Source organism: Passer montanus, unplaced genomic scaffold (assembly GCF_014805655.1).
Source record: "Passer montanus isolate IOZ18808 unplaced genomic scaffold, ASM1480565v1 scaffold132, whole genome shotgun sequence".
In the NCBI taxonomy this organism is placed as follows: Eukaryota; Metazoa; Chordata; class Aves; order Passeriformes; family Passeridae; genus Passer; species Passer montanus.
Genome location: NW_024360055.1, coordinates 75,594 through 142,484, shown reverse-complemented (window position 1 = coordinate 142,484; position 66,891 = coordinate 75,594). Strand labels below are relative to the sequence as shown.

The 66,891-nt window shown below is 54.2% G+C and overlaps 5 protein-coding genes across 8 annotated transcripts in view; 4 read left to right on the top strand and 1 right to left on the bottom strand.

Annotated features, from left to right (window-relative positions):
* The window catches only part of RHEX (regulator of hemoglobinization and erythroid cell expansion), a 3,976-nt gene extending 3,852 nt beyond the window's left edge, over positions 1–124 (bottom strand). Inside the window, exon 1 of the mRNA XM_039699379.1 lies at positions 13–124. Within this exon, the coding sequence (XP_039555313.1) occupies positions 13–124 (112 nt within the window). The remainder of the gene's footprint in view (positions 1–12) is intronic.
* Positions 125–3,424: 3,300 nt separating this feature from the next.
* On the top strand, positions 3,425–8,663 carry CTSE (cathepsin E). Its single transcript, XM_039699388.1, has 9 exons — positions 3,425–3,514; positions 4,749–4,902; positions 5,489–5,606; positions 6,834–6,952; positions 7,053–7,252; positions 7,747–7,869; positions 7,960–8,101; positions 8,204–8,302; positions 8,499–8,663. The coding sequence occupies exons 1-9, from the start codon at positions 3,456–3,458 to the stop codon at positions 8,661–8,663; spliced, it is 1,179 nt and encodes a 392-aa protein (XP_039555322.1). The 5' UTR covers positions 3,425–3,455.
* A 1,885-nt stretch (positions 8,664–10,548) lies between these two features.
* On the top strand, positions 10,549–16,151 carry RAB7B (RAB7B, member RAS oncogene family). Of its 2 annotated transcripts, none has more exons than XM_039699385.1 (6): positions 10,549–10,686; positions 13,006–13,067; positions 13,157–13,283; positions 14,203–14,418; positions 15,234–15,359; positions 15,735–16,151. In XM_039699385.1, exons 1-6 carry the CDS (start codon positions 10,609–10,611, stop codon positions 15,813–15,815), a joined length of 690 nt encoding a protein of 229 aa, XP_039555319.1. In that variant the 5' UTR covers positions 10,549–10,608; the 3' UTR covers positions 15,816–16,151. The 2 variants fall into 2 exon arrangements, with proteins under 2 accessions (XP_039555319.1, XP_039555320.1); XM_039699386.1 differs by lacking the exon at positions 10,549–10,686 and adding an exon at positions 12,015–12,115.
* A 10,568-nt stretch (positions 16,152–26,719) lies between these two features.
* On the top strand, positions 26,720–48,557 carry SLC26A9 (solute carrier family 26 member 9). Its single transcript, XM_039699428.1, has 21 exons — positions 26,720–26,805; positions 33,112–33,238; positions 33,859–33,998; positions 34,166–34,276; positions 34,479–34,654; positions 35,731–35,895; positions 36,598–36,750; positions 37,092–37,174; positions 37,424–37,571; positions 38,215–38,328; positions 38,758–38,835; positions 39,305–39,400; positions 41,956–42,062; positions 43,012–43,081; positions 43,170–43,262; positions 43,665–43,781; positions 44,306–44,623; positions 44,975–45,029; positions 45,414–45,559; positions 46,317–46,394; positions 47,265–48,557. The coding sequence occupies exons 2-21, from the start codon at positions 33,114–33,116 to the stop codon at positions 47,310–47,312; spliced, it is 2,421 nt and encodes an 806-aa protein (XP_039555362.1). The 5' UTR covers positions 26,720–26,805; positions 33,112–33,113; the 3' UTR covers positions 47,313–48,557.
* Positions 48,558–49,929: 1,372 nt separating this feature from the next.
* On the top strand, positions 49,930–63,595 carry PM20D1 (peptidase M20 domain containing 1). 3 transcript variants are annotated; one of them, XM_039699413.1, is made up of 14 exons: positions 49,930–50,141; positions 51,783–51,869; positions 52,600–52,832; positions 54,401–54,487; positions 55,227–55,360; positions 55,795–55,914; positions 56,678–56,753; positions 56,958–57,019; positions 57,259–57,337; positions 58,374–58,445; positions 58,934–59,102; positions 59,783–59,882; positions 60,569–60,724; positions 63,584–63,595. In XM_039699413.1, the coding sequence occupies exons 1-13, from the start codon at positions 49,946–49,948 to the stop codon at positions 60,696–60,698; spliced, it is 1,545 nt and encodes a 514-aa protein (XP_039555347.1). In that variant the 5' UTR covers positions 49,930–49,945; the 3' UTR covers positions 60,699–60,724; positions 63,584–63,595. The 3 variants fall into 3 exon arrangements, with proteins under 3 accessions (XP_039555347.1, XP_039555346.1, XP_039555345.1); XM_039699412.1 differs by lacking the exon at positions 63,584–63,595 and adding an exon at positions 61,284–62,194; XM_039699411.1 differs by lacking the exon at positions 63,584–63,595 and having other exon boundaries at positions 60,569–62,194.
* The last annotated feature ends 3,296 nt before the right edge of the window (positions 63,596–66,891 follow it).

Genomic DNA, 66,891 nt, shown 5'->3' with positions numbered 1-66,891 from the left:
TTTTAATCCCACTTGAGGCAGGCCCAGCTGGCTCGCTGGAGCTCAGGATGGCACCAACACGTGCCCAGGGGGATTCCCAGCCCAGCTCTGCTCCCGCTGTGTCACCCTCTGCTTGGCGCGCCATCGCGCCCGGAGCGCGGTGCCCAGCGCGGGCTTACCTGGGCTCAGAGCTTTCCAACCTTCCCTTCCCCACGGCTCAGGGCAGCTGGGGCCCTGCAGGCAGCAGGCTTTGGGGTGTTTTCTGCAGGATTTGGGGCCGTTCCAGCAGGATTTGGGCGCAGAGCGGGGTCTGGCAGCGCGGCCGTGCCGGATGCGGTCACGCTCTACCCCCCAGGTCGGAGGCACCAAGGAGCCCACATGAGTTCCATGACACCTCCCCTCTGTCAGCAGCCTCATTTAAATATATTGGGGTGTTTCTCTGCTGTTCTGCAGCTGTTTTGCTGCACCCCTCCATCAATTGTCTGTCCTCCAGCAGCTTTGTCCCAAAATTCAGCAGAGCTTCTTTGGAGCCAAGCGGTGCTGGGGGAGCTCAACTCAGCTGCCACCCAAAACGAGCTCTGGGTGCTTCCAAGCAAACACTTTCCACAGGGATGAAGCATTTTACACCACCTGGCTGCATGGCTGCTGCGGGTGGCTGGGCCTCCACCTGCCCACACTCTGGAAAATGCTCTGCAAGTTTTGGGGTGCAAGCAGCAGCCTGGCAGATCCCGTCCTGAGAGCTCCCAGGAGGTTTGGGGAGTGCTGGCTCCTGGTTGATAGGAACTGTGGGGTTTGTAGCTCTGGAGGTGCCCTGGCAGAAAGGAACAAGAAATTCCCTTTTTTTTCAAGGTGCCTGACTCATGGGGTCGGTGCCTGCTCGCCTTTCAACATCTCCACCAGCCCACAGCAATCCCGTCCCAGGGATACAACATCCAAAGAATCCTCCTGGATTTCCTAAAAGCAAAAAGAAGATTTCAAAAAGCATCACCTACCCCTGGAGCTGCATCACAAGTTGGGGTCAATTCCCAAATTCCCCTTCATCCCTGGGGCTGCTCCCACCAGCTCCATCATCAGATGTTGGTCCTGCTCTCCTCACAGCTGCTGCACCCCAGGTAAATATTTTGGGGTTTATTTAACTGAAACTTGCTCGTTTGTTGATTCTTTTTTTCAGGTGAGAATTTGCTGCTGCAGCTCTTTCAAGTGCTTGGTGGTGGATAAACAGATTAACAGGTGGGAGAAGTGTTTGATAAAGGCAGGAAAAAAGAGTTTTTTTACAAAACACTGCTGGGGCACAGTGTGAATCAGCCAGGGCAGCGGCTCCACTAAAGGAAATGTGTAAGAAGGAACACAGATAACACATTTTTAGCCTAAGAACAGGTTTTTTTAAGCGAGGGAAGTGCTTCTCACAGAGTTGGTGACAGGTATTTTTTCTAGCCAAGGGGCAAAACCCATTTCTGATCCAACTGTGTGGCCCTGGAGGGCAGGGACACAGCTGGGGATGTTCCTTTCTTACCAGGCTGGGATGTTGCAGGAGCTGGGGTCACCTTTCCTCAATTTCTCCAGAGCAGCACAGGCTGGCCCTGCCAAGGCTTGGAAATTGGGCATCTCCTCCCTCTGCATTCCACACATTGAGGCACAGCTGGAATATGTACAAAACAGAGCCTTTTTGACCCAATTTTCTGTGCAAATCCAGCCCAGTTGCTCCCAAAACATAGAGAAAAAAAAAAACCCTACCACTTTGTTCTACTTGAAATAACAAATTTGAAGTGCTCCTAAGAGTTGAGCTTTTAAAATTGCTTCTAAAATAACTCAAAAGTCGAAATAGATTTGCTTAGCTGCAAAAATTTCTAAATGAAAGGTCTGGCCTCGTTCTGACTTTCATCTTCATATTTTAATGCTGAATCCGCTGCCAGTTTGCAGATTATGATGATCCAATTGGGGGATCTTTTCCACAAAATAAACTATTTCACTTAAAGTGTTTGGCGTGTCTGTGCTGCTGCTCACCCTCACGTTTATCTCCAAAGCCCAGTGACCCTTCAGGCTGGGTTTTCTGATAGGATTTTCGGGTTATAAACCATGTCTGGAACAATCCACTTGCTGTTTTCAGCTTATCTGGCACTTGCTGCAGCTGCTTTTGTTTTAGGAAGTTTTCTTTCTAATCCATGAATATGTGATTAGGACAAGGAGGGAGGCTGGTACATTAAACTGCATCTCAAAAGGGGAAATAGAGAATAAATTTGTATAAAAGCCACTCGTTAAAAAAAATACTGCAGCATGGGGGAATGCAGGGAATTTTCATTTGTTTTGAAAAAACAGCTGCATTTGCCATCGGCATCAACTGTGCTGTGCCCAACGTTTTCCTGTTCCATCAAAATTATTTGATGGATTTTTTAAAGCTTGATCTGCCCGCAAAGCTGGGGAGAGAAGGGGCCTGGCAGCATCTCCAGGGATGGGGACACAAGATCCCGGTGACAGCAGGACGTGACTCAGCTGTCCCCAGCCACCCTCGGTACCTGTGCCTCACAGATGAGGACTTTAATTTCCTGGGCGAGGGCTTTAATGAGATAAAATTTAATTAGATAAAAACAGGCTCGCTGGGACAAACAAAAAATTGATTAGCATGGTGCTAAAGCCTGTTCATCACGTGAATGGGGCTCGCTGAGCAGAACACCCCCTTTAGCACCCAAATCCATGCCAAAACCACAGAAAATAAGGACAGCATGGAAAATAAGGGCCTGGGAGATGATGGCAGCAGGAAAAGCCTCGCCTGCCCCCCCTCACTCCCCCCGTGTCTTTATTTGTTCATCAGCATTTTCTGTTTGCACTCGCTGAGGCTTTAATGAGATCCGTCCTGGGTACAACAAAACTCCAGGGGAGGAGGAGGCCATTGGTGCCTGCACAGCACCAGGGAGCTGTCTCCCTCGGAAAGCTGCTCCTTCCCAGCCTTTGGAAGGGAAAGTTGAGGATTCCCGAGCTGTTCATCACCGCTAATTAGTCTTTGCCTTTTCAAATGAGGATGGTGCAAACACATCCCTTTCCTGCGCCTCCCTGCAGCTGCTGGGCTTTGGGCACCCCACGGCCACGGCAGCTCCCTGGGGTGGGGCTGTGGGGGGAAGGAGAAGGGAAATGTTCCTCCAAAGCATTTTGGGGGGTTTCCACCCGTGGATAAGGAGCTGGTGCTGGGATGGGAACCGGTGCTGGGATGGAGACCCCGTTCTGCTCCCTCTGTGGGACCTGCACTGCCCCAAAATCAGCCCAAGCTCCCACAGGCCCCCCAGCGCCGTCCTCACCCAGAAAAGCAAACGTGACCCCGGAGCGCCCGCTCAGCCTCGCCTGGGCCGTGGCCTGTGATTCATTGCGGGTGCCCGAGCCCGGTGTTGACTCTGGCAGGGCTGTTATCGAGCTTGGCACCGCGGGTATAAGAGCGGCACGGCGGCGGGCACGGCACCACGGCGGGCACTGCCACCATCCACGCCATGAGGCGCCTGCTGCTCCTCGCCGCGCTCTGCCTGGCCCTGGCCAGTGCCCTGAGGAGGTAAGGGGGTGCCAGGGGTCCCCGGGGTCCCCAGGGTCTGGGGGTTCACTGCCAGGGCTGTGACGGGTGGCAGAGCTCAGCCTGGGCACGCCGTGGCTGTGCCGGAGCGGTGGCACCACGCTGGGATTCCTGGGTGCTCCGTCCCTCTGGGCAGAGCCTGGCAGCAGCAGGAGGGGCTGCAAAGGGGTTTGTGCCAGCAGGGAGGGCAGAAAGAACCAGCCTGGATTCCCCTTGGCCCTGCTGGCCCTGCCCAGCCTTTCCCTCGGTGGCACCGGGACAGTGACAGCCTGTGCTGCCACTGCCAGGGCCTGGGCGCTCTCCTGCCAGCTCTGCCTGGATTTCCTGTGCCCTAAAACACATTCAGTGCCCCTCTTCTGCTGTGCCTCGGCTGGAAATTGTTGCAGGGTGGGGGATGTGGGCTCTGAACCCCCATCCTGGCAGTGCCTCCGGGGGGGTACAGGACATGGGCAGCATCCAGGGGAGTGCCCAGGACCCTCAGGGTGGGCACAGGATATGGGGCAGTACCTCCATGAGTGCCCAGGACCTTCAGGGTGGGAACAGCACCCACGGCAGTGCCCAGGGCCCTCAGGGTGGGCACAGGACATGGGCAGCACCCACGAGAGTGACCAGGACCCTGAGGGTGGGGAAAGGATATGGGGCAGCACCTACAGGAGTGACCAGGGCCCTCAGGGTGGGCACAGGATGTGGGCAGCACCTCCATGAGTGCCCAGGACCCACAGGGTGGGCACAACACCCACAAAAGTGCCCAGGGCCCTCAGGGTGGGCACAGCACCCAGGGCCTTACCTGCAGGGTGGGCACAGCACCCTCAGGGGGGGCACAGCACCAGGGCAGTGACCTGCCCTTACCTGCAGGGTGGGCACAGCACCCTCAGGATGGGAACAGCACCCTCATGGTGGGCACAGCACCCAGGCCAGTGCCCAGCACCCTCAGGGTGGGCACAGCACCCTCAGGGTGGGAACAGCACCCTCATGGTGGGCGCAGCACCCAGGGCAGTGCCCAGCACCCTCAGGGTGAGCACAGCACCCGGGCATGACCGGCCCTTCCCCGCAGGGTGGGCACAGCACCCGGGCAGTGACCTGACCTTCCCTGCAGGGTGGGCACAGCACCCTCAGGGTGGGTACAGCATCAGGGCAGTGCCCAGCACCCTCAGGGCAGTGCACAGCCCCCTCAGCGTGGGCACAGCACCCGGGCATGACCGGCCCTTCCCCGCAGGGTGCCCCTGGGCCGGCGCCGCTCGCTGCGGAAGCTGCTGCGGGAGCGGGGGCAGCTCTCGCACCTCTGGAGGGCCCGGGACGGGCCGGACGCGAGCAGCGAGGACTGCGCCGCCTTCTCGGAGACCAGCGAGCCCCTCATCAACTACCTGGACGTGAGCAGGAGGCGCAGCGGGCTGGCAGCACCCTCAGCTCGCCCGAGCAGAGCCCCAGGCCCAGGCGCTGCCCAAACCCCGCGGCTCCAGGCAGTGCCCGGCGTGCCAGGGCTCGCTGCGTGCCCGGCCCTTTGTCCCCGGGGATGTGAGGAGGAGGACAAGGGAGGGCATTCATGGCAGGCACTGCCAGCCCCTTCCCTCCCTGCCGCCCTTTGCCCGCCTCCCAGGGCACAGATTTACTCCAAAATTCAAGTTATTCAAGGCAGAGCCCCCGCAGAGGTGGAGGGAGTTCCCCAGGACAATCCCATTCCCCAATTCCCCTGTCCCCAAAGCCCTGCCTGGTGACGAGGGTCCCCTCAGGGCCCAGCCTTGCCTGGAAGAGGCAGAGGCCTGTACCCAACGTGCTGCCTTTTGTCCTCAGTCCCCATTGTTGTTCCTTAAATATTTGTCTCCTTTATTCCACCTGGCACGGCACAGATCAAACACTGAGCCCCATCCATGCCCTGCAGACACCCCCGGCTCGGTTTTGCTGGCATTTCTGGCTGTGCTGGTGGCTCACGGTGCTCTCTGCCCCCCTCTTTGGCAGATGGAGTATTTTGGGCAGATCTCCATTGGGACACCACCCCAGAATTTCACTGTGGTGTTTGACACGGGCTCCTCCAACCTCTGGGTGCCTTCTGTCTACTGTGTCAGCAAAGCCTGTGGTGAGTGGGAGCCCCTGACCCCAGAGAGGCCACGAGCCACCAGCCCCAAGGCCATGGGGGCCCTCTAACAGAGGTGACAGAAATCCAGGGGGGAAAACAGGGGGTGACAGCTCAGCAGGGGACAAGCGTGGCTTTTTGGGGCTGTCAGTGATCAGCCAGCCCCAGAGAGCCCAGAGGGACCCGAGCATCCCTGAGCAGCCACAGGGCTGCCCCTGAGCCCAGCGGGAATTGGGGAATGGGACTGGATCCTACAGGGAATTGGGAAATGGGACTGGATCCTGCAGGGAATTGGGGAATGGGCTGGATCCCACAGGGAGTTGGGGAATGGGCTGGATCCTGCAGGGAATTGGGGAATAGGACTGGATCCTGCAGGGGGTTGGGGAATGGGACTGGATCCTGCAGGGAATTGGGGAATAGGACTGGATCCTGCAGGGAGTTGGGGAATGGGACTGGATCCCACAGGGAGTTGGGGAATGGGCTGGATCCTGCAGGGAATTGGGGAATAGGACTGGATCCTGCAGGGGGTTGGGGAATGGGACTGGATCCTGCAGGGAATTGGGGAATGGGCTGGATCCCACAGGGAGTTGGGGAATGGGCTGGATCCTGCAGGGAATTGGGGAATAGGACTGGATCCTGCAGGGAGTTGGGGAATGGGACTGGATCCCACAGGGAGTTGGGGAATGGGCTGGATCCTGCAGGGAATTGGGGAATAGGACTGGATCCTGCAGGGAGTTGGGGAATGGGACTGGATCCCACAGGGAGTTGGGGAATGGGACTGGATCCCACAGGGAGTTGGGGAATGGGCTGGATCCCACAGGGAGTTGGGGAATGGGCTGGATCCCACAGAGAGCTGGGGAATGAGACTGGATCCCACAGGGAGTTGGGGAATGGGCTGGATCCCACAGGGAACTGGGGGATGGGACTGGATCCTGCAGTGCCATGGGGCTGCTGCTGGCTGTAACCAGGGACAGCAGTGCTCATCTCAGGGCTCATTAAATGCTGCTGATCCTGCTCCCCCTAACAGCCCTTGCACCCTTCATCAGACTGAAATGGGAGAGGTTTTCTCCCCCCTCAAAACTCCAGCACGTCCCTCAGCAGAGCCCCCATAACCAGGAGTTTTGGTGACACTATGCTGCGCCATCATTTTGCCTCACTGGGGGCTCCTGGCACTTGTGGCAATGCAAAAAAAAAGTCATTTCTGGTGACAGATTCCATTTCCTTCCCCAGTTGGGCACACCAGGTTCCAGCCAACCCAGTCCAGCACCTACCAGGTGATAGGGACCCCCTTCTCCATCCAGTACGGCACCGGGAGCCTGACGGGGATCATCGGGTCCGACCAAGTAGCCGTGAGTGACCTTTGGGGTCACCAGCATTGTCCTGCTCTGGACAATGTGCCTGGCACTTCCCACGGGCTCGGCCCCCCACGGAACCCCCTCCTCCCTGCAGGTCGAGGGTCTGGCCGTGAGCAACCAGCAGTTTGCAGAGAGCATCAGTGAGCCGGGAAAAGCCTTCCTGGATGCTGAGTTCGATGGGATCCTGGGGCTGGCTTACCCCTCCCTGGCCGTGGATGGGGTCACCCCTGTCTTCGACAACATGATGGCCCAAAATTTGGTGGAGCTGCCCATTTTCTCCGTCTACATGAGCTCGTATGGACATGGCTTTGCTCTGGGATGTTGCTTGGAGTCTGGCATTGCTTTAGGGAGCAGGAGGGGCTGCTGAAATACAGATATTTTCCTCAGATCATGAAGGGGGGTTTGGTACCAGATTGAGCATCACAGACCTCTGGCCTTGCAGCATTTGTGGGGAAAAAGTTGGGATGAATTCATGCTAAATGGACAAAAATCCCTCATGTCTCCTCCTCCTCCCAAAATTTGGTGGAGCTGCCCATTTTCTCCGTCTACATGAGCTCGTATGGACATGGCTTTGCTCTGGGATGTTGCTTGGAGTCTGGCATTGCTTTAGGGAGCAGGAGGGGCTGCTGAAATACAGATATTTTACTGAGATAATGAAGGGGGGTTTGCTACCAGACTGAGCATTGCAGACCTCTGGCCTTGCAGCACTTGTGGGGAGAACATTGGGGTGAATTCATGCTAAATGGACAAAAATCCCTCATGTGTCCTCTTCCTCCTCCTCCCTGCAGGAACCCTGACTCCCCCCAGGGAGGAGAGGTGCTTTTTGGGGGCTATGACACCTCCCGCTTCACGGGCACCCTGAACTGGGTGCCAGTCACCCAGCAGGGCTACTGGCAGATCCAGCTGGACAAGTGAGTGGTGCTGGGCAGGGAGGGAGGGCAGGGCAGGGCTGGGCTGGCAGAGCATGACAAATCCCTCCTGCTCCTTCTCCCCTCTTCCAGCATCCAGCTGGGGGGGACAGTGACCTTCTGTGCCAACGGCTGCCAGGCCATCGTGGACACCGGGACGTCGCTCATCACGGGCCCCACCAAGGAGATCAAAAAACTGCAAAACCTCATTGGGGCTGTGTCTGTGGATGGAGAGGTGAGAGCCAGGGTGGGGACAAGAGGGGACAAAGCCTTGGGGACCCTTCCCTGCTGGAAGGGACCCTCCTGGGCAGCCCCTGAGCCCCCACTTCTGTTCCAGTACGCCGTGGAGTGCAGCAACCTCAACGTGATGCCTGACCTGACCTTCACCATCAACGGGCTGCCCTACACGCTCAGCGCCCAGGCTTACACCCTCGTGGTATGCCTGTGCCTCCCCCAACCCCAAATCCCAGCTGCTCCAGTGGCAAAGGTGGCCCAGCCCCATGCCAGGAGCTGGCAGTGTGTCCCCAAGGGTGACAAACCCTGCCGGTTTCTGCTTTGCCACCGTTCCTGGGTGTTTCCATGTGCACGAGGCTCTCGCCTTCATCCCCAGCTTTGCACTTCTCCTCCCCCAGGAGTACGCTGATGGCATGGCCTTCTGCACCAGTGGCTTCCAGGGCAGCGACATCCCCCCTCCCACAGGACCCCTCTGGATTCTGGGAGATGTTTTCATCCGTCAGTTCTACTCCGTTTTTGACCGTGGGAATAACATGGTGGGGTTGGCCCCTGCTGTCCCTTAGGGCTGTGACATCCGTGGGGCAGGAGAGGAACGGACCTTGGCAGGGCAGTGGATGTCACCATGTCCTCCTCAGTGTCCCCAGGGGGATGAAGACACCCAGGGATGCAGTGAAGAGTCCAGCAGAGGTTCAGTCCACACCAGGACACTGTGATATAAAAATGTCTCGAGCAGCTCTGTGATCTGCTCTGCACATTCTCTCTTTTTGAATCCTGAGCCAATAAAAATGTCAATAAACCCAAACTTCTCATGCTTCTGTCAGCAGCAGCCCAGCAGAAATCCTGCACGTCTCAAAGGGGGTTAAATCCTCCTTGCCCATGTCCTGCTCTCCTCCCTGGGTGATCCATGGCACTGCCAGGGCTGCACTCCCAGCCTGGCTGGAGCTTCCCTGGGATTTCCACAGGGGCAGAAAGAAGGGGATGCTTGGCCCAGGTAGAGCAGAAACCCCTGGAGGTGACTGTGGCCATCCCTGAGCATCCCAGGGGCAGGACAGGGGCTGAAGAGAGCACTGGGAATGCACCTTTCCTCAGCTGGGGCTGGTAAACAAGAAGGTAACAAGGAGACTGGAAAGACCCTGGGGCTCTTTCTGTGCCACAAAACTCCAGGAGCCACCGGTGATTTCCAGTGAAATTCGCTTTGATTCCCGTGGGGAACTCACAACACAATGTCCTTGGTGGGTCCTTGAAGCAAAAAGGGCAAAGCAGCTGCTGAGCCCTGGGCTGGGCTGGCTCAAAGTTTGGGGGGCTGTGGGGGGCTGCTGGCCATGGGGGTCCCCAGGAGTCACCGTGGCACACGTGACTTGCTGACGGGAGTGTGACAACGCACGAGTGGCAGTGGCTCACGAGTGATGCACCCTGAGGCAGCGAGAAGGGGAAGCACAGAAAAGGTTATTTTTATCCAGGCCTTTGCTCTGTGTTCCCCACTGACCCTGAAGCGAGGCTGGCAGTGCCAAGGCTGAGCTGCTGGAGTGCCCATGTCCCTGCCCAGCCTGGTGGCTGCTCCATCCCTCCCAGAGCAGAGCAGTCTTCAGGGCTGGGTCTGGGAGCTCTGGAATATTCAGATCTGGCCGTAAACTTTGTGGCTGAGCCTTGTGGTTTGCAATAAAGGGAGATATCTGCCTTACCCAGAGGCACTGATTGTGCTGCTGACCAGCGTGGGCTCTGTGGCGTTTCCTGTGTTGACTTCACCCCTGCTGCAGTCCCAGATAAGGTGCTGGGGCTGCTGGACAAAGGTCTCCTGTCCCTCTTCCACCTTAACCCTTAGCACGCCAAAGTTCTGCTGGGCACAAGCCCAGGGGCTGGGGGGGAGCACAACAGGGGCCACCCAGTGTCCCCAAACAGCGGCTGGCAGTGAGAGCTGGCCTGGCCTGGAGTTGCCCAGGACTGCTCTGGTGCTGTGTTTTTGGGATTTTAGGGCATTCCATGCCCTCTTGACAGGTTTAAGGCAGAAGTTGCTCGAACAAATATGAGCATCCCAATAAAGAGTGACCCTGCTGTCCCCAAGGAGGCAGAACAGCACAGGGAACACTTGGGTGCCCTTTGCTTCCCTCCCTTTCCCTCACTCCCACGGCCCTGCAGGGCACAGCCCGTCCTCTCCTTGTCCCCATAAGCCTTTCCCCCAGCTGTGTCAGCCCCAGACCGGGTTTCATCACCTTCCTCCCAGTCACAGGCCACAAAACCCACGCCTTTTCCTCAGAACTGCTGATGTGGGGGAGCAGTCAGGACAGGAATGAAGCTGTGGTCACTGGAGCTGCTGAGCGACGCCTTGGCCATCACCTCTCCCCACCACTGCTCCCACTGCCCTCATCCAGGCAGAACCTCAGCCCAGGGGGGATTAGGAGAGCAGGAGCTTTGGGAAAATCCCTTTTCCTGTGAAATCAAACAAAAGCCAGAGATAAGGCTGATGTACCCTGGTGGGTACAGCCACCCTGGCTAAAAGCAGAAGTGGCCATGGGCATCAGTTGCAGTTTGGGATTGACCACAAACCCCAGCCCCAGCAGCATGGAGAGGCTTCGATCATCTGGTAGGGTGAGCAATCCCCCATCCCACCAGGGACACGCGAGAGGAACGAGGGCAGAAGTCGTTGCGGGGGGAGGTTGAACAAGAAATTCCCTGTGCAGGAGCAAAGGTGAAGCAGGATGATGAAAAGGGGCTAAAAACGGGGATTAGGAGAGAGCTGCTCCAGGGAAATGTCAGCCTTTTACCCACCACTGGTGAGAACTGGCTCAGGTTCTCCTGCCTCAGCCCAGCTCCTCCCAGCGCCTGCCCTCTGGGGGGGAAAACAGATTTTTCTGGCCAGACAGGTCCCAGAATTACACCTGGAGAAGAGGGGGAGGAAGATTTGTCCTGCTGGGCGCAGTGATCCTCTCTGAGATCCCATCAGGGTCTGCAAGGGGAAAAAAAAAATCTACAAAAATGCTGGAAGTGGAAAAGCAAAAGCCTTGGAGGGATCCCAAAACCTGAGCATGGGGACCACCATCAACTGGGGAGCTGCTGGTTCAGGATGAGGGAGGGTTCACAGATGGGGGACACCCCGCTCCCCCTGCAAAGCCCAAATCCTACAGAACGCTTGGCAAAGGCACGGGACCTGCCCTTGCACGTTGGGAAGCAGAACTCTGCCTTCACGGCCGTGGCCAAGCAGGTTCTCCCACTCCAAAGAGCCCTGGGCACCCGCCTGGTGCTGGGATTGCTCCACGGGGGCAGCTGCGATCCCCAAAATCCCATTTACTGATGGAACACATGCTCCTGCGGATGTCACCAGCTCTGTGCCCTCTTTTTGGGGTGTTTCTGGGGTGCCTGTGCTGCTTGTGGGGGCTGGGTGGGACCCCTGCGGGCTGGGGGCTGCGGGGATGTGACATGAGGGGCTGGAGATGCTCGTGATCTCCTCTCCACCCTGGAAGAGGAGACGAAGCCACACAGAGCTTCTCAGAGGGATCCCAGCCCCTCCTCCCCCCTGTCCCGCTCCCAAATCCGCTTATCCCATCCCACGGTAGCGGAGCAAAGTCCGGCATGGCTCCAGGGATGCTGCCACAGCCCCGCCCGCCTTTTGTCCTCATCCCTCAACAATTCCCCAGCGGGGACGCAGATAAAGGGTCCCGGGGCGGTGGCAGAAAGGATCCGAGGGGATTCTGAGCCAGGGGTGAGGCCAAAAGTCAATCCCAAACTCCAGCAGCGGAGGAGAACCTTCTTCTCCTTGCCCGAGCCGGGGACACTCGGCAGGGCCGGGGATCGAGGGCGAGCCCACGGACATCGCAGCGCCCGCCCGCGGCTCCTGCAGCCCCGCCGGCATCTCGGCCCCTTTGTGCTGATGTCACGGAGCGGGGCCCCGCTGCCGCCTTCCCGGGAGGGCAGGGACCGGCCGCCCCTTCCCGGATCCTCCCCTCCCGCCTCTCCCGTCCCCGCGCCGGCCGCAGCGGGGCCGGGAGCCGCGGCTGCCCGGCCGGTGAGCGCTCTGCAGGTGAGTGCCGGGGCAGCCCAGACCCGCGGAGCAGTAGCGAGGGGAAACTCCATTTTGAGTTTAGAAACATCTGGCCTCCAAAAAAAAAGAAGCTGGCGAAAGCGCTGGGAGGTTTGTGTGTGCTGAGACACGAGGCCGTGGCCGTGCCCACGATGCTGCCCGCGGCTGGGCACGGCTGGCAGAGGGGGCAGGGGGCTGCAGCCCGCAGCTGGGAGCTCCCCGCTGCTGTTCCAAGGGGAATGGCGCAGGGCTGGCCAGCGCATCGGGGAAAAATGCAGGGATGAGGCTGCCAGGGTTTCCATCCGTGCCTTGGCCGCCGGTGTCGGACGCTGCCGTGGGGATGAGGCGGCTGCGGCTGCTGGGGGATGCAGCAGCCCCGACCTGAGGAGGGGGTTTTGGGGGTCCTGGACAGGCTTAGAGCATGTGGGGACACCGGGACATAATGGTGACACATCCTGGGGGGACATTTCGGGGTGCTCCTGGCCAGGGATGCTCCCTGGGCTGTGCTTGAGGCACCAAGGAATTCCTTCTGGCTGGGGTCTTTTTTAATAAATTTAATTTTCACCAGGACCCCAGGCGTGCGTGCCAGGCCTAGGGGGAGGGACTGCGCTGGAGAGGGGGTGGGAGAGGCAGGGAAGTGGCTCCCAGCAGCTTCGGATGGTGATGAACCGGCGAGTCTGGGCGTGCTCCGGCTCCTCGGGAGCGGGCGGGGACCTGGGCCGGGCTTGGCACGGGGCTTTTCTGTCCCCGCCGTGCCCGGGACACCAGTGCTGGCATGGCACGGGCCTGATGCCAGCACGGTGAGGGCACAGCGACATCCCGGGGTGGCAGCAGGGACAGGACCCCCGGGTGCCATCCCCACAGCCCCGTGTGCCCCTCTCACCCCACAGGGCCTGTCCATGGATGCCAGCAAGAAGGTGGATCTGAAAATCATCATCATCGGAGCTCTGGGGTAAGGAGCTGGCAAAGGAGGGAGCCCCTTGTGTGTGCTGGGTGTCCCTGCCCACCCCAGCCTCACCAGTGCCCCTTTCCCCGTCACAGCGTGGGCAAGACCTCCCTGCTGCACCAGTACGTGCACAAGACGTTCTACGAGGATTACCGCACCACGCTGGGCGCCAGCATCCTCACCAAGGTCCTCGCCGTGGACAGCACCCCCCTGAAGCTGCAGGTGAGCGCGGTGAGCTGGCACTGCCCGCGGTGCCCACCCCCATCCCAGCCCCGTGTGTCCCACCCTGGCCTGCTGTGCCCAAATGCCACCGCGGTCATGAGGTGCAGAGCCCCATTTTCGGAGCTGATTTTCAGAGCTCAATTTTCAGAGCTGATTTTCAGACCTGATTTTCAGAGCAAATTTTCAGAGCAAATTTTCAGACCTGATTTTCAGACCTGATTTTCAGACCTGATTTTCAGAGCTGATTTTCAGAGCCAAATTTTCAGAGCTGATTTTCAGAGCCTGATTTTCAGAGCTCAATTTTCAGAGCTGATTTTCAGACCTGATTTTCAAAGTCTGATTTTCAAGCTGATTTTCAGAGTCCAACTTTCAGAGCCAAATTTCAGAGCCTGATTTTCAGAGCCCAATTTTCAGAGCCTGATTTTCATACCTGATTTTCAGAGCCAAATTTTAGAGCCTGATTTTCAGAGCCTGATTTTCATACCTGATTTTCAGCACTGGAATCCCACAGGAATTCTGGGGGCTCAGCACCCCCTGAAGCTGCTCCTCTGGGCTGCAGCACCCTGATTTTCAGACCTGATTTTCAGAGCAAATTTTCAGAGCCTGATTTTCAGAGCTGATTTTCAGACCTGATTTTCAAAGTCTGATTTTCAAGCTGATTTTCAGAGTCCAACTTTCAGAGCCAAATTTCAGAGCCTGATTTTCAGAGCCTGATTTTCATACCTGATTTTCAGAGCCAAATTTTAGAGCCTGATTTTCAGAGACTGATTTTCAGAGCTGATTTTCAGAGCCTGATTTTCATCTTCCATGAACTGCACTGGAATCCCACAGGAATTCTGGGGGCTCAGCACCCCCTGAAGCTGCTCCTCTGGGCTGCAGCACCCACCCTGCTGCTGTCATGTGCCCTCCTCTGCCCTAGATCTGGGACACAGGGGGACAGGAGCGATTCCGGTCCATGGTGTCGACCTTCTACAAGGGCTCAGACGGCTGCATGCTGGCCTTCGACGTGACAGACAGGGAGTCCTTCGAGGCCCTGGACAACTGGAGAGATGATTTCCTGGAGAAGGTCATTCCCAGGGACCAGGATTTCCCCATGGTGGTGCTTGGGAACAAAATAGACCTCAGTGACCGGCAGGTAAGGCTGGAGGAGGGAGAGCAGGATGAGCAGTGGTGGGGTCACCACCCCTGGAGGGATTCAAAACTCGTACAGATGGCACTTGGGGACATGGTTTAGTGCTGGGTTAATGGCTGGGCTGGATGATCTTAAGGGTCTTTTCCAACCTAAACAATTCCATGATTGTGTGACTGGGATGCTGTAGGGTCCTTCACCTCAGAACCAGCCTTTTCCCTATCCTCACATAAACCAGAGCTGCAGGCAAGGAGCTGCCACCTCCCCCAGCACTCTGGGATGGGCTGAGCAACATCCTCCTGCTGCTTTTTGGGGCACAGCCTGTCCCCACCAGAGGCAGCAGGAATGACAACCTCAGGCACTGCCAGCACCCCCTCACCCAGCAGTGCCTGGAGGGGTGAGGAGGGTCTCCTGTCCCATCCCTGAGCTGTGGCTCACCTCCTGGATGGGTGAGGGGGGTCTCCTGTCCCACCTCTGAGCTGTGGCTCACCTCCTGGATGGGTGAGGGGGGTCCCCTGAGCTGTGGCTCCCCCAGCAGAGCCTGGATGGGTGAGGGGGGTCTCCTGTCCCACCTCTGAGCTGTGGCTCACCTCCTGCATGGGTGAGGGGGGTCCCCTGTCCCATCCCTGAGCTGTGGCTCCCCCAGCAGAGCCTGGATGGGTGAGGGGGGTCTCCTGTCCCATCCCTGAGCTGTGGCTCACCTCCTGGATGGGTGAGGAGGGTCCCCTGTCCCATCCCTGAGCTGTGGCTCACCTCCTGGATGGGTGAGGGGGGTCCCCTGTCCCATCCCTGAGCTGTGGCTCCGTCCTCCCATCCCTCAGGTGCCCAAGGAAACGGCCTCAGCCTGGTGCAAGGAGAAGGACATCCCGTATTTCGAGGTCAGTGCCAAGAACAACATCAACGTGGCCGAGGCTTTCGAGACCCTCGCGAAGCAGGCGCTGAGCACGGTGAGCACCCTCCAGCTCTGAGCTGTGCTGGGGGGGATTTGGGGTAAAACCGGGCTCAGCCGGGGCTGCTCCGACAGATCCTCCCGTGGGGAGCAGCTCCTGCTGCCAGGGACAGCCCCGGGAATGAGAAACGCAGCGCTGCTCGATCCTAAATCGATAGGAGTCGGAATTGCCGTGTGCCTTTCCAGCAGCGATGGGAACCCTCAGCGCGCCAGCACTGTCCTCTAGCGGCCGTGCCTCGGGGACATTGGTGTCCCCAAGCCCTGCGCTAGGTGGCTTTTGCCCGGATTTTTTGCCGGGGACAAAGTCAGGGCTGTCCGCGGGGCCGCCCGGGCTGCGCTCGCTCATCCTCTCCCTTCTCCGGTTCTCTTGCAGTACAAAGGGATTTTTGAGAGTTATTTAACCGACTCCATCAAGCTCACTCCCAGCGACAAGCCCAAGCAGAGCTGCTGCTGACCCCGGGGCCGCTGCCCCCGCCGTGCCCAGGGCTGAGCCGTGCCCGGCTCCGTGCCAGGGCACAGGGTGGGCACTGCTGGGCACCCCAGGGGTGTGCTGCCCTCCCGAGCCTCCCAGTCACTCAGTGTCACGGTGGTGGCCCTGTCCCCCCTCGCTCCGCGGCTGTGGCACCCGAGCGGGCGATGTCCCTGCGGTGACGGTGCCAGGGGTGCGGGCAGGGCTCCCGGTGCCCCTGCAGAGACCTTGGCACCGCGGGGACCTTCCCGGTGCACAGCCTGGTGGCACCGCGGGGACCCTCCCGGTGCACAGCCTGGTGGCACCGCGGGGACCCTCCCGGTGCACAGCCTGGTGGCACCGCGGCTCCCAGGGTGGTCCGGGCTGCCCTGAGGGGACAGCTGGGGCGGGTGGCCTCGGCACAGGAGGTCACTATTCCGTGCCTCAGTTTCCCCTCCCCTCATCCATATCCCCCATCAAACACCTTCCCCCTCCCGCCTCACTGGGGAGGATTCTCAAAAAAGCACTTTGTTTGAGGTACTTGTTTTTTTTTAAAAAAGGAAATTAAATTTTTCATTTTTATTTATATTTATGTGTTGTAAAATGTTCCCCAGGTCCTGCAGCAGAAAGGTGGGGTGGGGGCTCCAGATTTCCCTTCCTGAACCTGTTCAGCTTCTCAGGGCTGGGGGATGCAATTTGGGTCTGGGGTTTGTTTTAATATTATTTTAATTTTTTAAATTTATATATTTATTTATAGATCTATAATATATAGAAAATTATATATTATAAATATAAATAAATTTATAATATATAAAATGTATACATTTTATATATTTTTAAATATTATTTTAATTTTTAATTTATACATTTATTTATACATATAATATATAAATAAATTTATATATTATAAGTATAAATAAATATATAATATATAAAATGTATACATTTGTTTGTATATATTTTTAATATTATTTTTAAATTTTTTAACTATATAAATTTTGGGTCAGGTGCGGAGGAGGTGCGAAGGGGATGTGCAGAGGTGGCGTGGGGACCTGGCCGGGCCGGCTGTCGGCAGAGGGAGCCCGCTGGGAGCAGAGCCCGGCTCCGCTTCCCTTCTGCATCCACCCGGGCACCTTCCAGCAGCCGGGGCTGCCCGGGGGCACGGCCACCCTGTCCCCGCGCCACCCGGGGCTGCGGCACCACTGGGGTGGGTGGACTCGGATTCCCAGGGAGGTCACCAGGGACCTCCTGCCGTCCCCCTCCAGACCCCGCCACGGACTGCAGCGGGGCCACAGAGCCCTGGAGGCTGCCCTGGCACCACCCGGGGACAGCACCCACGGGGGACAGGGCAGGGGCTGGCAGGGGAGCTCAGCAGGGGAGAAACCTGAGCGAGGGCCGGGCACGGGGGCGTGGGGGCTGAGGAGATGGGGCTGGAGATGGAGATGGAGATGGAGATGGGGCTGGGGATGGAGATGGGGATGGAGATGGGGCTGGGGATGGAGATGGGGCTGGAGATGGAGATGGGGATGGAGATGGAGATGGAGCTGGGGATGGAGATGGAGATGGAGATGGAGATGGAGATGGAGATGGAGATGGAGATGGGGATGGAGATGGGGATGGAGATGGGGATGGGGATGGAGATGGAGATGGAGATGGAGATGGGGATGGAGATGGAGATGGAGATGGGGATGGGGATGGGGATGGAGATGGGGCTGGGGATGGAGATGGAGATGGGGCTGGAGCTCGATCTGGGGCTGGGTCCGGAGAGAACGGAGAGTTCCCACCCTCGTCCTTATGCAACGCTCCGCCTGTTTATTTGGGCACCGGGCCGGGGAGAGGATTTGTCCCTTCATACTGGGAGGAGAGGGGCATTAACTATTTCCTTGCCACGTTCTGGACGCCCTTTCCCCACCCTGTGCCTGCCAGGGGCCCCCTCACACCCAGCATCCCCCAGCCCCTCCTGGCCCCGCCGGGGCTGCTGGGACCTGGGGAATGGGCACTGTCCGTGCCAGCAGCGCTGCTGATTCTCATCACAGCCTTCCCCCAGCAGCTCCCAGCGCTGGCAAACAAGAACCTGATCTGTTCTAGCCGTCTGGACAGCCCGGGCTGAGCAGGTCACACAGAGGCACTCAGGGGAGGGGGTGCTCCCCGAGCCGGGCTGGCAGCCCCTGGCACAGCCCAGGGTGCTGTGGGCGCTGGAGCCTGTGAGTGGCAGGAGCTGGAGCCGGGTGGGAGCTGCAGATTTGGCTCAGGGTGCTGCTGGATGCTCTGCCCAGGGCTGGGGTCAGACCTTGAGCTGCAGGCACAGCTCTCTGCAGAGCCCCTGGACAGGCTCTGGGCTCGAGCACTTTGTGCATCCTCCCAGACACGGCAATCAGGACTGTGAGGGATGCTGCAGCCTCAGCAGCTGGCAGGATCTCCAGTGGCACCACCACCGTGTCCAGCACACCTGGCAGATGTGCAGCACCGTGCTGGAGCCAGCTACAGCCCTGCAGCCTTCCTTCTCCCTCCATCCCTCCGGGGCAGGGTGTCCTGCTGGCCAGGCAGCCCTGGCACAGCCGGGAGAGCGGGCAGGGTGGCACGGTGCCAGGCAGGATGCTGGCAGGAGCAGCCAGAGGTGCTAAGCTGGTAACACTATCCTACAGCCGAAACCCGATAAAGGACAGGGGGAGGCTTGCAACACGTGGGATTAACAAGGTCAGCTCGAGATTTTCTCAGGGTGAAAATCAAAGGGGAAAATATTTGCCTTGTGTGACTCAGTGAGTTCCTGAGCAGCCACCTGAGTTCCTGAGCTCACCCCAGCCTGTGGCCGCTGCTCAGGAGCCAAACTGAGCCTTCCTGCTCTCCTGCCCACAGGTTAATAACCAGAGACTTCCCAGCTGCTCTGCTGTCCCTACAGGCTTTCATTCACCCAATGAAATGAGAAAAATCAATAAAATCCCCTCCTGATGCTGGTCACCAAACAGGGACCATCCCAACCCTCTCGCAGAAGATCTGCCCTCAATATTTGAGGAATTAGCACCCCACACACACCTTAAATCCCTGACTCCCAGTTTGCTTCATTGTTCTGAGGGTCAATTACCCCTGAGAGCTCTTCACCACCCCTGATCCCGCCTGCCCTGAAAGCCCAGCCTGTGCTCTGTGCTGCCTGTGGAGCCTGCCCTGCTGAGCCCCGGCTGCTTCCAGGGCTGGCAGCGGGATGGAGAGGGTGGATTTGCATCACAAATGCCCCTGCAGGGCTGGCAGAGAGCGGCTCCTCCGCTGCTCCTTCCCCAGACACAGCCCAGGCACAGGCAGCAGCGCCCAAGGATCACAGAATCGATAATTGAGGGTGGAAAAGCCCTCTGAGATCATCAAGCCCAGCATGAAATGATGTCTCTGAATGTCCACCCACCCCAGCCTGTGGCACCTGCAGCTGTGCGGGATTAAATTCTTTTACTGAAATGTGAGAATTTAAATGAAGACACTGGAAATACCTTAAAAAGCTGCAAAAAGAATCAAAACCCAGCAAGTTTTGCTGTTTGGAAGCAGAAGCCCCATTAACCTGGAGCTGGGACTCAGTGGCTTCAGCCACTTCAAAGCCGACCTGATAAACGCCAGGGGTTCAAAGTTCCAGGTAACCTTTCAAAGGCGTCAGACGTGACAAACAAAGCCAGGGCATCACGCAAAGCCTTATCTGTGCCCGTGGTGCCACCGGGCCGCAGGGCAGTAAACACCTCCGGAGGTGTCAGCACAGCCCGGGGCCACCGCGGCCACTCCTGCTGGCTGTCACCCGCCAGCGACGGGCTCGGGCTGGTGGCCTGGCCTGTGGCACATGGGATTCCTTTCCAAGAACGCTCCTGGTGCTGGGAACCACCTGAAGGATCGGTGTCCCTTTCCCCAGTCTCCCCCCACATCGGGGGTGGCACTGGTGGCGTTGGTGTGGCTGTCCCCCCGGGGTGTGGCTGTCCCCAGAAGAGACACGCTATCAGCCCAGGTTTGAAGCACAGCTGTCCCCTCACCCTCTGCCTCGCTGCCCAGCCAGCCGCAGCAAATGTCGGTGCTCCTCCTCCACCCGCAGCCCGCGGGAGGTGCTGTCCCCGTGTCCCACCCCGGTGACACTCTCTGCGGGCTGTGTGGGGTCACAGGGCTCTGGGGACACGGCAGGGCTGAGCCAGCACGCAGGATTAGGGGCTGTGGCCAGCTCTGACGTGCTGGGGTCAGCAGCCAGCCCCAGCCCCAGGCGGCCTCACCGCAGCTGGGCCAGCAGCAGCATCGGGATTGGGATTGGGATTGGGATTGGGATTGGGATTGGGATTGGGATTGGGATTGGGATTGGGATTGGGATTGGGATCAGAGTCGGGCTCGGAATCAGGATCAGGATCAGGATCAGGGTCAGGGTCAGGGTCGGGGTCAGGATAGGGATCAGGAGCAGGAGCAGGAGCAGGATCAGGATTGAGATCAGGGTCAGGATCAGGGTCAGAGTCAGGATTGGAATCAGGATCAGGATCAAGATCAAGGTCAGGATCAAGGCCAGGATTGAGATCAGGGTCAGGGTCAGGATCAGGATTAGGATTCGGATCAGGATCCGGATCGGGATGAGGATCAGGGTCAGGATCAGGGTCAGATCCGGGTCAGGGTCAGGATCAGGATTGGGATCAGGGTCAGGATCATGATCAGGGTCAGGATCAGGATCAGCCCCAGCCCCAGGCGGCCTCACCGCAGCTGGGCCAGCAGCAGCATCAGGATTGGGATTGGGATTGGGATTGGGAGTGGGATTGGGATTGGGAGTGGGAGTGGGAGTGGGATTGGGATTGGGATTGGGATTGGGATTGGGATTGGGATTGGGATTGGGATTGGGATTGGGATTGGGATTGGGATTGGGATTGGGATTGGGATTGGGATTGGGATTGGGATTGGGATTGGGATTGGGATGGGGATGGGGATTGGGATTGGGACTGGGATTAGGACTGGGATTGGGACTGGGATTGGGATCAGGGTCGGGATCAGGATCAGAATCAGGATCAGGATTGAGATCAGGGTCAAGATCAAGGTCAGGATCAAGGTCAGGGTTGAGATCAGGGTCAGGATTCGGATCAGGGTGAGGATTCGGATTCGGTTCAGGATCAGGATCAGGATCGGGGTCAGGATCAGGATTGGGATCAGGATCCGGATCAGGATGAGGATGAGGATCAGGATCAGGGTCAGGATTGGGATCAGGATCAGGGTCAGGTTCAGGATCAGGATTAGGATTAGGATTCGGATCTGGATCAGGATTGGGATGAGGATCAGGATCAGGGTCAGGATTTGGATCAGGGTCAGGATCAGGACCAGGATCAGGATGTGGTGTGGGCAGGGTGCCCCTGCCAGCCTGGCACGGGCTGCCCCGCTGCCCTCCCCAGCCCTCCTTTGGGTCCGGCAGAGCCCGCAGAGGCGCTGGGAGAGGATCCCGCCGTGGGGCAGAGCCCCGAGCAGGAGCAGCAGCCATTTTGGTACCACCAGCATCCCCGGGGATGGGGCTGCACCAGACCAGAGCAGCAGAGCCTCCCTCAGGCCCTGGGTGAGGCTCAGGGCAGTGAATCCCTCTCCTGCCAGGTCCCACCTGGACACTGCATCCCTGGGATCCCAAATGCCTTATTTAACTTTAATGCCCTTTAACCACGGGCTCTTTCAGGCCCCTGGCCTCATGGCACTGCTGCAGCCCCAACACTCCTAAAAACTCCTCAAAAAGGCAAAGCAGGCAGCGCTTTCATCTGAAATCTGCCTGCTGATCTCTCTGACCAGGGGCGACAGGGCCTCCTCCTGCTCCAGCTCCTCACGTCCAACACCTGAGCTCCTCTGCAGGCATTGACCTCAGAGCCCTCAACAATTTCAGGTTTATTTCAGGGCTTATCTCCCTCCCATCAAAGCATTTGGGCCTTAATGAGTTGCCCAAGGGCACACAGCAGCAGCGATGGGACCACGCTCACTTTCCCCCAAGGAAAGCCACACGTTCTCCTCCACACACCTTTCCTTTTTTTTTTTGAGGGAAAATTTCTTGTTTCTTGTTTCTTTTTTTTTCTTTTTTTTTTTTTTTTTTTTTTTCAGACTGGGAAACCTCCCTTCACAGGAATTCAATGGTTTAAGTGGAAAAGCCTCCTTTGGTTGACTCTGCTGGGTCAGGGTGGGCAGAAAGCCTCGAGGGGTGGGGGAGGCAGTGCCTGGAGCCAGCCCCAGCCTGAATTCCAGGAGAATGGGGTGCTCCACTGGCACCCCCTGCCCTGGGGGCCCCCAGCCCAAGGGCAGCTCCAAGGGCAGGAATTTTGGATGCTCCCAGCCAGCCCTGGGAGCTGCTGGTGTCCCTGGGCCTCGGGCAGACCTTGCTGAGCACATTTGGAGTTCCCCTGCAGAAGGCAGATATCTTACACCTATTCTACAAATAAGATAAGAGCCCTTGCTCAAGGTGACCTGAGGGTTGTCCGGAGAGCACGGGCCAGTCCTGGGTGAGGACACACAGCCCCTGCCAGGTGCTCTCCGCGGGCTGGGCAGGGTCTTTTGGGGCTGACAATTCCTCTGGAGGTCCCTGTGCTGCTCCAGGCAGGAATTTGGGGCGGTGGGGTTGGCTCTGACCACCAGAACGTGCCCTGCTCCCCAAGCCAGGGGGTCTCACCCCACAAATCCTTCAGTCTGGGGACGTGCCCGTGCCAGCCCTGCTGCTGAGCTGCCAGTGAAGAAGAGGCTGTGACAGGGCTGACCCCAGAGACACACACAGGTGACACAGTCCCAGCAGGAGGGTGGCCCTGCCCTTGTCCCTGGAGATGTCCCCACAGGGCTGGGGCAGGCTGTGAATGCCCAGAGCAGCTGTGCCCCAGCAATTCCCCCAGAGATAAACCCCAAACCCCAGAGCCCCTCCCAGCCCCAGAGCTGAAGGGGAGCCACGGGGGCAGCTGGAACCTCCCGAAGCCTTCCTGCATTCCAGCCTTCATTTTGGAGCTGTAAATAATCCTGCTGCCTCCCCTGGGACGGGCTGTTCCTCATTCCTGCCCCGATCAGGCCGCTGTGCCCTGTGCCAGCTGGTGGCACCGAGCAGGGGTGGCAGTGCCAGCGGTCCCCTTTCAGGTGGCAGCTGTGGCTCCAGCCCTGGCACCACGGAGCCAACGGCCAGGCCAGCTCTGCCAGGGGGATGGTGGCATCCAGCCCGGGCCCTGCATTCCTGGGAGAGCAGGAAATGGTGATAACAGCCCTGGGAATGGCAGAGCTCCGTGTGCTGCCCGTGGTGACACTGGCAGTGCCAACCCCTGCCACTCTCCCTGCAGCTCTGGGCACGTCCATCACCTGCCCCAGGAATGGCCACCTCATTCCTGTGGGAATTTGGCAGCCCAGATCTCTGCTGTCCCACCCGGCTGAGGGATTTGAAACGCTCCTGAAGGGACAGACAGACAGACAGACAGACAGGACACCCCACCTGTGCAGGTGTCACAGCCTGAGCAGCACATCAGCCACGAGGAACAACCTCAGCATCTCTCAACCTGTTCAGAACCTCAAGGAATTCCCAGATTCCCTCCTCAGAGGCTGCCCCGCTCCACCTGCAGCCTCTCCATCCCAAACTGGTCCTGCCCACAGATGGGATGGGATGGGATTGATGGGATTGATGGGATGGGATGGGATGGGATGGGATGGGATGGGATGGGATGGGATGGAATGGGATGGGATGGGATGGAAGGAAGGAAGGATGGAGGGAGGAGGAAGGCTCCCTGCAGGTCCCATCATCTCCCAGGCACCAACCTCTCTGCCCCGGGGCACGGCTGCCTGTCCCTGCTGCCCCCTGCCTCGGCCTCCCACTGAATTATTACCACTGAATTATTACCACTGAATTATTACCGCTGAATTATTACCGCTGAATTATTGCCCCATTAAGTGCAACATATCTGCTAAAATTAATCATCTGCAAACAAATGCCGACATTCCAGCGTGTGGAATGCTGCTATCGGCCCAGGAGATAGCCAGCTCAGCACTCTGTGCACCCCAGGCTGACCTGGGGAGTCCCTGGGGTGTCCTTCTGTGCCCCAGAGCTCCCCAGCTTCCCTGTGCTTCCAGACTCTCATTCTGGATGCTCTCTTGGTGGTCACATCCTCGGGCCACACCTGGGGAGTTTGGCCGGAGCAGAAAGAGGCAGAATGAGCTGTATTTAAAATTGCTGAAAATGGAATTTGACCAGGCCTGCGCCTCCCACACCAGAAATGCCCCAGGACCATCAGTGGCTGCTCAGGGCTGGGTTCTTTGCAGGGCAAGACCTCATTTTATCCTGATCACACCCAGCAGGACTTTGGAATAGCAGCTCCTGCCACAGCAGCAGGAAACAAAAGGGAATCCATCTGTGCAGGAGGGACACTGGGCTGGGAAGGGACAGGGAGAGCCTGAAGGTCTGGGGTCAGCCATTCCCTGGGAAAAATAACCTTGGACATGGTTGAGAACTTCATTGGGTTTTGGGGGTGCTGGGGGGACAAAAATCCAAGCAGCTGGACTCCAGCCCTGCCAGCATCCCAGCCCAAGCCCCAGCAAGTGCAGCACCGAGCCACTTTGGGTGGTTTTGTGCCCCAGTGTGCCCAGGCAGCACTTTCCTGCCTGTGCCAGGGGTCAGTGGCATTCCATGGGTCTTGCTGGGCCCTCCCTGTGCCCGATGCACAGAGCAGCTCCAGGGATGAGTAGCACCAGCTGGGAGCCAGCTTTGGAATTTTACCTTTTGTCTTTCTCCAGTGGAGCTTCGCTAGGAAAAATGCCCTTTAGTGCTGGCAGGAGTCCCTTTTGGCACGAACGCTCCAGCTAATTAACCCTGCACGTTAGCCCTGGAAGTTAATTAGCATCATCCAGGATGCCGTTCCCCCTCTTTCCGTGGTGCAGGATCCCTGTGGAAGCTGGAGCTCCTTGTTCCTGTGACAGGAGCCCCAGGAACTCTCGTGGGCTGCTGCTGCTGCCGTGCCACGCTCCCTGTCCCGCAGGGCTGCACCCATACCAGCCTGTCCTGTAAAAACCCCCCTGGATATGGGTTATTAATGATATTTAATGATAACTGCTGGGCAGTGATTAGCTCTGTGGGTCAGGTGGCAGTGAATCAGCCCCTTTCCCCGGCAGCCCTGCAGGGTGTTCCTCTGGCGTGCTGCAGGCACCGTGATTGATCTCCACACCATGAGGTGTCTTGGCAGGAGCTGCCGATGCCTCGAGCGTGCACAAGTAGCAGGAATTTTTACTCAGGGAGCGAGCACTGCCTTCCCCCCTCCCCTCACCCCAGCCCTGCCTTCCCGGCCCTTCTGTCCCTCTCCCCGCTCCCTTTTCCCATCGGTCTCCAGCTCATCCCGGTGACACCTGGAGGAGGGAGGGAGCACAGCCCGTGCCAAGCTGCCCTTGGGGACAGCGGGAACACGAGGGATCCATTCCTCCACAGCAAATAACCCCCACAGCTCCCTTCTGGTGGCCAGTTCCCTTGGGGACATGTCCCTGTCCCATTCCTCATCCCATTCCGTGCTGATGTCCCTGCCCATCTCATCACCTGCAGCAGCCTGGCTGGGACCTGGCTCAAATCCCTCAAACCCTCTGGGAGGAGAGGAGAGGAGTCCAGGAGCCTGGAGAAGAAAGAGAGGAGATCAGGATACTGGAGAAGAGAGGAGTCCAGGAGCCTGGAGAGGAGATCAGGATCCTAAAGAAAAGAGATGTCCAGGAGCCTGGAGAGGAAATGAGATCAGGATCCTAGAGAAGAGAGATTAGGATTTTAGAGAAGAGAGGAGTCCAGGATCCTGTGGAGGAGAGGAGGTAAGGATCCTAGAGAAGAGAGGAATCCAGGATCCTGGAGAAGAGAGATCAGGAGCCTGGACATGAGAGATCAGAATCCTGGAGAAGAGAGATCAGGAGCCTAGAGAAGACAGATTAGAATTTTAGAGAAGAGAGGAGTCCAGGATCCTGGAGAAGAGAGACCAGGACTCTGAAGAAGCCCATCAGGGTTCTGGCCCCAGCTCAGCACAGTGGTGCTGCCGTGGGTTGGGCACGATGGCACCACGGGATGTGTCTCATCCCCTGCTCTGAGCTGCCTGTTCCCTGACCTGCCCGGGAGCTTTTCCAGCTTCAAACGCTGCTTCTCCCAAACCCTGGCAGCTCCCACGCCAGGAGATCCAGCAGCACCTCAGGGGTGGCTCCCGAGCTGCAGCTCCCGGCCGGCCCCTCCCGGCCCCTCCCTGCTCATCGCTGTCCCCCGCCGGGGGCATCAGAGGAACCTGTCAAACCCTGGGCCAGGTGTGGCTGCTGCCCGCGCCGTGCCTGCCAGTCTGATGGCAGATAGCGAGCTCCCGCACATCCCTGAGAGATCCCACCGGGAGCAGAATCCCGGGCAGGCAGCGGGGCTTCCCCTCTGTTCCCGGCACCTCCCGCACATCCCTGAGAGATCCCACCGGGAGCAGAATCCCGGGCAGACAGCGGGGCTTCCCCTCTGCTCCCATCCCTTTGAACCTGGGAGCGAGTCTCCGTCCCGCTGCCCAGCCCTCCCCGCAGGCCGGGGTCGGGCACAAAGCCCCCCATTGTCCAGGGCGGGGGCGGAGAGCCGGCCGGAGCTCGGAGGCCGGGCAGGCGCTGCCCACCGCCACAAAAGCATCTCCCGCTGCCCCCGGCCCTGGCAGCCGAGGGAGGGGGCCGGGGGGCCGTGAATGTGGGTTATTGTCACCCAGAGCACGGAGCGACCCGCAGCGGGGATCAAACGGCCCGGGCCGGAGCGGGGAGGGCTGGGGTGAGGGGGGACATCCAAAAAAGCTCTTCTCCCTCTTCAGATCTCCCCTTATCTCCCCAGGCTATCTCCTGGGCTTAGCCCGGGTGTACCTGCTCGCAATTACCTCCTCAAGCCAATCAGGCGCCGAGCACAGCCCTCGGTCCCCTTGACTGAGGTGATTTATAAATGACTCACTGCAGGCTGGAGCGCAGACCTCTGCACAGCTCCGGGCAGCACCTCCTGCCACATCTGCAGCCCCGCAGCAGCGGCCGCCCTCCCGAGGCGCAGGTAACTCCAACAATCGCTCTTTGTCCGGGTGGGCGTGGGGCATTTACACTCCGCTTGCACAGCCCCTGGCTGTGAGACGCACTGTTTGGAGAACTGGTACTTCTTTTAGTTCTCTTTTTATTTTTCTCCCTTTCCTTTTTCCCCTTTCTCTTTCCCCCCTTCTCTTTCCCCCCTTCTCTTTCTCCCCTTCTTTCGCCAAGGGGATTTACGGCGGCAGATTTACTCAGGAATTAGCAACACCAGCGATCCAGCAGCTTGATTTATTACGAAGAGAGAGGCTGCAAGAGCCAAATATGTGATTTAATTATTGCTAGAATAAATCCTGCCACCTTATCCTGCCTGGTTCCTGCTGAGATGTGTGGAGGGATTTGCCTGATACAGGACAGGCAACGCTGATAAGAAACACTGAGTTTCTGGACCGTTGTTATGACCAGAACTTTCTGTGCATGGCACTGTGGAAAGTGAGGATGCTGCAGCCCAAACTGGGTGTTGCACATCCCGGGATGGAGGGGAGGGATGTGGAGCCCGGAGCCTGCAGGCAGTGGTTGGGAAGCACTGGAATCCAGCCCAGGAAAGGGGATTTGGCTGTACAGAGCATCCTGTGCTCACAGCCAGGTGAGGAGGGAATCATAAAGCTGGGAATGAGGAGTGCTCCCAGACTGAGACCTGTCACACTGACAGGTGTGACCCCTGCAGGGGCTCCAGCTCCTCCCAGTGCCTTTCAAGGGATGTTTAGCTCAAATCTGGGCAGGCTCCTTCATATAAAATCAAGAGGAAATGTCCCCTCAGTCTTGCTCCGTGGTGGAAAACTGCAGGTCCTGCAGCTGGGATGCTTTCTGCTCTGCCCTGATAAAATTTGTCCACACCTTATTTGTAAGCAGGCTGAAACCTGGATCTGGGGACTGTCCTTCTTTCCCTCAGAGATAAGTCCCTGCAGTGACATTTGTCCTGGTCACGCAGTGTTTCTGCCCCGGGTCAGAGATTCCCGGCACAGAAATGCTCTCCCATCCTCCACCTCTGGGACAGGATGGACGGGGTGACCCCAGGGGTGTTTTTCCTTCTCTGAGCGGATCCACAGGGGAGGGAGCACGTGGAGGAGGGAGCTCTCAGCTGGCATCCCAGATCAGTGCTGGCAGGAGCTGCAGCAACGCTCCAAACTTTGTAATTCCTTCGGGTTTGCATTGCCCACCTGCTCTTCAAGGCTCTGTGTCAGAGAGCAGAGACTGTGGCACTGAGGGACAACAAAACCTCACTTCTTCTTCCTTTAAATGCCCTCTCCAGTTCCCTCCTGCCCATCCCAGCTGCCTTTCCCACGGGAAGGGGATGGAGACAGCACTTCCAGGACCTGGGCTGAGAGGCTGATGGGGTCAGGCACTGCCCTGCCACACTCAGCCAGGTCACAGCTCCAGGGGACAGCAGGGCAGGGAAGCTTTTGGGATGTCCATACAGACATACAGACTTTGGGATGGACATCCCAAAGCAGCAGCCCAGGCCGTGTGCCTGATGTCTCTCCCAGCCCAGCCCTTCCTCAGAGCTACGGGGCTGATGCAGCTCTGACAGCAACGAGAGCTGGGGTGGGGTTGGAACAAGTGGGTAAATCAAACAAATCCCAGGGAAAGTGGGTCCCACCTGGGCTTTGCTGCCCTGCTGTCAGTGCAGGGCAGATCCCCTGTGCCCACAGCGTTTGCTCCCTGACAGCAAAGCACAGGAGCCAAGCTGCTGAGTATAAACATTTCACTTAATAAACACCCTGTGAGCCAAACACTTTGGCTTCACCCTCAGGAGCTGGCAGATGCCTGCAGATTTTATTATTCTGGTTACCAGGCACAGAGCTAGTTTGGTTAGAAACTCGTGTGAAGTGGTACATCAAACATTGGCACCGGCCCAGCAGCAGCAGCACAAGAGCTCTGCCCGCTGCCTGCGCTGGGCTGGGTCACTCCCAGCCAGGAAAGGACCATCTGCCTCGTGGAAATCACCTTTGAGAACCCCAAATATTGCATCTGAACACAAAGGAAACGTTGGTTGAGTGCCTGCTGCTCCGTGGTGAAGGGGCAGGAGTGGGGGAATGGGCTGGGGGGCGAGGGGCAGCCCAGGGCAGTGGGGTGGGAGCTGGAGCTGGAGGGAAGCAGAGATGTCTCCTCCCAGCCCTGCCTGTGGCACGATCCATCCCCTGCCTGCCCAAGATCCATCAGAGCCCGTTAGCACCTCCTTGCACCCCCTGCTCCCTCTGGCTCTTATTCCACAGCCATCACGGTGGTTCCTCCTGGAAAACGGACTGGAACAGCAAAGTTTTGACTGAATTTTATGGGTTCTGGCATTTTGCCTTTTCTGAGGCATGGATATTTTTCATAACTGATTTATATGTTCTTCTGGTGTCTTCCTCTTCATTTCTAATGGGTAAAGGTTAAGAAGAGGTTAAACCCCAGGGACAAATGTGTGTGCCCAGAGCACGGCATCAGCCCCCTGAGTACAACCCCTGCTTCTTCCCCCTCCCCAGATTACTGGGAATGATTTTTTTCCCAAAATACTTGTGCCAGAAATGTGGGACTGTAGATGAGCCTTTATCACTGCCAGCTTTTCCTCCTGAGTCAGTTCAGGAGGTGATTTGTAGGTGAAGCCTGTGGCCATCCAGAGCCAAAGCAAAAACAAAACAAAATCAACAAAATCCTAAGTGTGAAAAAGAATTTGTACCCAAATGGCCGAGCTGAAGTCTCTGGGGTCCCTTGGTGGCCAGTTCCTGGTGTGGTCCCTCAGCTGGACTCGGTCCTGGCACATTCCCAGTGCCAGGAGGCTGCAGGGAGTGCCCGGGGAGCGCGGGGGCGGATCAGCCGGTGCCCGCTGCCAGGGGTGAATTATACAACATCTCCCGAAATACCTGAGCTGGGTGAGTGGCAGCAGGAACCTCCTTCTCCTCAGGCACAGGGGAGCGGGTGTGTGGCAGGAGGAGTGGGGAGAGTTCGGTCAGGGGGAGCACCTGGCGCTGCCACAGCTGGCACTGCCACATCTGGACTGCCACATATGGCACTGCCACAGCTGGCACTGCCACAGCTGGCACCAAGAGCGCAGCCCCCGTGCCACACAGGTCTCTGGTGGCTTTCCCTGCTGGCCCTGCAGGGTCTGGGCCCTTTCACCGTGCTGCCCCAGGGCTGCCGTGGCACCCGAAGGCGCCGGAGCAGGGGCACGGGAGTCAAGACCTTGTCCTGGTGTTGCAACCAAACCCTTGCACCTGTGCCTGTGCTCTCCCAGCAGACCAGGTCTGGGGGACAGGGGGGAGCTGCTTTTATGGCCCTTTCTTGGGCAATGGGGCCGGGAGGGGGTGTTTTGGACAGAGATTCACACGGGGCTGGGAAGAGGTTGGACCTCTGAACCCAATCCTGGAGCAAACAGCACAGCGGGCTGGGTGTGCCTTGTGCAAGGAGAAGGGGGATGGAGAGGGGCAGGCAGAGGAGGAAGTGTTATTGCAAGAGCACTGATTTTTAATCCCTAAAATTAAGAAGCAGCTGGTTGAATGGGACATGAGTTCATCTCCAGCACTGGGATCAGTTTGGGCCCTGGTATCACGCCTAAGGCAGGGATCAGATGGCTCTGCCACCAAATTTTGACTCATTCCTTGGACTGGAGCTCCTGTTCTGTGCCTACGTCAGCGCAGCAGCGTGGCTTTGTGCCAGTGGCTCCTATCAACACCAGCCAGGAACCTCAATGTGACTTTCCTCTTCCCAACAGCTATCACCAGCACGGGGGCAGCAGATAAGAGCTCAGTGAGCGTGTTTGCAGAATGAGCTCTGGGAGAAAAGGTCTGTGCCTGGCATGCACAGCCTGGCCTGGGCCTGGCAGGGCTGCCAGCAGCCAGGTCTGGACCAAGGGGACACTCATGACCTGCTGGGACAACGTTGGTCACCCACATCACGTTGCTGGAGCAGAGCAGCTCTGCTCTTGTGTGTTGTTTGCTCTGTCACATCCCGTTCGTGTACTCAGTTAAATCAAATCTTACATTTCTGAGCATCACCCACTGCAGGGACAGGCTGCCTGAAAACTTGTGAGCTCTTGGAGCTCTTCTCCCAGACCTTGTCCTTTATTTCCATGCTCAAACTGGAAGAGAGATCTTGAAAAACCTGGTCCCTGCAATGCAGCAGCTGTCTGGCACTCCGCTCTCCCCTCCACGCTCATGGAATTGCTCCGGGCTCCTGCCCCAGCTGCAGGGTTTAAACCAGCTCTGCAGCTTGCCTTGGGCTCATCCCACCAGCCCCAGCCCCAGCTGGCTTTGCCTTTTGTTCAAGGAGCGGCCACGCAGCTCCTCGTGCTCTTAATGCCCAAATCTCTGAGGTTTCAGCTGCTGTTTGATCTAGGGCAAGGCTGTGATAAGCCAAGTCAAGAACTTGACTCTGTCCGGGACGCTGACATCACGAGCCTGTTTGTTTAAGATGGAATTTAATCATGGGGATATTTTTCCCTCTATACCTGCTCTGTTGATTTTTTTTTTCCTGATTGCCAGCACTTTCACTCAGCAGGGGAATTTCATTAAAGAGCTGGGATTTAATTGGCTGCTTGGGTCTGTCTGGTGGCAGAAGGGATGGAGACCAGAGACACCACCAGGAACTGGGCTGGGATTATCAGCCCTCAGAAGCTGTTGTAGAGTCTGGACCTACAAAATATTCACCAAAGAGAACTGGAAATTCCGAGCAGAGCTGTGGGGCTGGGAGGAGGGCTGGGAACAGCCACAGGATCCTGGAAACGTGGGAAAACCACGACTGTTTATCAGGCAGGCTTTGGGCACTGGAAGAGCCCAGGGCTCGGTTTGTGCTGTTACCCAAAGGCAAAGCTTGTCCTTGCTCCTGGAGGGGAATCTCCGGGGGAAAGGAGCAGCAGGGATGCCCTGCAGAGGGCACTGGATCAGGCAGCTGGCACTGCAGGAAGAGGGACGGGTGTCCCCTTTGCTCCAGAGCCGTGGGCTGGGGTCCCTCCCGAGCCCCGAGGGTGCAGATCAGAGCTGGAATCACCGACACCCCACGGCCGGGGCAGTTTTACAGCAGTGCTCTTGATGGCCCCTGTGATCTCAAAAGGGTTGCTGACCTCCCTTTCTAGACCCATTAGCTGCTATTTGCATAATGATCCTGTTGACCTAAATTCTCCCCAAAGTTTCGGCTCCCTGCCTCATCCTTTCCTTCCTGCCCTGCTGTGCCACAATCCCCTGCTCTCCTCCGCTCCGAGGCATCAGCCAGGCTCTCACCATCCCTGGGGAAGGACGATTTGCTCATCCCGGCGTGCCCTGCCTTTCAGCATCGCCCAGAGAGGGGAGGGGAGGCTCTGGCACATCCAGATCACTCTGCAAACTCCCAGCAACCTGGATGTTGCTTCTCGGTGCATTCTCCTGCCTGAATCACCAGCTTCTCCCACCCCCTCTTCTCCTCCTGCGTTGGGCAATGACCCGCTTAGATACACACCAAAACACAAATAATTACCGAGATCCTCGGTTTATATCTGACCACTTCCTCCCTCCCCTCCCCTCCCAGCCCGGCCACCGTGATTCTCCCCTCTCCCCAGGCATCCCTGGGCACGGGAAAATCAGGGATGGCTGAAGTTCCTCATCCCTTTGGAGAGACCCAGATACCGGGCAGGACTGGTCTGCCGGGATGCTTTGGCATCTTCATCACTGCCATGAGCTAGCAACAGTTATCTCCCCGAGCATCACTTCCTAGAGGAAGCCGGGCACTCACCCACGGCCAGCGAGGATTGGGAAGGCTCTGGAATGCCGGGCAGGCTGGGCAGTGTGGCAGGAACACCTCGGGAGGGATCCAGCCCTCAGTCATCCCGCTGCCAGTATCAACCAGCCTGGCAAAGCCTTGCCAACGCCACCGGTGGTGAAACCGAGCCATGGGAAAGGTCAAGTGCCTCGCCCGAGGCTAGGAGGCACTCCCGGGGCCGGGATTAAACCCCTGCCCTCCTGCCAGGCGATCCAGGCCGGGCTCGGGTCCCTTGGCACGGCAGCGCTCATTAGCAGCGCTCATTAGCGGCGCTCATCAGCATCACCTCGGAAGGAAGAGCTGGGGAAGCTGCGGGCCGGGAGCAGCAGCAGCAGCCCCTGGAGCTGGGGAAGCCACTCCCAGGACCTGCCTCTCCACCACGGGGAAACTATTTAGGGTGGAGGAGCCCGGGGAGGGCTCCAGACGCTGGAGGTGTCCGCTCTGCTACAGCGCAGGTGGGGCCAACTCCAGCCACGTTCTTGGCTTTGCTCTTTCTATTTTTTAATTTTTTTTTTCTTTTTGTTTGGGTTTTATTTTTTTTTGGGAAAAAATCCAAACGATGCAGAGATGAGCCAGGCCAGGCCTCGCTATGCCATCGAACGCCCTGCCTACTCTGTCAGCCTCTTCGACGAGGAGTTTGAGAAGAAAACCAGAACTTACCCCGTCGGGGAGAAACTGAGAAACCTCTTCAGGTAACAGGGAGTGCTGTAGGACATAAACCAGATTTAGGCAGGAATTGGGCGGGTATAATTCAGACCTGGGAATACCTATCACATTTTTATCCCGGGGAAGCGTGGTCTTCAGGGGTTTGATGGATGAAGGGTATGGGAGAAATGCAAATTGGGCTGAAGAAAATGAAATTGGTGGCTCTTTTGTCAGCAGAACAGTTTGCACTGAGTGCATTTGGGATTTGGGGTCCCGTTTCCCAATGTTTTGGGTTTTTTTAATAGTGGAGAAAGCACAATTGGTGATGAAGGGACGTGTGGATTACTTTTTACTCTTTCCAGCTGTAAGCTGAAGCATTTCTCAGCTTTCTGATTGAAACCAACACCAGCCTAAAAGAAAGGCTTATAATTATGCAAACAAAGGTTAATAACCCTGCTGATCACTTTCTTGGAAATCTATCTCCACTCCTCAGAGAAAGGAAGGCAATAATAGAGGAAAGAGAGGGCTCAGAACCTGGTGAGGGAGAAAAGTTGAGACATTCCTGGGAAGATCCTTCCTTACTTCCAGCTCAATTTGCTTCCTCCCATCTTTAATTTTCAAATTCTTCATCACTCAAATTTGCTTTCATTTTTTGTCTCCCTTCTAGATGTTCAGCTTCCAGGTTCAAGCTCACCCTCTTCCGCCTGTTCCCCATCCTGGCGTGGCTCCCCAAGTACAAAATCAAGGATTACATCCTGCCTGATGTCCTGGGGGGGCTCAGTGCAGGGACAATCCAAGTGCCACAAGGTGAGCAGCGTCCCTCCCTGGGCGTCCAAGAGGGAATTACACTCTGCCAGCTTGCAGGTGATGCTGGTGCCCATTTGGGAGGGGTTTTGTGTTTTACTGATGTTCCCAAGCTCTCTCTCCAGCCTGGAGGTCTCTGTATTTCCCTGTGTGTCCCTCGTGTTTTGCAGGGATGGCATTCGCCCTCCTGGCCAACCTGCCTCCTGTCAACGGGCTCTACTCCTCCTTCTTCCCCCTGATCACCTACTTCTTCCTCGGGGGCATCCATCAGATGGTGCCAGGTGAGGAATTGCCTGCACAGGACAGTAAAATCCAGAGCTGGGACATTCACCCTGCCAGGGGTTTGTGGGGTGGCAGATCCTGATGTCACCCCCATGTCCCTGTGCCACCTCTTGCCATGGGGCTGGGGAGGTTCTGCTCAGGAGCCTTCCAGGACAGGGCTCTCCCCAGAGGGAGCTGCTGACCTCCCCGTGCTGCCTGCAGGGACTTTTGCTGTCATCAGCATTATCGTTGGCAACATCTGCAATGAGCTGGCCCCAGAGTCGGACTTCCAGTACTTCAACCACACCAGCAACGAGACCAGAGTGAACACCACGGCCCTGGAGGCAGCCAGGCTGGAGATCTCTGCCACCCTGGCCTGCCTGACAGCCATCATACAGGTGAGGGCTCCGCTGTGTCCCCGACCCACAGCGAGAGCCAGGCTTTCCCTGGAGCAGAGATGGTGGTGGCAGGTGCTCAAGGAGGCCCTGCTTCTGGGTGGATGATGGTTCAAAGTAGAGATTTTGGGGCATTTTTGGTCTTGGGGTGGAATTCTCCATGTGGACAACCCAAGAATGGCACTCTTAGCCCTGAATGTGGGTGGATGATGGCTCAAAATAGAGATTTTGGGGGATTTTTGGTTTGGGGTAGAGTTCTCCATGTGGACAACCCAAGAATGGCACTCTTAGGCCTGAGTGGGAGCAGATGATGGCTCAAAATAGAGATTTTTGGGCATTTTTGGTCTTGGGGTGGAATTCTCCATGTGGACAATCCAAGAATGGCACTCTTAGCCCTGAGTGTGGGTGGATGATGGTTCAAAGTAGAGATTTTGGGGCATTTTTGGTCTTGGGGTGGAATTCTCCATGTGGACAATCCATTAGCCCTGAGTGGGAGCAGATGATGGCTCAAAATAGAGATTTTTGGGCATTTTTGGTTTGGAGTGGAATTCTCCATGTGGACAACCCAAGAATGGCACTCTTAGCCCTGAGTGAGGTGGATGATGCCTCCAAGTAGAGATTTTTGGTCTTGGGATGGATTGTCTAGTGGACAACCCAAGAATGGCACTCAGCCCTGAGTGGGAGCAGATGATGGCTCAAAGTAGAGATTTTGGGGGATTTTTGGTCTTGGGGTGTAATTCTCTATGTGGACAACCCAAGAATGGCACTCTTAGCCATGAATGTGGTTGGATGATGCATCCAAGTAGAGAATTTTGGTCTTGGGGTGGAATTCTCCACGTGGACAATCCAAGAATGAATCTCTTAGCCATGAATGTGGTTGGATGATGCATCCAAGTAGAGATTTTTGGTCTTGGGGTGGAATTCTCTACGTGCACAACCCAAAAACAGCACTCTCAGCCCTGCTGTCCCCACCCCTGCTCCGGGACACCCCTGTGTGTGTGGGAGAGCTCTGTGTGAGGATCCCCCTGCCCCACACGGGGCTGTCACCGCTCTGACCCCGCTCCTCTGTCCCACCCTAGCTGTGCCTGGGCTTCCTGCAGTTTGGCTTCGTGGCCATCTACCTGTCAGAGTCCTTCATCAGGGGCTTCATGACGGCGGCGGGGCTGCAGATCCTCATCTCCGTGCTCAAGTACGTCTTCGGCTTGACAGTGCCGTCTTACACCGGGCCCTTAGCTATCGTCTACGTAAGTGGGGGCTCTGCACAGCCACCTTCCCCCCCAGCACGGCAGCACCTGCCTGGGAAACGGGGCCCAGGAGACCAGGGAAGGGTGTGGGGGGAAGGGGAATCCCTGCCCCAGCAGCACAGGTTGGATGTTAGGAAGAAGTTTTTAACAGAAAGGGTGATAAAGTTCTGGAATGTCTGCCTGGGGAGGTGGTGGAGTCATCATCCCTGGGTGTGTTTAAAAAAAAACCCTGGGTGCCAGGGTTTAGTTGAGGTGTTTGGGCTGGGTTGGACTCAATGATTTGAAGGTCTCTTCCAACCCAGTGGTTCTGTGAATTCTGTGTTCCCCAGCCAGCATTATCTGAGCCCTGCCTGTGGTTTTGGTGAGGAACAATGGAATGGGACTGGGATCTGGGTGGGATATGAGCTATGTTGCTTTGCAGCAGGAGTCTTGCAGAGCTGTCAGCAGCAGGAACATTTCCTCTGAGCAGGTTTGGCCATTCCAGGATTTCCTGTGTCTCCCATGGGTGCATCCCGTGCTGATGCAGCCAGAACTGCATTAATCACCAGCCCAGGGCTGGGGGCTGATCCCTCAGCAGAGGGTTTTGGCACTGCTCTCATCTCAGGGTGTTGACCGTGGTAACGAGTGCTGTCCGTTGTTCTGTCCATGCTGTCCAGAGTGTCTGGCTCTCCGTGACCCCTTCTCCTCTTCTCTCCCCTTCAGACATTCATTGACATTTGTAAAGGTCTGCCCCAAACCAACCTGGCCTCCCTGGTCTACGCCTTGGTCAGCGCTGTGCTCCTGATCGTCGTCAAGGAGCTCAACCTGAAGTACATGAAGAAGATCCGGATGCCCATCCCGATGGAGATCATCATCGTAAGTGACACCTGGGCTGTCCCTGCAGCCTCCCAGCCCCACCCAGCCCCGGGACACTGCTGATCCCAGCAGGGCCACCCTGCAGAGCATCTACACAGCGAGTGTGGCACAGCCCCCACTCGGTTTGGGGTCAGAGACTGGGCCAGCCCCATGCTCATCCCTGCGCTGCATCCTGGTGATGCTGAGGGAGAAGAAAAGAACCCCTGCTGGGACTGTCCTCGCCTTCCCCAGCCCAAACTTGGTGCTGGTTTTATTCTGCCAGCTCTGGGAGCGTGGCAGGGTTAATGCCCTGAGCCAGCCCAGCTCTTCCTGCTCACAGCTCTTTGTTGCTGTCCTTGCAGGTGATCGTGGCCACCGCAATCTCCGGCAGCTTCAACATGCCCGACAAGTACGGCATGCCAATAGTGGGGAAAATCAGCATGGGGTAAGAGCTTGTGCAGGTCTGATTCACCTTCCAGACAGTTTTCCTTCCTCCTCCTCCTCCAGCCTGGAAAACACCTCACTCTTCCCTGCAATCTGAGTCCCCTTCCAGGAGTGCCCCGTGACACAACCACCCCCATCCTCTGGAGTGTGGGCAGGCATTGTGTCACTCCTGAACCCTCCAGCTCCTCAGCCACCCCCCCAGCCCCCAAAAAAGAGCAGTCACAGCTTCTCACCTGTGCTCTGAGTGCAGGTTCCCAGAGCCCACCCTGCCCCTGGTGAGCAGGTGGAAGGACATGGTGGGCACGGCTTTCTCGCTTGCCATCGTGGGCTACGTGATCAACCTGGCCATGGGGAGGACCCTGGCAGCCAAGCATGGCTACGACGTGGACCCCAACCAGGTACTGCAGGGGCTGGGGCAGCCAGGGGCTGCTGCCTTTGCTCTCAGGCGTGAAGGGAAGACGTTCAGACGTGCTGGGCTCAGGGCAGACGTGCTGCTCCCGAGGAGGCTCCGTGGCTTTGTGCCATGTGGGGGGCAAAAGGACACGGCAGAGCCCCGTCCCGTGGGCTGGAGAGAGGCTGCAAGAGGGAAAGGAGCTTTAGGCTGGGCTCTCTGCCTTGCTCCCCCTCCAGGCTCAGGGTTTTGGCAGCTTGCTGAAGCACGGTGAGGTGCGTGCACTTCTCAGGGACCTGGATTCCTGGTGTGTCACCTAGATACTGTGAGAGGCAGGACATTAAATAATCCTCTTTTGTCATCCCTGGCACAGTGGCAGCTTTCAACAACAGCCACACATACCACATGGAGCCCTGCCCTGAGTGTGTCAACAGATGACAACGTGTTTATGTGGGATTGTGCTTCCAGGTTTCCCTGCTGCAGCAGGGCCTATCCCAGATCTTACTGGAAGGAAAGAGTCTGGGATGCACTGCAGGGAGCCCCGAGCCTGCCCTGGCCACATAAACCAGCCTCAGACCCCTGCCCTCTTGCCATGTGCCAGCAGGAAGGGCAGCTGTCCTTTCTGATGGGCACTCTCCACATCTCCACAGGAAATGCTGGCCCTGGGCTGCAGCAACTTCTTTGGATCCTTCTTCAAAATCCACGTGATCTGCTGTGCTCTCTCTGTCACCCTCGCCGTGGACGGGGCAGGAGCAAAATCCCAAGTTAGTTCCTCCTCCTCCTCCTCCTCTTCCTCCTCTTCCTCCTCCTCCTCTTCTCCTCCCACTCCCTCTGGATCACCAAGTGCTGTAGCTGCCACATGCAGCCCTGGACAAGTGTCATACACAAGTGCTTCAGGCTGCTGCTGTTAAAGCAGCATTTCCTCCCTCCCCGAGCCCATTTTGGTCCCTGATTTGGTTTTCTGGGTTGGGCACAAGGAGAGCTCCCAGTCTGCAGTCCCACTCTGGCTCCCTGGACTGGGCAGTGAGGGAAGTTTGGGGTTATCTGTGAGATCTGCAAACCCCTGCCTGTCTTCAGAGGCAAACATCCTCTCCCATAAAATGCTGCAGTGCCCAGTTGTGCCCCTGACTACACCCAGGGCAGCTCTGAGAAGCCCTGATGTTTGCAGAAGTGATTTTCGTTCCTCCTTGCAGGTGGCAAGTTTCTTTGTGGCTCTGGTGGTCATGGTGACAATGCTGTCCCTGGGAATCTACCTCGAGCCTCTTCCAAAGGTAACACAAACATCTGTGCGGGCAGAGCCATTGCAACACCCGCTCTCCACACCCAGACACGGGCACAGCCTCGCTCCAAAAACCCAAACAGCAGCACGGGACAGTTTGTTCCTGGCCCGGGGACCTGTCTGCACGGGCTGTCTGGAGTCACACAGTCACACAATCACACAATTCCAGGTTGATTTGGGCTGGAAGGGACCTTAAACTTCACCCCTGCCACGGGCAGTGACACCTTTCACTGTCCCAGGCTGCTCCAAGCTGGCCTTGGGCAGGGATGGGGCAGCCACAGCTTCTCTGAGCAAATGTAAATGGAAATTCTAGTGAAAGAATCATGCAAATGACCCTGCTCAGATCCAAGTGAGACCTTTGTGAGCATCACCCTTGGGATGGGGCTGGCCCAAGGCAGGCAGATGCTGCAGGAAAGCATCCACTGCCAAACGTGTGCTGAGACCATTCCCTCCCTCCACAGTCCGTGCTGGGAGCCCTCATCGCTGTGAACCTGAAAAACTCCCTCAAGCAGCTGGCTGACCCCTTCTACCTGTGGAAGAAGAGCAAGCTGGACTGTGTGAGTGCCTGGGCTGGCAGGAGCATCACGTGGCCAGGGCTGGACGAGCAGGACAGACCCCAAAAAGCCTTTTGTGGGGTTTAGGGGTTGTGAGTCCCTTGCAGGAGGTGGGGTTGGCTCTCTTGGCGAGATGGTGCTGCCTGTCCTGCCCAGCTGAGCACGCTGCTGCTCAGAGCACATATCAGAGAGGCCTGAACTCTTACCTGCTGTGTTTAAATGCCAATCAAGTGCGGAGCCTGTTTGCCCAGAACTAGCCAAACCGGCCCTGCTCAATATCTGGGAGTCATGACTTAAAAACTCACACAATGGCCCTCCAGGGTGAGGAGAGCCCTTCGCAGTGATAAGGACTCCAGGCACTGGTTGATGTATAAACCCAGGCAGGGGGTGGCGGGGGAGTGGGAACGGAATTTGGAAATGTCTGACATAAAAAGACAGTGTTTGAACAGGACTCCCACGGCTGAGTGCCGTGTGTGGACACGGAGCCAATATCCTGTCAGGGCCCAACAAACCCCCTTATCGGGGCAATCAGGAGGCCGGGAAGAGCTTTCCCAAAATCCTGCTCAAACAAGTGCTGGAGAAGAGCTGGGTTATCAATTTGGGCACATCTCTGAACGGGTTCTGCTGCTGTGGGGTGACAGGGGAGGTCTGTGGGCTCTGGCAGCTCACCAGAGCACAGAGGGACCCCACAGGCTTCAGAGACCCCAAAAGGGCTTCAGAGGCTTCAGAGACCCCAAAAGGGCAGAGCCCTGAGCGTGGACTGAGTGGAGATGGATGGTGCTGCCTGAGGAACATCCTGGCAGATGCCAATGGAGTGAACGGGATTCTCTTGACCTTAATCTCCTTGGAATTTGAACTAGATTCAGTGTCCTGGCCCAAAATGGGGAGCACCATTCCTGGGTGAGGTCAGAGCATTGGTGCTCATCGCCTTAATGCTGGTCGTGCTTCAGGACAGCTAATTCCAGCTAATTCTAATGATGGATGGAGGGATGGATGGATGGATGGATGGATGGAGGGATGGAGGGATGGATGGATGGATGGATGGATGGATGGATGGATGGATGGATGGATGGATGGATGGATGGAAGCTTTTCCTTTCCATTTATGCACCAAATGAATACAAATTAAGATATTGAAGTCATCAAAGTTGCCCTTATTCATCCAAGGTCAAAGTCAGCTAATTCCAGCTAATTCTAATGATGGATGGATGGATGGATGGATGGATGGATGGATGGATGGATGGATGGATGGATCCATTTATGCACAAAATGCATATAAATTAAGATACTGAAGTCATCAAAGTTACCCTTATTCATCCAAGGTCAAAGTCGGTTTTTATTCATTTTGAGGATGGGATTAAAAAAGCTGATAATGATTTTCAGAGGGGGTGTTTAAATGCAGGGCAGGACTGATCTCATCTGGAGCGAGATGCTTGAGTGCTAACACATAAAAATGACAAATGGCAGAGCTCTGAGCTGGAGTGGAGCACCTTTTGGTCTCCTCTGTCACACCTGGCCATCGAATCCTCTCTGTGTTCAGGCCATTTCCAGCAGGTGCTCAGGCAGTTTTCAGAGAGATATTTCTGATTTTTTCTGAACTGCTCTGGCTGACAGCAGGAGCTGCTCAGGGCTGGAGCAGGGAGCAGCAGATGGTGGGGTCTGCAGGAGCCCCTTCCTGACGAGCCAGGCTGATCCTTTTTGGGTGGAATGAGTGGAGCAGGAGCTCGAGCAGCCGTGGAGAAATGCCCTGGAAAGAAACTGGGGCTCCTGGCAAACTTCCCAGCAAGGACAGTTCACTCTAAAACATGCAGCAACTGCAGCACTAGAACAGCTGCAGAATTCAGGGTTTGGCCTATTCATGTTGAGCTGGGAGGGTTTGAGAGCCCAGGATAGCAGCACAGCGCCATTTTTGCCATCCATTTTCCCACCCATTTTTCCCATCCACTTTCCCATCCCCTTTTTCCAACCATTTTTCCCATCCACTTTTCCATCCCCTTTTTTCATGCCGTTTTGCCATCCATTTTTTCCACCCATTTTTCCACCCATTTTTCTCATCCATTTTCCCATCCAATTTTCCCCTCCATTTTCCCATCTATTTTTCCCATCCATTTTTCCCACCCATTTTTCCCACCTATTTTTCCCATCAACTTTTCCCATCCACCTTTCCATCCCCCTTTTCCCACCATTTTCCCATCAACTTTTCCATCCCCTTTTTTCATCCCGTTTTTCCACCCATTTTTCCACCCATTTTTTCCACCCATTTTTCCACCCGTTCTTCTCATCCATTTTCCCCCCTCCATTTTCCCCCCTCCATTTTCCCCACACTTTTCCCCATCTATTTCCCATCCACTTTTCCCACCCATTTTCCCACCCTTTTTCCCATCCACTTTCCCCCTCCATTTTCCCACACTTTTCCCCATCTATTTCCCATCCACTTTTCCCACCCATTTTCCCACCCTTATTCCCACCTATTTCCCATTCATTTTCCCATCCATTTCCCACCCCTTTCCCATCATCTCCCTCCGTGGCTCAGCTCTTCTCTCCCTTCTCTCCCTGCAGCTGGTCTGGCTCGTGAGTTTCCTCTCCGCGTTCTTCCTGAGCCTCCCCTACGGCGTGGCGGTGGGCGTGGGCTTCTCCGTGCTCGTCGTGGTTTTCCACACCCAGTTGTGAGTACCTCGTGGCCCCCCAGGAGCACGGGAGATGTGCCAGGGGCAGAAGGAGGGACAGGTGATTTTTTAGGAGCGACCTCTGGCCCGCGGAACGCGCGGCAGGAGCCCCGGGGAGTGCAGGTGTCCCGGCCGGAATGTGCAAACAGGAATGGCAGGCGCCAGTTCACTGCCTGCCCACCCTTTTCCCCATCTATTTCCCATCCACTTTTCCCACCCATTTTCCCACCCTTATTCCCACCTATTTCCCATTCATTTTCCCATCCATTTCCTATCCCTTTCCCATCATCTCCCTCCGTGTCCCCGTGGTTCAGCTCTTCTCTCCCTTCTCTCCCTGCAGCTGGTCTGGCTCGTGAGTTTCCTCTCCGCGTTCTTCCTGAGCCTCCCCTACGGCGTGGCGGTGGGCGTGGGCTTCTCCGTGCTCGTCGTGGTTTTCCACACCCAGTTGTGAGTACCTCGTGGCCCCCCAGGAGCACGGGAGATGTGCCAGGGGCAGAAGGAGGGACAGGTGATTTTTTAGGAGCGACCTCTGGCCCGCGGAACGCGCGGCAGGAGCCCCGGGGAGTGCAGGTGTCCCGGCCGGAATGTGCAAACAGGAATGGCAGGCGCCAGTTCACTGCCTGCATTCCCGCTCCCGTGCACATCCCGGGGCAAGGGGAAGCCTCAAGGGGTTTGCTTCACCCCACACAGTTCCCAGCTCACAAAAAGAGCGAGTCCTGTCTGCGTGCAGGGCCCTGTCGTGAGGTCTTCTCACCACTTTTAATCCCTCAAAGACCTTTTTTAATATTTCCCAGTCTGGCACCTCAAAATACTGGCTCTTTTTTTTTGCCCTGTAGACTGCAGGGGTGAAATGTTAGAGTTTTCACAAAGCAAATGTTCAAATCCTGGGATGGAATGTGAAGCAGAAGCAGTTTTCTTTCCCCTAATGCTGATCCCTTCTTTTCTGCAGCCGCAACGGCTCTGCCCTGGGCCAGGTGACTTCCACTGACATCTACAAGAACCCCAAAACCTACAACAAGGTGAGCTTCAGACAGAACCCCCTCAGAGAAAGTGCTGTTCTTTGCCACTGGTGCCCAGGCTTGCTCTGAGCTCCTGTCTCTGGTGCAGGTCCATGAAGTGAATGGGATTAAAATCATCACCTACTGCTCGCCGCTGTATTTCGCCAACTCGGAGATATTCCGGGAGAAAATTATAGCCAAGGTGAGCAATTCCTCCACAAATCCCTGCCTGAAGCCAGTCCCAAACCACCTTGCTCTCTCCTGTGTTGCTACACAGGGGTAATTAAGCTGTGGGTGATCATGGACAGTGGTCACATCCACTCTCTACTCCTCAATCCTCCTCTCCCTGATCCTCAGGGCCGTTTGCAGAGCTCATTTTAGAGGTTGTGCCCAAATCCTGCCAGGTTCCTTCTCCAAGCTCTGCCAAAACAGGGGCATCCTGCTATTCCAAGTCTCTCCCTGCATGTGCAGGTTCCCCAAGCTCCAGGAGATGTTTGGATGCCATCAGGATCACCCACTCCAGGCTGGGAAATGCCAGGGAAGGAACAGCAGCTCCTGACTCTTGGAACAGACTTTAAAAGGAAAAAAATTCTCTTTCCCACAGACAGGGGTGGATCCTGGCAAGGTGTACTTGGCCAGGAGGAAATTTGTGAAAAAGCAGGGGAAGGGCACAGCACAACCGCCAGCAAAGCTCCCAAAATTCCTGCTGAAGGAGAACAAGGTAACTCAGCTCCTGAGCTCCCAAAAAGGTCTCTCTGTCCATGAGTACAACCTCAAGTCTCCATCAGACGGCTCCTCTTGACATGGGATTTCCTGCACTGTTTTCCTGGCCACATTTCCCACCTCTCATCCCCTTTCCTCCCCACCTCCGCCTCCATTCCTCCCCAAACCTGAAGGTGCAGGAGAGCTGGGAATGGCTGGGAAGCTGGCATGAGAACATGGGGAGCAATCTGCAGAAACCAGGCAACTCTGGCCTCTTTCTCTGGGGCTGTGCCAGCAGTGCAGCCCCAAGGTGCCCTTTCAAAGCCCATTTCTCAGTCACCTCAGCCCCATTTGCTTTGCAATGCTGAGCAGTTTTGAAATAAATGAATCATGCAAATTATCCTGATTAATTCCAGCCCCAAGGGACAGCCAGGCTGGAGTTAGTCCAGATTAAAACCCTTCCTATCAGTGGGTAGAGGTGCAGTCACCTGGCAGCACCCCACCTGTGCCCTGCCCTGACTCTGCACCTCTGCTCTGCCACAGACCTTGTCTTTGCAAGAGCTGCAGAAGGACTTTGAGAGCGCCTCTCCAACAGACACCAACAACAACCAGACCACTGCCAACGGTGCCAGCATCTCCTACGTCACATTCCGCCCTGCTGCCCCTGGGGCTGGGCCAGGGCAGAGCCCTGGGGAGCTGGGCAGCAGCAGCACCCTGCAGGGCAGCACCCTCAGCGTCCTGCCCACGGCAGAGCCCGACCCTGTGCTGACAGCACCGCCCTACCTCAGCTTGCACACCATCATCCTGGACATGAGCGGGGTGTGCTTCGTGGATCTGATGGGCACAAAGGCGCTGAGCAAGGTGGGTGCTGTGCTGCCAGCACAGCTGGGCAGCAGGGACCTTCTGCTCTCTCACACAAAGGTGTTTAGGTGCCTCAAATCACAGAATTCACAGAATCACTGGGTTGGAAGACCACTCAAAGATCATCGAGTCCAGCCCAGCCCCAACATGAGTCTCCTTTTCTCCAGGCTGAGCACCCCCAGCCCCCTCAGCGATTCCTCACAGGCCTTGTGTTCCACTTGTGTGGCTTCTCCTCTTCTGCATCTCTGATTTTCTCCTTCAGCCCCAGCGCTGATAAAAGTCTTTATGCATAAACACGAAGCTGGAGCAGCAGTGTTTTTAATCCTCTCTCTCCCATCTCATCCCTTCCAGTTGTGTTCCAGTTACCAGAAGATTGGGATCAAAGTGTTCTTGGCAAACGTGCATGGTAAGCATCCCCAAGGAACACATTTCCATGGGATCTTCCCCTGTTTCTGAGCTCTAACAAATAGCAGATCCTTTTCTGTTCTTTATTCAAACTGTGACATGTCAGTCCTTAGCTGGACCAGGGCAGAACAGATTAAAGGAGAAAACAGAAGAAAGGAAAGAGAATCACAGTTTTCTGTGTGTGAAATCAGTGCTTTCATTTGGGAAGTGATAAAGCTGGGACATCTCCACACTCAGCATGCAGGAAAACAGATCCCCATACTCATTTCTGCTGCAAACCTGCTTCTTCTGAGCCTTGCCTTAGCTCAGAGGACCCCAGCAGCCCCACACACCTCCAGAATTCCTCCTGTGCTCTCCTCCTCGTTCAGCTGTCTCCTTTCTCCAGCCCAGGTGTACGATGACATCAGCACAGGGGGAGTGTTTGAGGAAGGAGGCCTGGACAGAAGTCACATCTTCCTGACCATCCACGACGCTGTTTTGTTTGCACTGGCCAGCATCAGGGAATTTGTCCACCCGCCCATCTTGGAAGAGGTAAATTTGCTCCCCAGCCCACGGGATTCTCCTCTTTGGCTTCCAGGCTGTGTCAGCACAATGGAAAAATCACAAATTGCTACTGCACCTAAAGAAGCTTCATGTTTATCTCGAGTGGTAAAGGCCTAAAACCAGCAAAGTATTTAATATTCTAGCTATTGTGTACAGGCCCAGCAGCTTGTGGTGGAATGGATTTCCATGGGAATTCAGAAGTGTCAATGGTTTACACAAACCCCTGGCTGAGAGATGAGTGCTGTGCCAGCCTGGAGGAACCAGAAGAGCTGTTCCAGCACTGTGCCCTCAGTTTGGTGCTGGTTGGAACAGGCAAAGGCAGAATTTGGCCCCCAGTGATGAAGAAATGAAGGCAAAGCTCGTGCAGCTGGAATAGCCCTGGAACCCACGAGTGCTCCATTGGTGGGAGGAGAACAGGAGGAATTCCAAGGCAGGAATGTGGCCCGTGCTGGTGGCACAGTGTCAGACAGGCTCTGTCCCCAAACAGGGGTTGGTTTTTCGTGTGCCAGCTGGAGTTGGCACCAGTAGCACCTTTATCTCCCCAGGAGGAGTTAAGGTATCTCCTATCAAGCCAGGGCGATAGGCAAACGCAGATAAACCCCTGGAGCAGGACTCCTCCTGTGCCCCTTCTCCTGGGCATTGCCTTTAGAGCATGGGTCACCTTTTAGGCCTGGCTTAGTCACTGTTTTCACTCCTTTTGACCTTGCACTCTGCTAATTTGTGCACTCAACTCTTCCCTGCACAGAGGCCAACCCAAACAGAGCTCTCCATCTATGACGAGTCTGTGGACGAGGGCAGTGCAGAGTACAGGAACCTGGAGGAGGTGAGTTGGAGTGCCAGGGGTCACTGCAGCCGTGGGTATGAGGCAGAAATTGGGACTTCTGATTGGGATTGGTTAGATGGGAAATCATCTGGAAGTAACAGCAGTGCTTCGGAAAGTTAATTGCAAAGAGAATATTAAATCCCTGTCTTGAGGAGCTCTGGAAGGCACCTGGATGAGGGGCAGGTAGGTCCCCCCACAGAGGAGTCCTTCAGTCATTCTGGGCCACACAGCTCAGGTTCAGCCTGACTTGTGGTCTGCACACACTGGGAGGGAACTCAGAGAACCAGGCTTGGTTCACACCCAAAAGAGGAGTCATCAGTGAAGACTTTCAGCACAGGTTTTGTGAATGCTGCAGTGATTTTCACCCAGATGTGGGCCTTGGGAGGAGCTCCCCTCCTGGGCTGCCCTTCCCCGTGCTGTCCATGCCCATCTGGAAGCATGGAGAAGGGCTGGAGCTCCTGGGGGTGTTTGTGTGACAATGACACCGAGCTGTGTCACTCTGGCACCAGCCCTGACCCTGCTCATCCTCTGTGCAGAGGAGTCCTTCAATCATTCTGGGCCACACAGCTCAGGTTCAGCCTGACTTGTGGTCTGCACACACTGGGGGGGAACTCAGAGAACCAGGTTTGGTTCATGCCCAAAAGAAAAGTTATCAGAGAAGAATTTCAGCACAGGTTTTGTGAATGCTGCAGTGATTTTCACCCAGATGTGGGCCTTGGGGGGAGCTCCCCTCCAGGGCTGCCCTTCCCCGTGCTGTCCATGTCCAGCTGGAAGCATGGAGAAGGGCTGGAGCTCCTGGGGGTGTTTGTGTGACAATGACACCGAGCTGTGTCACCAGCCCTGACCCTGCTCATCCTCTGTGCCCTTTAGGAGATGTTTGGGAGCATGTTCCACTCAGAGACCCAGACAGCTCTGTGAGCACAGCGAGCACCGGGCAAACCCTGCAGAGGAGACTCCTCTCTCCCACCCCTCCATGGAGAGCTGTGCTTCTGCCTGGGGACACGACGGGTTTGCAACGAGGCCATCACCCTCCAGAGCTGCCAGACCCTCCCTCCTCCCTGCTCTGCTCGTGGCACTCTGAGCAGGCAGAGCCAGCTGGGGCAGCAGGAGCTCAGGAGATGCCATCTCGTGGATTCTCAGCTGCAGGCAGGGGTCTGAGCTCAGGGGATGCTCAGCCACCCTCTGTCCCTCACCATCCTCTGCCCAGCTGGAATTGCATCGCCTGGCCATCCTGCTCCTCGCCTTTCCCCCTTCCCTGTTTCCCCACGAAGTGAAACCCCTTTCAGGGCTCGCTTCAGGAGGTGTGGCAGGGCAGCTCTGCCAGCTGCTGCTGCTCTCTGATGTGCACTGACCCGGGGGCTGGACTGCAGCCCCCCAATCTCCCTGCGTGTCTCTGCAGCCTCTGCCTCCCCTCTTCTGTGCCCCAGCATCCCAAAAATCACTGCCTGGGACTACTGCTGTATTTCGGACACCCCAAAGACCTCAGGACTCTCTCAGCAGGGCTAAATTCTGAAATACATCTATTTTTTCTTACTAATAGGACAGGTGTGTGCTCAGAAATAAGAATTATGTACACATTGTCCTGCCTGCCCAGTGGGTTGAGTACATGAAAACAGATTCTATTTTTAAAAGCTGTTTCTATTTTAATACTCTAAAATGCTACAAATATAAGCAAGCTTTAGTGTATGGTTTTGAAGGACACAGACGTTGTTGAGCTGATTGCTGAAGGCTTCCTGGGGCTTCCCTGCAGCTCCCAGATGTCTCATTTTTAAGGAAAATAGAGCTTTCTGAACCATCCTTGCTAGACAGTCACTGAAGGGAAGAACAGCAGCAGCCTGCCAGTTTGGTTTTATGTCACATCTCAATAACCAAGTCACCACTTCTCTACCTCAATTTCTGATTATGTGGTGCAGGAGAGTAATAAAACCAAAGGAGGGCAGAAAACCCCACTAGCTGATGGTTATGACTTATTTTAGTCTGAGACAACAGTGGTTTCTCCAGAAATCTCCATGTATAGCTTGTTTTACAAGGTAAAAGCAAGAGATTAAGCCTCTTAAATGATCTTTGAGGGTGATTCCTCATGGCCTTTTGTACTGCCTGAGTACTCCTTTTAAAAAGTTATAATTTTGAAAGAAAGGCAACAAAGAAATTGGTGCAGAGCAACAAGAAACTGTCCTGATCAATATTTCTGGGTCTCTGAGGTGGCATCACATTAAAAGAGGGAAGTTCCAGTTCCCAGCTCTACACTGAGAATTCTTTACAGGAGTTTGCTTTCCCAGCCTGGAGTCTGACAGGCCAAATGAAGGAATCCAAATGCAGAGGCATAAACCAGATTGTATTTCCTGAACTTCTTACAAGAAATGGGGTGGGATGTCACGAGCAATGGCTCGGAAAGAGCAGCAGTGGCTCGCCTGCAAATCATGACCCAGGGAGAAGGAAATCCCATTTCTGTAGCCAAATTCTGGGTCAGTTCTGGCAATAAATGCAACACCAGCAGGTAAATGCCACTGCTGGAGGCACAATGTGGCCAAAGTCATAATTCCCAAGTGCCTGGGCAGAGAATTAGGGGAGCTCAAAGTCATATTGGTGAAATATTTTCACTTCCAGTAAAATATTCCCATCATTGCTCTTAAGTAAGTAACAGTGAAGTTGATATGTTTTGGCTCTGAAGCCTTACTTGGTAAATGCATGATGTGTAACCAGCTCAGAAATGTTTGTAATTTATTTAATTTAATGTTTGTTTTGTTCTTTCTTTTTTTTTTTTTTTTTGATAATAAAGAATGTGTGAACAATCATTGTCCTCTTCTGCTGACTCAGGAGCAGGATTACCATGGCTGTTCCCATCTGGGCTTTGGCATCCTGGGACAGTTTGTGCCATGGGAAGCTGGGATAAATCTTCACATTCCATTCAGAACAGCTGTAAAGAAGGGAATGAGGAGTGTGTTGTTGTGCTCGCTGGTGGAACCAAGGAAAGAAGTGACATATTTTGAAAAGCAGGTGGATTTAAAGTCTGTCAGGAGTGGGGCTGCACAACAGAGACTCCCTGGGCTGTCCCTTGGGCAGTCCTGGCATTCTCCTGCCTCACTTGTGCCCCCAATGAGCCTGGGGATGGTTATCCCCCATGGAAACTCATTTTATCCCCATCCTTTGGGAGCAGCACCCGAGGGTATTGGGATGGAATTCTCCCCTGTGAGGGTGGGCAGGCCCTGGCACAGGGTGCCCACAGAGGCTGTGGCTGTCCCACCCCTGGAATTGTCCAAGGGCAGGCTGGGAAGGGCTTGGAGCACCCAGGGATAGGGGAAGGTGTCCCTGACACGGCAGGGGTGGAATGGGATGGGATTTAAGATCCTTTCCAACGCAAACCATTCCTCAACGCCACACTCCCCTCTGCCGCCGCCACATCCGCTGCAAACTACAACTCCCAGCAGCCCCCGCGAGAGGAGCGGTTCAACCCCGCCTCCCCTCCACTCCCATTGGTCGCCGTGCTGACTAGGCGGGTGGCGATTGGCTCCCGCTCACGCCCATCAGCGGCGGGGGCGCGGCGGTCAGTGATGGCGGGCGGGCGGCGGGCGGTGGCGGTGGCGCTGCTGGCGCTGGGCTCGGTGCTGCTGGCGCTGGCGGCCGCCGTCCTGCTCCGCGCCTTCGTGCTGCGAGCCCCGGCCGGGCTCCCGCGGCTCTGGGCACGGAGCGCCGGCACCGCCGCCCTCAGCGCGGGCGAGCGGCGGGAGCTGAAGGAGGCGCTGCGAGGTGAGGGGGCCCGAGCGCTGTGAGCCCCCCTCGCCCCGGGACCGGCCCCTCCTCAGGGGGGACCCAGGGCACGGGGCGCGTGTGGAGGCAGCCACTGACAGGGTGCTTTCCATGGAAGGAGTCACAGCAGGACTAAGGAAGTGATTGAAAATCTGTGCTGGGCGCTGCTGAGGCCACGCCTGGAGCGCCGTGTCCCGTTCTGAGCGCTGCAATTCAGGAAGGGCTTAGAGAGTCCAGGGAGGGGAATGGAGAGTCCTGAGGGAGCTGGGAAGGGTCTGGAGAGTCCTGAGGGAGCTGGGAAGGGTTTGGAGAGTCCTGAGGGAGCTGGGAAGGGGCTCAGCCTGGAGCAAAGGAGGCTCAGGGGGAATTTGTGGCTCTGCACAACTCCCTGCCAGGAGGGGACAGCCGGGGGGGATTTGGGATCTTGTCCCAGGGAACAGGGACAGGAGGAGAGGGAACGGCCTCAGGCTGGGCTGGGGAGGCTCAGGGTGGACACCAGCAGGAATTTCCTCCTGGAAAGGGCTGGAAGGGGCTGCCCAGGGGGGTTTGGAGTGCCCATCCCTGGAGGTGGCACTGAGTGCTCAGGGTGGGGATCGGGCACAGCCTGCACTCAGTAATCCCAGAGGGATTTTCCAGCCTCAGCGATCCTGTGCTTCTCCTGAGCCAATTCTTGCCCTGTGTTGATTTTCTCCACTGTTTCCTGCTTGTACACACAGAATTTTGCCAGACACCCGTGAAGGCGTTTCCAGACATCCCTTTGTCCACTGCATAAGTCACTGTGGGGATTTTCTCCCTTTCCTGTTCTTGCTCACCAGTGCTGGGCTGTTTGTGCTGTCTGACGTAGGAGATTTGAGGGGTTTAGCTCTCAGTAGGGCTGGCACTGTGCAGGAAACCACAATCTGGCACCAAGTGATAAAACCCTGTGTGTGAACCTCATACCTTGCTGGCTTGTAGGATTTATTGCCTAGCAAATCGTGTTTGCATTCTTTTTTAATGGGAAAATGAAGGCTCACAATAGATTTTTGTGTTAATTCATGAATCACATGACCTCAAAAGAATCCATAACCTCTCCTGGCAGCTGCTGCTTGGAAAGGCAGCTGGGGCTGAGTTACTCCCATGTTCTGCAGGACAGGGACTGGATGTTGGAGAGCCTGTTTAAATGACAGACCAAAAGGGCCAACAAAAGCCCTGTCTGTTTATACAGGTTAATTTATAAAGCAATATGGAGGTGTAATAACCATCACAACCTGCTTAACTCTTGAGAAAGAGCCTTGCACTGCCAGCTCAGCTGCCAGAGGAGCCTGTGGCTCTGGGGAATCATCACCCAAGCAAATTGCAGCTGCTCCTGGACAGTAGCATTTCTAAGGATATCATTCAACACTTCAGCATGAAAAGTGGAGTCACATTGTCTGGAGAGATGCCTGGGCTGAGCTGTTAGGAAATGCTGGTGGCTGCCTGTGCACGGCCCAGCTGAAGCACATCAGTCTCTTTTGGGTCATGGCAGCTCGTGCTGTGCTCTGAAATAATGTTTAAAGCCTGGAAAAGCACTCAGGAACATAAATGTGCTTCCACTTTTGAAGTGGAATTCGAGCTTTGTTTGGTTTTGGTGCTGAGTGATTTCTGTTCTGTGTTTCTTTGAAGGGGCCATTAAAATCCCAACTGTGTCCAGGTCTCCAGAGGATTTGAATACAACTGCCATGGCAGAATTTGGGAGTTACATTCAGAAAGGTACTGGACTTTCAGTCTTGCTGCTCTATTTTCATAAACAAATTCAAGACAGCATGTATCATTCCTGAATATAAGAGATTTTTATATTTTTCCTGAAGAAAGCCCTGTCAGAAATGTCACCTGTCTCCCCTCTGTAGCAGTGGTATCAATGGCCCCAAAAGTTCAAAAGACTTCTTGTAATGGTGGTTTTTGGTCCTTGAGATGGTTAAATGCCATAAAGAAAGTAAAAGAGGATGGCTGCTGCTGCTTCAACCTGATTTTTGGGCAGTTCCATCACTGCTCCCTGCAAAAGAGCTGCAGCACTGCTGAACAAGAATTCTGCTTTTGTTTAGGGGACTTTCAAATCCCAAATGAGATGGATTGGTAGAAGTGTGAGAAGTTTTATTCTCTGCTGTGGCCAGTCTTATTTACAGTTCCCCCCTGATGCTACCTAGCTGACAACTCTATGGAATAATGCTCTATGGAATAATGCTAATTTTTGAGCAGTTCCATCACTGCTCCCTGCAAAAGAGCTGCAGCACTGCTGAACAAGAATTCTCCTTTTGTTTGGGAGAGTTTCAAATCCCAAATGAGATGGATTGCTAGTAATGTGAGAACTTCTCTGCTGTGGCCAGTCTTATTTACAGTTCCCCCCTGATGCTACCTAGCTGACAACTCTATGGAATAGTGCTAAAATGGGCCATTATTGTTAATTTTTTTACATGTGTCTTTAATTTTTTTTTCTTAACAGTCTTCCCGGCTGTATTTTCTTCCAAGTTCATCCACCATGAAATTGTTGGGAAATACAGCCACCTGTTTACAGTCGAGGGCTCTGCCCCTGGCCTGCTGCCCTACATGCTGCTGGCACACATGGATGTGGTGCCTGCTGCCCCCGAGGGCTGGGATTTCCCTCCCTTCTCAGCTGCAGAGCACGAAGGTTTCATCTACGGACGAGGAGCGCTGGATAACAAAAACTCTGCCATTGTGCGTGTGCCTGGTAATGTCCTTCCACACAGCCACGGCCTGGGAGAGGCACAGGGGAGCAGCCCAGCCTCTGGGAGTTCACTGTGGTGTCTCTCTCTCGCCCCTCTTTCTGCCGGGGATCAGTTCCTGGTTTGGATCAATTCCAAGTCCTGCAGTTTTCTCCCGGCTTTTCCTAAAGATGGAGTGTTTTCACTCATTCTTCACTGTTACTGAAGAAAAGAGGGTTAAAAGCTGTGAAGAATCTGGAGAATCATATTCACAGATGCAGATGTGTTTGGTTAAATGCCAGTTTAAAGTTTTATGGCACAAGTGGCCAGAGAACCCATGGCTGCCCCATCCCTGCGAGCGTCCAAGGCCAGCTTGGAGCAGCCTGGGATAGTGGAAGTTTCCCTGCCTGTGGCACAGGATGAGCTATAAGGTCACTTCCAACCCAAACCATTCCATAGTTCTCTGTCAAATGCTGTGTTTGAAACCAGGGATAGACCTTGCCCTTTTTCCCAGGTGTCACAGAGGCACTCCAGGCCAAAACTGGCCCTTGGAAAAGGCTTGAATTTCAAATTAAATGTGTTTGTTTAATAAGATAGACAAACAACCCTGCATCTTTTATCCAGCCCATGGCAGAACAGAGCTGTTGTACTGAACACATTTGGGAGGAATGGATTCAGAAAAGATGGATTTGGGAAAGATTTCTCATGGGGAAAAAGTTGATGGAAAAATTAATACGGAAAATGTTCCTTTGTGACTTTGATGATGACTTCCGTGGCAGCCCTGTATTTAAATTTGAACAGATGTTTAGTGTCACACAGGACACACTCCTAGAAAGTTTCAGGATGTTTAATGATCAATTTCAAAGCCTTGAAACTTAAAAGTTTAGGTTGGTGCTTCATTCTGCTGTGAACTGCACAACTAATTCCACAAATGGCCAAAAAAAAAAATCTAATCAGCAATTTCAGTGAACGTGGCAAAAATGGGTCCTGACAATTGAGGTGATATGTGAAAAATTAAGTCATTTCAATTGAAAAAGAGAGATGGAGTAATAGAGCAAATGTATTGTTTTATATATGTGTATATATATATATATATATATATATATATCCACAGCAAATGGTAGATTTGATTTTTTGATTTCTCATTCACAGATTAATTTTCTTGCTCTGTTTCTGTCATCTTGGCACTTCTTTACAAAACATGCAGCTCCTTAAACTGCCTGGATTTGGGAGCTGCAGAAAGCCAGTCCGGGTGTGTGACAGGCACTGTGAGGGAACAGTGAATTCCTGGATAATTCTGGCTCTGGGGGCTCCCTGTGCAGTTTGTCCCTGAACCAGCTGCTCTGTATTTCATGTCCCTGCCCTAGCACCTGTCAGAGCATTATTGATCAAAACCACTGCAGTGTCTTTTCCAGGGAATGGGAATATCCTCAGTGGGAGCTGTAGGAATCAAAGCTTAGCTGTGAGCAGCACAAGGGCTGTGAAAGCATCCCAGTTCTCTTCCATCACGCTGCATTCTGTTGCATTTATTCTCCTGATTGCCACCCAGGGATGGTTCAGCACATTCTGCCTTTCCTGCAGGGCATTCTGCAAGCTCTGGAATTCCTGCTGAGGAGGAATTACAGACCCCGCCGCTCCTTCTATGTTGGCATTGGCCACGACGAGGAGGTATTTTCTTGGTATTTTCTTTCCTTTCCTTGCAACAACAACCTGTTTGCATTGTTCCTCTAGGTAACAGGACTTCATTTTGAAACATTGTTTAGCTGGAAGGTCTTTCCTGTTTTTCTGGGTTCTGTGGGGAGATACTGTGTCAGGCCCCAGGTCACGGTTGTGGATTGATTGTTTGGCTTGGAGTGACATTCACAAAGGGTTTGGTGTGATGGGCAAAGGGAAAAGAACATTGGAGGGTGTCACTTCAGATTCTTTTCTGCAAGGAAGGTGCAGCAGGAATCCCATTTTGGAGACAGGCAGAGCTGGGTTGAGATTCACATGGTTGTGCCAAATGTTCAGGAAGAACTGGCAGATGTGTTCCAGTGGCACAGGGACAGGGGGAGGTGAGTTTGGTTAGGCACTGTCAAAATATAAAGACAAAGAATTATTAATAGTTGAAATAAATAGGTCTGCAGTTGTAATCTGTGGAGTTTACAGCTCTGAGATATCCAAATGAAAGCAGCAGTCAGTGACTCATCACTGAGAGCACTCCTCGTCATGGCTATAAATTCATCTGCTATCAGGCCATTAACGATCTCCAATTAATTTTGCTGGAAGGATCTTTATGGTTGCTCTGGAGCTGTTCCCCAGGGGATTTCATGCATTCTTTGGGCTGTAGCCAACAGCAAGGTGCTTTCCAGTTTTCCTTCCGATGTTTTGGCTGGATCTGAGCAGTTCCTCTGCCTGCATTGCACAGGTGTCTGGGCTGAAGGGAGCAAAGAAAATTGCAGCTCTGCTGGAAGCCAGAGGAGTGGAACTCTCCTTCCTGCTGGATGAGGGGAGCGCGGTGCTGGACGGCGTCATTGCAGGGGTGAAGAAGCCAGTGGCTATGTAAGAGTGACCACAGAATGTGATTCATTTTCAGTCATTAATCAGTGATAAATGACACTGTTGATGTCACTGCAGAATGTTTTCAGGACGTGTGGCAGCGTTGGTGCTGCTGGAGCTGCAGCAGTGGCACAAAGTGCAAGGCAGGGACCTTCAGCCTCTGCCTGCTGCCCGTCACAGTCATGCTGACAGAGGCACAATGTTCACTGAGCGTTTTAATTCTGTGCTGTGGAGCTCTGCTCACTGCAGAAGCAGCCCAGAGTCAGTCCTGCACAGATCTAAACACTGTGTTAATGATTTGTTGTTGCTGCTTGAGTGGTTTTTATCATTCTGAAACTATGCAGAGTCGTTATTTTTATCTACAGTCTGTGCATATGTGTTTGGAATTACATTCGTCATTCATTTGTTAATTAATTGATTAATTTATCATTGTCCAGGATTGCTGTCACAGAAAAAGGTTCAATGACACTGAACTTCACTGTGGAAAAGGAGCCAAGGCATTCATCCTTTCCTCCTAAGGAGACAAGTATTGGCATTCTGGCAGCAGCCATGGCCAGGTGAGAATTTCCCTGTCACCTGATGTAAAAAAACAGTCAAAAAACCTCCTGAATCACTGATAAATGACTTTTTAAATATTTGTGTTTAGAGTCTTTTTCAATCTGCTGTTCTATATTTGAAATTGCAGTTTGTAGCTCACTTTGAAGGGCAGAAATGAACCTCTCAGCCAGGGAACAACTGCCAGGTGTCTGCAGAGTCTTTGCACTTCAGCTGTTCCAAGTGTCAGCCAGTTCTTTAAAAGCAAGACAAGTGCTGTCTGCCCTAATTTCCTCTGTAGCAACAGAGATTCTTTTGTTTGGGTGGCAGGATTTGTTCCTGCACATCCCTGCTACCTCAGCTGGGAATTCTCCAAGCCAGTGAACATGGAATAAAGTCATAATGTGACTGCAGAAATAATTTCTTTACATCACTGTGTAGATACCAAATTGGCTAAGAAATACATATTTTACAAAAACTTAGTGTGTTCAGACATGGTGGGGTTTGTGTGCTATTTTTCTGGATTTTCATGTATTTCTAGGAGCCAGGCTTTGGGATTTTTTCTGCTGCTTCTCAAAGGAAGTCTCTGCACGTGACTGGAATGCCCAGGAATCTGTGGAGCTGTGCTTGCACATTTACTTACCAGCAGAGCAGAGTGTGATTGCATCTCCAATAACAGAGATCCATTTCACAAATCAAATTCCTGACATCCTTCTGGAGCAATAACAGCCAAGAGTTGTTTTTTAACCTTTTCAGTGTTGAAAACATTAACAATTTGTTTTGTAGGCTGGAGCAGAATCCCTTGCGCAACCTGTTTGGCTACGGCCCAGAGGTCATGACTATGGAGCACCTCGCAGCAGAGGTGAGGAGACAGGCAGGATTTCACTCCCAAATTTCCATCAGAGTAACCCAGTGAAGAATTTAGTTGTGTAGAAAGGATAAAATAGCTGGTTTTTCTCCCAAATTATTGTTCCTGCTGGAATTGTTTTGTCTATATTCAAGTGATTCCACCGTGCTCTTGACGAATGAAAACTTTCTGATTCATGGTTTTGTTTCTTGCCCTTAGTTCAAGTTTCCTCTCAACATCATCATGAGCAATTTGTGGCTGTTCTCACCTATTGTCAGCAGGTAAGAAGAGAGATCCTTGATAAACATCCCCAGCCTCTCACCCTTAAAAGATGAAGCCATTCTAATCTTCCCAGGAAATCAGTTATTTTATAGTTTAGATAATTCAGTGGTTTCCTGTTAATAACCCCTCTGTTAATTGAATAAGCCATCATTCAGCTTATTGCCTGTGGAATTCTGGTGCTTATTTTTTAGCAAGATTCAACTTATCTGAAAAATTATGTTTGTATCTATTGTTGTAGAGTCCTTGCCTGGAAATCTTCCACCAACGCCTTGATCCGAACGACCACTGCAGTCACACTGTTTAATGCAGGAATCAAGGTACTTTCATTTGGGTTTTTCTCTGTGTAATTATGATGAAACAATTAGGACATTTAATTTCCACCTATTTATATCCAGTTCTAAGTCAGTGTGGGCCCTGTGTGGTGCCGCAGTCTCATTCTTGCCTCACATATGGCCTGGATTTGAAAATCACAGTTGAAAATCACTTCCTTTCAGAAGTATCTGATCTCTGTCCACCACTGTTAAAATTGTTAATATTTCAGCACAGACAAGTAAATGTGGTTTCTGCATAATCCTACAAAGTGTCTCAGGCAATATTTGAAACTGTCACAGTCACAAACACTTCCCTGACCCAGACATTTGCAGCACAGGTCTGGGGTTTGCCTGAAGTGTGTTAAATGTGCACCTTGGACTGAGAGATAACAGCCAGATCCTGCCCTGATAAGGAGGTGGAGCTGTCCAAAAATCCTGGAGCCCTGGAAAACAAACAGGCTGTGTTTGGTGTGTCTCTAAAAAAAAATAAATCTGTGAGTGAAAAGCATCCCTGGACAGGAAAAGATGCAGCGGCTGAACAGTGACACGGAGTGGCCAGGAGGGAAGTGACACCCTGCTTCCTTGGGTTTTTTTTTTTTTAAAGATTACATGGTTTTGTTTAACAAAGTTGTAAATATTCAGTCTGTAGATAAGAAGAGTTATGTGTTCAATAAAAATCAGTTGTTAAGAGACTTACATTTACCCAAATATGAAGCATGTACTGTGACAATGAGGTAAAAATACCACTTTAAAAAAATTCCAGTTTCAGAATTTCTCAGTATAAATTTCCTGAAGGGAGAGAGCTTAGCTCAAGATAAAAACTTCTATAGAAGTAACAGTTAACTTCATTTCTCTTGATTTGATGAATATTTCTTTGTATATTTATCTGCATTTTAGATAGGATTTACAGTGTAAGAGACATCACCCTTGGAAACAGTGAAGCACCCGAGGCCTGCAGTTGTTTGAGCAGTTCTGAGTTTTCAGCTGGCATTTTATTCTGGTTTTCACTTCCTTTGAAACTTTGGCCCTTCCTTTTTCCCAGGTGAATGTCATCCCTTCCTCTGCGAGAGCCACGGTGAACTTCAGGATCCACTCAGCTGAGACAGCTGCTGAGGTAGCCCTGCTCACATCTCCTCAGCTTTTGTGCCACTGGGATCATCTGGGATGTGGAATGGGGGAGTTTGGGAATCCTGCACTCCTCAGGAGGCCTGACAGGCCTGTCCTGCCCAGGGCAGCTGTGAAATGCTGACAGTACAAAACCTCTTCCCTCCCCAAGCCTTTGCTGGAAGTTTCTCTCTCTGGAAGCTTTTTCTGGATTATTTGGCCATAGTTTCCAGGAGCAGCAGGCTGAGCTCCTGCCGTCCAGGGCTGAAGCAGTTCAGCAGTACCTTGAGACAGAGATGTGCATCTGATGAAAAAATTCAGCTGAAGTATCAGCCATGCACTCAGAAGAGGGACTGACACACACTTTCAGCCTGTGTGTGCAGCCACAACTGACAGCTCACAGACAGATGTTTTCTGGAAAGCTGGACATCTGCTGATGTCTCCAAGGGCTGCTTTCTCATTTCTTGTGCTCCTGTTGTGTCTGTGTTTCACCCCCAGGTGCTGGAGGCAGTCAGGAACACCATTGCTGATGACAGAGTGAAGATTGATGTGGTGGAGGCCTTTGACCCCCTGCCCATCAGTCCTTGGGATGAGCAGGCATTTGCAGTCCATATTTTTCAAAGAACCATCCTGGACACTTTCCCAGATGTTGACAGTGTGGTCCCAGGTGACAGCAGGCACATGATGATGATTGTTTCCTCTTCTGCTTTTCCCTCCCCCAGCACTGCCTTGTTTCCATGTGCTGTGTACTCTTCCACCCCAGCTGTTAACTGCTGGAAACAGCTGTTTTTTCCTCTTTTTATTCCATTCCCTCTTTTTGCTTTCAAAGTTTTAATGTTGTTTTTTAGTAGTGGAAGTAAAAAAGCAAACAGGAAGCTGACAGAAACAATGAGCCTTGAATTGGGCTCTCTGCACATACAAAGGAATCTCTTCAGGGAAGAAAGGAATTGTGAGGGAGAGGAGGAGGTCTTCTTGCTTCAGTTCTTCTTTTATTGTTTTCATAGCTGGCAAAGCCATTCCTGCTTTTCTGTATTGTTCCTTATGATCCCAGCTCCTTCCCTCTCTTGCAGCTCTTTCCTAACTGTGCAGTTGTTGATTGAAGTTTGAAGCTCAAATTTTTGGGGAGGCTGAGTGTCAAAGCTGCTCTTGGGTTGAGTTGTGTGTTCAGCTCCTGCTCCTGAAGGGGAGAATGTTCTCCAGCATGTGCCAATCAGTGTTTGCAGTGCTGCTCTTCATGCAGTCAGGACTGTTATCATTTGCTTTTCCTCTCTCCTGGGGAAAGGTGGGGCACTTTTTGAAGTTCAGTTGTTCCTCTCCTGCAGAACAAACCTGAGGTTTGTTTTCCAGGCACGTGCATTGGAAACACAGACAGCAGGCACTTCACCAACGTCACCAAGGCCATTTACAGGTTCAACCCTGTGCTCCTGAACCAGGATGATCTCCCCAGGTACTGAGCTCTGCACGTGGGCACGGGGAAAGAGGAGGTCCATGAGCAGAAGGAAACCCAGCCTTGTGTACCTTGGCCTCCCACGCTGTCAGCTCACCCATTTCCTGCAGATTTGGGTGCTGGGGATGGAAATTACCTGGGACAGTGTCAGCCCTGGCTCTTTGTTCCTTCAAATTCAGGCAGGACCCATTCAGGTGTTCGATTCTGTGGTGCTGAGTGGATCCTTTGTGTGCTGCAGCAGTGTGAGAGGTGTTGTTCTGGTAGTTGGCCTTGTCCTTGCAGATTTATCCACATATTTGGACACTTGGCACTCTGAATTGATTTGAAATGTCCTGAAGTTATGTGATAACAACATCATCATGCAAGGGATTGTTTGCTTATTTAGATTTCTCATTTTATTGAGGTGCAGATGATGCAGGAGTGGAGTGTTCTGGCTCTACAGGAATGGCCAAGAAATGGGCCATTAGGATTCTTTCAAGATTAGATTTTTAGGTTTTTTCCAGACAAAGGCTCTGAGCCTTTGAATCAGTACATTTGGGTTGGTTGCAGTGCAGTTTTTGGCCTATATTGCTGTGTTTTTCTGCTGTGCACTGCTTTGTGAAGTCAACCCAGCCAAGCAGGGTGCTGGGTTTGTGCACTTGGGTCAGAAATTCCCCCTGGCCTGAAAAATGTCCTTTTTCCTCCAGGATCCATGGGTTGAATGAGAGAATCTCCATTGAGAATTACGAGAAACAGGTGGAGTTCCTCTTTCAGCTGATCAAGAACTGTGACATTGAGACACTTCCAGAGCCCCACGCCAACTCCCACGAGCTCTGAGAGACTTCTGGGAAGAGCAGCTGCAGGTGGACTCTGGGACAGGGGGCTGAAGATGCAGTTTTGTCTTGTGTATTGAGCTACAGCTGGAATTTGGGTTTTTTTATATTGTGGTTTACATACAGATGGGAAAAGTGCTGGTTGTGTGATAGGAACCTGGCCAAGCCCCACAAACAGCCCTGATTTCTGCTCTCCATGGTCTGATGTGCAGCCATTAATCTGACACTAATTTTTATCAACACTTAAAGCCTCTGAAATTGGTAATCACTAAAAATCTAAGCTATAATCAGCAGTCACTCCCCACTGGAAGGTGACTCATCCTGTGAGCTTCTGACCAACTCCTTTTTTATGGTGAATGGATCTTTCTCAGGTGAGGACTCTGCCAGGAGCTCGTGGGGAGGGTTTGTGGTGTGCTGAAAGGGTTCCTGTCTCTGTACAGCCACACTGAGAGGTTCTTGCACTGCTGCTGGGCCCTGCTGCTTCCCAGGGGGTTTTCCCAGGGGAGTTTCCCAGGGGATGATCCCTGGTACTCTGAGCCAGGGTCAGTGTTCACTCCCATGGCTGCACTGACTCCTCACTCTATTTCTGGTACTCCAGGACTTCCATGTTGTTGTAACTGAGGAGGTGCTGCAAACTTTCCTTCCCATCATTTTGGTGATGATTTTTTTCCCTCCCTGACTCATGGTGTGGCTCAGGGCGTGTTGTGCAACTGGGTGGCAGAATAAGGGATTGCAGAATAAGGGATTGCAGCTTTAAATAAGGAATTAAATCCTTGTCTGCTCATCTCTTTTCTCACTGAATCACTTTATGCTTCCCCTTTGCTCTTCTGAGAACTTGATTGTGAAGAATGTGAAGCCCTTCAGTTTCTCCCAGTTCAGAGGGCTCAGAGGTTTGTTCCTTCACTGCCAGTGCAAGAAATTTCCATTTTCCTGCTCAGTTTTTTGGGAATCCTGGGGAAGGCAGGCCATGGATGTTGACTCTGCTTCATCTTGCACTTCTTGCCTACCTATGACAGCACTAAAGGGTTCAACATTCTCTTGGCCTTGGCAGTTTGGGTTACCAGTATTAATTAGACAAATAATTTATTTAATCAGTTAATGAAATTAATTCTATCAATAAATAGTTAACAAAGTGATGTTAGCCAAAGAAAAGCCTGAAAGCTGCTGTGTGACAGTGCCAGTGCCTGTGCTGCAGGACCAGTGCAGCTCCTCCTGCTGCACTGATGTGTCTGTTTTTCAGGGCTTAAATTATGCACTGGAATGGGTGGATGTTCTGCTCTAAATTCATACTGTGAAATGTGCTGGAATGTACAGGAAATACCCTGAAATGTATCCTGAAAAACACTGATGGAACTGTGATTCCAATACTTTCCATCCACCGTCCTCTTATTTATTTGTAGTCTGATCTTATCACTGTGGCCAGAGGGCTCCAACTGTATCACTGAATAATTGAAACAAAACTGACAGTTGCATCTAATAAAACAAGGAATGTGAATTCTTTTCTGATGATTATTTAGTCTTTTTATGTAGCTGTGTAATTGAAGTCATTTCCACACCTGAGCAATCCATAAAGTTTCCATCAGAACAAACCCACCTATTTTCCAGCCAGCTTTAATCTTTGCTGCCTTTTCTGCACAAAATCAGCTCAGCCTGGCCAGGCATTGTTGGGCAGTAAATAGTTTGCATCTTTTCTGGTTTGCTGCACTTTGTGATTTGTTCAGGCACGTGTCTGTGGCTCTTTTGTGGAGGTGTCACTGCCCCTGTGAGCTCCTGTGTGCAGGCACAGCAAAAGTGATGTGTCAGGGCACAGCACTGAATGGAGCACAGCCTGGCAGTGGGAGGTGCACAGAAGGATTTGGTGGTGTTTTTTTCTCTGGCAAATCTCTGTAAAACTGAGTTTAAAGCCTTTGCTTTGGCTGTGGCTGTAGGGGGCCAATTTTGTTTAACAGCTGATGGTTGTGCTGCCAGTCAGACAGACTGGAAAAATGGGAAAACAGGGAGAAAATGGGGAAAAAAAAATCTCATGAGAGAGCACAGGTTGTGAAAATCCTGACCTGGGTCACGCTGTTGTGGTGAGGAAGGAGGGATTTCTTGCCTGTAGTACCAGCAAATATGTCCTAAAGACATAAAGCATCCTTTATTTTCTGTAAACTTCCCCCAGCCAAAACCCCTCACCTCAGTTCTGGTGAGGATTGTTTCTTCAAAGGCAGAAGATTCATTTTGCTGCTGAAGGAGCAGCAAAGGGCAGAGGGTGCTGGGAAGGCAGGGCTGGGTTTGGCAGCTCCTGTGTGAATGTGTGCCATGAGATTTGGCTGGGGCAGCTCCTTGCAGAGCTCATTAAGTGCAGCTCATCAGCCAGGCCTGGGATCTTGCAGAGCCTCTGCACTGGGGACGTGCTCAGCAGAGCTTTGCTGCAGCCTCAGGGGCCCCCAAAGTGCTTTAAACAGAGCCTGTCCTGCAGCATCCACTGGGGAAACAGCACATTCCCATCTTTACCCATTTTCCCAGTCCCTCCTGATGATTATCCCTGCTTTTTCCATGGGGCAGCTTTGCCTTTGTGCTCTTAAGCCTCTTTATTTTATCACGTTTGCTGCCAGGTCATGGCTGTGTGACACAGTTCCAGGGAGTCACTCAATGTTTGGTGTCTGCACACAGCTCCTGACAGAACAGGTCCCTTCCCACCCCATTTCACTGTCCAGGAGATGCTTCTGAAAACATCTTTTCCTGTGTGGAGTGTGGAATTCACATCAATAACAACAGTAATATGAATGATGCCTTTTCTGTTAAGATCAGCTCCAAGCTTGCAGTGTGAGCAGTTACTGGAGAGTGCCAAGCACATGATGAAAACACAGATGAATGACTCCAGGAGCTATTCTTTTTGTGTTGCAGTGAGTCACTGTGCCTGGAGCAGGGAGAGCAATTACCTCTGACTCACAGAAGGAAGGAAGAGCCTGATTTTCTGCTTTGAATTCAGGTAACTCAGTCATGCTGACAGATGTGATTGGAGCACTGTGTTAGCCCAATTCCAGCGTGTGGTACATCCATGGCAGCCTCCTTTTTGCCCTGTTTTTCCCCATTTCCAGCGTGTGGTACATCCATGGCAGCCTCCTTTTTGCCCTGTTTTTCCCCATTTCCAGCGTGTGGTACATCCATGGCAGCTTCCTTTTTGCCCTGTTTTTCCCCAATTCCAGCATGTGGTACATCCATGGCAGCCTCCTTTTTGCCCTGTTTTTCCCCAAGCTGATGTCCTTGTGCCAGCACTGACTCCAAGTGAGCTGTGTGCAGTTGTGAGGCTGCTGTGGGCCAGCTGAGCTGGGGCTGCTGCACCCTGGGGAAAAGGTCACATCCCACACCTGCATTTTCTAAAGAAAGCTCTGTTGCTGGGCTCTCTTTAACAGAACTTGGTTTATTTTCAGCCCCAAGTGGCCGTGGGGAGTTCAGGCTCAGAGCTGGAGGAACAAGGTGTTTACAGAGTTGTTTCCTCCAGCTTTGCATTTGGCACTTGGATTCTTGGCTCCTCTTTTGCTGTTTCATTTGATATTCCATGGTGCTGCTGAAATCCATTTTCTCCAGCAGGTGCTGTGAAAATTTCCCTGTCTCAGTGCTGTGGAGTGAGACATCCACTGAGAGCCTGGAGGCTGCAGAGGAGCAGTCCTCACCTGCAGCTCAGCCTGTGGCCCTGAATTCTCTGGTTTTCAGTGCTCTTCACACTCCTGCTTGACCCCTGCACAAATTCTTGCCAATCTCTTCACTCCTTGCTGGCGCTCTGGAACTTTTCCAGAATTTTTGTCCCTTCAGTCCCACGTCCAGGCTCTTGACCCAGCCCTTTGGAGCTGTGCTGCTGTGAGCTCTCTGCAGCGCTGGCAGCTCTGTGCCACCACCTCAGGGCCTGCAGTGGTGCAGCAGTGCTGCCCAGGGGTGATTTTCCTGCCGGGGCAGCCCGGGGAGGGCTGTGTGACACTGCAGCGGGGGCTTGGCTCGGCTTTCCGCTCCCACAGCTCCCGGGGCAGCGGCAGGCAGAGATAAAGGGCTGGGGAAGGGAGGGCCCTGCTCCCTGCAGATCCCTCTGCTGATTGAGAGCTGAGCTCAGAGCTGGGCTGGGGGGCCCAGAGGAAGCTGCAGTCACTTCTCAGCAGGAAGGAAAATGACCACATGGAAGGGTGGTTAGAGCAGGGGGCAGGGGACAAAGGGAAAATGCTCTTTGGCACTCAGGGATTTGCCATGGGGTTGCTCACAGGGCAGGGGGTCTTACAAGTGGCATTCAAATCATGCAGCTTTTCCCAGGGTGCTTTTCATGCCTCTTTTAATTAATGTTTTTAACCCAGCACAATGGTGTGGTTTATTGCAGCCCTGTAAATGCTCAGGTCACTTGATCATTGTGCCTTACACTACAGAGATGATGCCATGGAGGGGCGTGGCTCAGATATTCTGATCTGATATCCTTCCACTTGGAATTTTAAATGTTGGTACTGCAGGACTGCCTTGTTGTATGTAAACATGTTAATCCAAAGTCTTCTTTGGGATTTGGGGAAGAGAGAGGGTCTTCATGGAGCAGGAAATAGGGGGGAATTTAGAGATTATTGTGTATTTTTTTATCATCAGTCTCTGGTCTGGCCAGCCTTGTGGTATCAGTGTTTTCTTCAGCCTAATTCTGACTATGAATGAATTCCCTCCCAGCCCATAACTGGAACAAAGCTGCCATGTGAGCACATCCCCAGTGGCTCCGTGGCAGGTGTCCCTGTCCCTGCTGCCCACCGGATCCCCTGACCTTGTGGAACACAGGAAAGCCAGGCCCAGGTGCTCTCACGTGGCCACCAGCCCCAGGGAGGGACCTGCAGGGGCTGCCCTGTGTTTGTCACACAGGCCCAGCACGTGGGGGACACAGGAACACAGCTGGGACCTTGGAAAAAAGGATGGAGATGAGTTTGTTTGCTTCCAGGCTGGCAAAACAGGACTTCCTGGAGCTGCACTCCTGCCCCAGCTCAGGGCCAGCTGCTGACGTTGTGTCCTGCCCTGGTGAGCTGCCTGTGCCCTGCGGTGACATCTGAGGGGACAAGTCCTGCTGCAAAACCTGCTCAGGTTTGTTTTCCTGCTGACATTGCTGCTTGCAGGGAATTCAGAGGGCAGGAGCAGCTGGGGCTCCATTTGGGCTGTGAGGGGCAGTGCTGGAGCCAGGACAGGGAGCAAAGGCACCTCTCAGGGCACTGGCCCTCCTCTGTCAGGATTTTGGAGTGACTTTGGCCAAACCCTTTTATCCTGCTGGATTCTCCTGAGTCCATTCCTTAGAGCTGGGCAGTTCAGCAGTGCCACAATCACGTGGCTGCTGTAAAACACACGGGCACCACATTCCACCAGACATTCCACCATCCAGCACAGCTCAGCGCTCAACTCCTTCCTTTCCAAACATTTTTGTTGCCTTTGCTACCTGCTCCCTGCAATTGGAAACCCAATTTCCTGCCCTTTCATCCTCTGCTTTTTTGATCTCAGCCTCGCTGGTGGGGGTTTTATCTATTTCTGTTTTCTTGTCTCAGGCAGCTTTTGTCCCCACACTTCCACTTCCTGAGGCTGCAGCTGGGGAGCAGTGAGGTCACCTTTGGGTGCACGTTGTTTTTGGGGAGCTGAGGGAAGGATGGAGGCTCCATCCCGGGGGAGGGATGGATTTTCCCAGTCAGGAAGGAAAGATGAAGGTGGAAGCAGAGCCTTGCAGCCAGGTTTGTTGGGACAAAGGAGAATGGAGGCTGGGCTGGAGGCAGGGTTTGGAGCTCCAGTCCCAGCTGGAGCATGGAAGTTGGCTGTGGCTGGAGTTGTGGCTCTGGATGTCTCAAGTTTTCCATCAGGTTTCTTTGCTGGAGGTCCTGAGAATGAGTGAAATGACCCCAAAGCTCCCCATCCTTTGAAATCCCAGAATCCCTGGATGGTTTGGGTTGGAAGGGACTTCACACTTGTCTGTTCTTCCCCTGCCATGGCAGGGACACCTTCCACTGTCCCAGGTGCTCCCAGCCCTGCCCAGCCTGGCCTTGGGCACTGCCAGGGCTCCAGGGGCAGCCACAGCTGCTCTGGGCACCCTGTGCCAGGGCCTGCCCGCCCTCCCAGGGAGGAATTCCTGCCCAAATCCCATCCATCCCTGCCCTCTGGCAGTTCAAAGCCGTTGTCCCTTGTCCTGTCAGTGCTGCTGTCTGTAATCTGTCCTGTCCTGC

What these genes read in the sequence shown, in the direction of transcription:
- SLC26A9 (XM_039699428.1), top strand. Translation starts at nt 33,114, where the DNA reads ATGAGCCAGGCCAGGCCTCGCTATGCCATCGAACGCCCTGCCTACTCT. An exon ending in TCCCGATGGAGATCATCATC is followed by an intron (nt 36,751 to 37,091) that starts GTAAGTGACACC and finishes CTGTCCTTGCAG; the next exon opens with GTGATCGTGGCCACCGCAAT. An exon ending in TCCTGCTGAAGGAGAACAAG is followed by an intron (nt 43,782 to 44,305) that starts GTAACTCAGCTC and finishes GCTCTGCCACAG; the next exon opens with ACCTTGTCTTTGCAAGAGCT.
- RAB7B (XM_039699385.1), top strand. Translation starts at nt 10,609, where the DNA reads ATGGGCATCAGTTGCAGTTTGGGATTGACCACAAACCCCAGCCCCAGC. An exon ending in GGCTTCGATCATCTGGTAGG is followed by an intron (nt 10,687 to 13,005) that starts GTGAGCAATCCC and finishes CTCACCCCACAG; the next exon opens with GGCCTGTCCATGGATGCCAG. An exon ending in GCACCCCCCTGAAGCTGCAG is followed by an intron (nt 13,284 to 14,202) that starts GTGAGCGCGGTG and finishes CCTCTGCCCTAG; the next exon opens with ATCTGGGACACAGGGGGACA.
- PM20D1 (XM_039699413.1), top strand. Translation starts at nt 49,946, where the DNA reads ATGGCGGGCGGGCGGCGGGCGGTGGCGGTGGCGCTGCTGGCGCTGGGC. An exon ending in GCATTGGCCACGACGAGGAG is followed by an intron (nt 54,488 to 55,226) that starts GTATTTTCTTGG and finishes TGCATTGCACAG; the next exon opens with GTGTCTGGGCTGAAGGGAGC. An exon ending in TGGAGCACCTCGCAGCAGAG is followed by an intron (nt 56,754 to 56,957) that starts GTGAGGAGACAG and finishes TCTTGCCCTTAG; the next exon opens with TTCAAGTTTCCTCTCAACAT.
- CTSE (XM_039699388.1), top strand. Translation starts at nt 3,456, where the DNA reads ATGAGGCGCCTGCTGCTCCTCGCCGCGCTCTGCCTGGCCCTGGCCAGT. An exon ending in CCCTCATCAACTACCTGGAC is followed by an intron (nt 4,903 to 5,488) that starts GTGAGCAGGAGG and finishes CCTCTTTGGCAG; the next exon opens with ATGGAGTATTTTGGGCAGAT. An exon ending in TTCTCCGTCTACATGAGCTC is followed by an intron (nt 7,253 to 7,746) that starts GTATGGACATGG and finishes TCCTCCCTGCAG; the next exon opens with GAACCCTGACTCCCCCCAGG.